The 72089-nt window shown below is 43.5% G+C and overlaps 3 protein-coding genes across 3 annotated transcripts; 1 reads left to right on the forward strand and 2 right to left on the reverse strand.

Moving 5' to 3' along the window:
* Positions 1–1482: 1482 nt before the first annotated feature.
* Positions 1483–19878, reverse strand: LOC124005695 (serine protease hepsin-like). The gene is made up of 13 exons (XM_046315173.1): positions 19504–19878; positions 18899–19024; positions 8378–8476; positions 7879–7920; positions 7641–7779; positions 6875–6994; positions 6688–6728; positions 6241–6406; positions 5813–6009; positions 4999–5094; positions 3786–3928; positions 3193–3357; positions 1483–2944 (listed from the first exon to the last, which is right to left on the reverse strand). The coding sequence occupies exons 2-13, from the start codon at positions 18915–18917 to the stop codon at positions 2891–2893; spliced, it is 1281 nt and encodes a 426-aa protein (XP_046171129.1). The 5' UTR covers positions 18918–19024; positions 19504–19878; the 3' UTR covers positions 1483–2890.
* Positions 19879–19912: 34 nt separating this feature from the next.
* On the forward strand, positions 19913–31097 carry LOC124005696 (B-cell receptor CD22-like). Its single transcript, XM_046315174.1, has 6 exons — positions 19913–20368; positions 20485–20862; positions 29056–29319; positions 29497–29766; positions 29941–30040; positions 30330–31097. The coding sequence occupies exons 1-6, from the start codon at positions 20311–20313 to the stop codon at positions 30400–30402; spliced, it is 1143 nt and encodes a 380-aa protein (XP_046171130.1). The 5' UTR covers positions 19913–20310; the 3' UTR covers positions 30403–31097.
* A 3957-nt stretch (positions 31098–35054) lies between these two features.
* LOC124006279 (B-cell receptor CD22-like) lies at positions 35055–43930 on the reverse strand. The gene is made up of 7 exons (XM_046316199.1): positions 43779–43930; positions 42345–42575; positions 36756–37025; positions 36545–36632; positions 36395–36440; positions 35815–36176; positions 35055–35700 (listed from the first exon to the last, which is right to left on the reverse strand). The coding sequence occupies exons 1-7, from the start codon at positions 43906–43908 to the stop codon at positions 35634–35636; spliced, it is 1194 nt and encodes a 397-aa protein (XP_046172155.1). The 5' UTR covers positions 43909–43930; the 3' UTR covers positions 35055–35633.
* Positions 43931–72089: the final 28159 nt, after the last annotated feature.

Here is a 72089-nt window from a genome sequence, read left to right on the forward strand (position 1 = left end):
GCTGACCAGAAGCTCTCTGGGTGTGCGAGAACACGTGGGCGGACGAAGAGAGAGCAGTAGGAGTAGCAGTGTTATCTGTGGTGATCCATGTTTCTGTCAGTGCCAAGAAGTCGAGGGACTGGAGGGAGGCATAGGCTGAGATGAACTCTGCCTTGTTGGCCGCAGATCGGCAGTTCCAGAGGCTACCGGAGACCTGGAACTCCACATGGGTCGTGCGCGCTGGGACCACCAGATTAGGGTGGCCACGGCCACGCGGTGTGGAACGTTTGTATGGTCTGTGCAGAGAGGAGAGAACAGGGATAGACAGACACATAGTTGACAGGCTACAGAAGAGGCTACGCTAATGCAAGGAGATTGGAATGACAAGTGGACTACACGTCTCGAATGTTCAGAAAGTTAAGCTTACGTAGCAAGAATCTTATTGACTAAAATGATTAAAATGATACAGTACTGCTGAAGTAGGCTAGCTGGCAGTGGCTGCGTTGTTGACTTTGTAGGCTAGCTGGCAGTGGCTGCGTTGTTGACACTACACTAATCAAGTCGTTCCGTTGAGTGTAATAGTTTCTACAGTGCTGCTATTCGGGGGCTAGCTGGCTAGCTAGCAGTGTTGATTACGTTACGTTGCGTTAAAAGAACGACAATAGCTGGCTAGCTAACCTAGAAAATCGCTCTAGACTACACAATTATCTTTGATACACAGACGGCTATGTAGCTAGCTACGATCAAACAAATCAAACCGTTGTGCTGTAATGAAATGAAATGAAAAATGTGATACTACCTGTGGAGCGAAGCGGAATGCGACCGGGTTGTTGAGTGCGGAAGTTCTATTCAGTAGACGTTGGCTAGCTGTTGGCTAGCTAGCAGTGTCTCACATTAAGGACGACAAATAGCTGGCTAGCTAACCTCGGTAAATTAAGATAATCACTCTAAGACTACACGCTCTAAACTACACAATTATCTTGGATACGAAGACAGCAAAGACAACTATGTAGCTAGCTAACACTACACTAATCAAGTCGTTCAGTTGAGTGTAATAGTTTCTACAGTGCTGCTATTCGGTAGACGGTGGACGTTTGCTAGCTGGCTAGCTGCTGGGCAGATAGCAGTGTAGACTACGTTAGGACGACGAAATACGAAGTTGCAATAGAAGTGCTGACTGTTTCACTTTGTATTCCTTCTGTAGCTCAGTTGGTAGAGCATGGCGCTTGTAATGCCAGGGTAGTGGGTTCGATTCCCGGGACCACCCATACGTAGAATGTATGCACACATGACTGTAAGTCGCGTTGGATAAAAGCGTCCGCTATGGCATATATTATTTATTATTATTTTCTTCTGTCCTTCTTTTGTCCTTATTTTGTCTTCCTTTCTTCTGTTAACTAGATATTTTTTGTTGTTATTCTTTGTAAGCTAGCTAGCTTCTTCCAGGAGAGTCCCTAGCCAAATTAAGATCCTATATCTGTAGATGACATTTGACATACTTCATCCAGTTTGTTAAATTAAATCTTTATTTCAATACAATATTCAATGGAACAATTTACATTTACAGAAGGAACAGAGTTTAAATCAGTAACAATAACATCCGTACTAAGAATTTCATAATTTCTTCACAGAAAATATATATACATTCACATCTGTTGAAGTCATCTGCATAGAGACTAGACTTCAAACAATATAAAACGAGGAAATGAAAGCATAAAGACCATCAAATAAGCTTGATAAACTACATCACAATAAACTACAGCAAATTGAGCCATGATGATCAACAGACAATACAGTTTTTCTCGTGTTGCTGTGTAGCTAATTCTCTGCCAATAAGGTAGTGGTCTCAGCAGGTAATAGGTAATAGCAGGTAATAGGCCCTTAACTGACAACACACAGCTGAGTATGATCTCTGTAGTGTAGTGCATCATTTTGTGATGAATATGTAATATGACTTGGTGTTGCTAACCTTAATTCCTTAGTAACTTATGAAGCAGAAATGGTTAATAAGAACATCATTCTGGTTGTTATTGCACATTTGAGATTGAATTCCATGGATCACTTACAAATAAACATCCATTTTCAAAAAATCTGTTACTAATATTTACAATCAAGCCAAACAAATAAAACACTGATTTAACTATGAATATCTCATACGTTCTAATTTCTAATCTACACAGGCTATAGAAATATCCTTTACATTTCACCTGCTTACTTGTCCCTAAATTCATGTCCCCACCAAAAACAAAACTAAGAAACATGTGTCATTACAGAGCGTAACATTCACTCTGAACTGCAATCTGTGATACAAACAAAGGATAGAGAGACAATTCAAGAGCTGAATATCTGACACCAATGTTTTATTTGTTACAAACATTTTAGGTATCATGGAATTTCAGCTACATGTTGTCTATGTTAAAATCTCTTCAGTAACTTTGGCAATATTTGTTCAAGGGAATCATATAAAGGAGAAACTTCACGGCAAAACTATCCAGAATGTTATTTAACATCTGTTTGAGCCTTACATTTTGATACACAGGCTTGTTGTGTATCATACGTTTGTTGCACCTGAAAACAGTCAAACTGTAAGGAAACTCTGAATACAAAAATGAACCCTTTGATGACATAAAACTAATCCCCATGACAGTACAACCTGTACATTGGCTGGCAGAGTGGTGATTTTCTATGACTTTGTCATGCAAGTCCCATAAGTCTTTTCATTTGATGCTTTCTCATTTCACAAGACCATAAACATGTTGATAATTCTTTGGTCAAGCTACCACTTCAAGGCTTTCCTCAGGTAATCTAGTTTAATTGACCTATACATCCAATTTGTGCACAAGGTTCCCCTAATAGGATGGGTTTTTGGACAGGTGAAGTGCAGTAAGTCTGAATGGATAATACTTAAAGGTCAGTGCTCCCATGTACGCGCCATTTTGTGCACTCCTGGTGAATTGTGATACGTCTGTGAAGATAAGACAGGAAAAGAAGATTATACTTCCACCTGTGTGCATCTGTGTGTGTGTGTGTGTGTGTGTGTGTGTGTGTGTGTGTGTGTGTGTGTGTGTGTGTGTGTGTGTGTGTGTGTGTGTGTGTGTGTGTGTGTGTGTGTGTGTGTGTGTGTGTGTGTGTGTGTGTGTGTGTGTGTGTGTGTGTGTGTGTGTGTGTGTGTGTGTGTGTGTACATGCGGGTATGTCTGTGTACTGTACTCACCCTCATGGCTGAGGAGATCCAGGGTAGGAAGCGGGACACTCTGGTGTAGACGCCAGGCTTCTTGGCCATGGCACAGCCTGTTCCCCAGCTCACCACCCCCAGCAGGCGGTAGCGGCTGGCCTTGGACAGGGAGTCCTCAGCCACAAACGGGCCCCCGCTGTCCCCCTGAGATTAAAAAAAGTCAACCACTCACATACAGTACATTATGGGGCAGTGGCGTAGCCTAGTGGTTAGAGTGTTGGACTAGTAACCGAAAGGTTCCAAGTTCAAATCCCTGAACTGCCAAGGTACAAATCTGTCTTTCTGACAAGGCAGTTAACTGACTGTTCCTAGGCAGTCATTGAAAATAAGAATCTGTTCTTAACTGACTTGCCTAGTTAAATAAAAATCAGTCTCACTTGGGTGGCTGGATTATATAAACATTAGCAATTTCTCATGTAGAATCTGGATAGAGAGCAACGGCACATTCAGATGTCAATAATTTACATGTTTGTAAGTGGAAGACAGAATATGGATGGAAGATGTAATTTTTTGTTCAAGTTTATTCATTGACTGCCAGAGCAGGGAAATTAGATGTCACTATAGCTGGTTACCTGACAGGCATCGGTACCACCCTTCTCAAAGCCAGCACAGAACATGCTGGTGGTGATCTGGTTGTCATAGTAATCAGGGGCGTTACAGACAGCGTCGTTGATGATTGGCACGTTAGCCTCCTGAAGAACGTCAGCAAGAGTCCCTAAGAGAGAAAGGGAGCGAGAGATATAGAGAGAACAAAGAGAGAGGAAGATAAAGAGAGAGAGAGAAGGTGTGAGGGACTGTGAGAAAGCGCAAGAGAGAGCTATTAATCACTCCATACACATTAATGATGGCGTGATCCGACAACCATATCTGACCAAAAGATTGTCGATTCCTGGTCAATAGTGCTTGGCACATCTACACACTATGACACTGTCCCTGTTTACATATTCAAAGGTCATGCAGAAAGAGAGAGGAGGGAGAGAAAGAAAGATATAGGGAGAGGCTGTCTTGTCCAATAACAACAATGATACAGCTACTCTGTCTCTCTATGGTTCCAGATGATGTTTTAAACCCAGCTCCTACAGTATCTGGCTCTGGGACCAGATGATGCTTTAAGTCCATATCCTACAGTATCTGGCTCTGGGACCAGATGATGCTTTAAGTCCATATCCTACAGCATCTGGCTCTGGGACCAGATGATGCTTTAAGGCCATATCCTACAGTATCTGACTCTGGGACCAGATGATGCTTTAAGTCCATATCCTACAGTATCTGTCTCTGGGACCAGATGATGCTTTAAATCCATATCCTACAGTATCTGACTCTGGGACCAGATGATGCTTTAAGTCCATATCCTACAGTATCTGTCTCTGGGACCAGATGATGCTTTAAGCCCATATCCTACAGTATCTGTCTCTGGGACCAGATGATGCTTTAAGCCCATATCCTACAGTATCTGTCTCTGGGACCAGAAGATGCTTTAAGCCCATATCCTACAGTATCTGTCTCTGGGACCAGAAGATGCTTTAAGCCCATATCCTACAGTATCTGTCTCTGGGACCAGAAGATGCTTTAAGCCCATATCCTACAGTATCTGTCTCTGGGACCAGAAGATGCTTTAAGCCCATATCCTACAGTATCTGTCTCTGGGACCAGAAGATGCTTTAAGCCCATATCCTACAGTATCTGTCTCTGGGACCAGAAGATGCTTTAAGCCCATATCCTACAGTATCTGACTCTGGGACCAGATGTACGTTTAAGGATGTAGAAGCTTACACAGTCACTTACCATAGTAACCTACATTTCCCCAGCCTGTCACTGTCCCCAACTGGCCGTCAATCAGGCGCTGGCCGTAGTGGGGTAAGCACACCGGCTGGATGTAGTCTACAGAAAACAGAAAGTGAAGAGGAGGGAGGGAGAGATGAGATTTAATTGAATTTAAATGTATACTTGCACAAAAATGGTTAAGATAGTTTATTTGCTGGCTTGTGTGTTGTAATCACTACAGACAATGTTAATCTTGTCGGCTGATGTTGTGTGTTCTTAATTTCCCCACCAGCGTGATATTTTATCATTAGAATAGCTGCAATTCTGAGTCCAACCACTAGATGTCAGACAGGGCCCAATATATCTGTCCTTTGATAAACAACAGGAAGTTCACTGCATTGGGGTCCAGAGGACCGAGTTTGGGAAATGCTGTCCTAGAGAGTTTTCGCTCTCACATTATAACAATGTAATGTTTTTCTATGTACTTACAGCGATTCCAGGAAAGGAAAAATGACAGTGAAACAGAGGGCAAACTATTCTATCCAATTCTGATATCATTGTCTTTTGTCCAGGCGACTGCAGGCAGGCAGTAAAGAGGGCCTTTGTTTGGTAGTCTGACTGGAAACCTGAACCCTGAGGAAGGGAATTACCATAGTGACTCGTCCCTCATCTCTATTTCGCTTTATCACTTCTCTCTCATCCCCTTCTCTCTATCTCTCTCTCTCCCTCTTCTACCTCTAAGCACACGGTGGCTTTGTCTGATGTGCCTTGAAAAAGAACAACAAATCATCACAGTATAATGAGAATATAACAAAATGGGCCCGGATGTGTTTACCTGTGAAGTGCAGAGGCTGGGCCAGAGCCAGGACAGCGATGTCTCTGCTGTTGTCGTCTATGTTGGGGTCTACAAAGGGCAAGTAGCTGCTGTGATACACCACAGTCTTAACCTCAAGAACTCTAACATTCTTATGGGTGAGCTTGTTGTAGATGGAGCCCAGTAACACCCTCCATCGAGACACCTGTCGGTTCCTCCTGAGAGAGGGCAAATAGAATCCATGAGAAGAAGTGTGTGTGTGTGTGTGTGTGTGTGTGTGTGTGTGTGTGTGTGTGTGTGTGTGTGTGTGTGTGTGTGTGTGTGTGTGTGTGTGTGTGTGTGTGTGTGTGTGTGTGTGTGTGTGTGTGTGTGTGTGTGTGTGTGTGTGTATGTGTGTGTGTGAGAGAGCGAGTGAAAGAGAGTGAAGTAGAGAAAGATTCAGGGCTTACTCTGGGAAGCAGTGGGCTGCGCTGACGATCCAGCGGTCTGAGATGATGGAGCCTCCACACTGGTGCACCCCGTCATATTGCAGACTGACCTGCCACGGCCAGCTACCCTGTCTAGCATCTACACCACCTACTATACGGTCCTCTGTCAGACTACGCCTGCCACAGTCTAGACAGACAGACAGAGAGGGGAGGGAGGGATAGGGAGGAGAAAGAGATATGGATGGGGACGGAGAAGGAGGAGACAGAGAGAGATAGGGAGAGAGAAGTAAAGAGATAAATAAGAGAGGGAGAGGTACAGGAGAGAAAGAGAGATAGGGAGGAGTAAAGAGAGAGGTATGCAGGAGAGAGAGAGAGTTAAGCTATCCTGTACAACTCTCAGGTTGCTTCTCATCACTTTGTGTAAAAAGAGTATCACGGGACCAAACCAAAGCTCTCAGCAGAACCTACCTTGACAAAGCAGACTTAGAACCTGGCCAGTTTCACAGTCACTGAAAAACAACAACAACAGTTAGACACAGCAGCCTGGAACCCTACATTCCTGCCCTTCTCTACTTTTCAGCCGGCTGCTGCTTTAATAAACACTGCCTTAAGGTAATCGTCTAGGAGATTTAAGAGTGTTAAAAGAATGTCTTACCATGGATATAGAGACTCTTTGATCTTCTTGCCATAGGTCAGCTCCTTCTCATTGACACAGAAGAACTCCTCACGGTCGTTACTGCCTTCAGGGATACTGGACACGGAGTAATTCACCACGCTGGAGGGGACATAAGGCACGCATCTCTTTATTGCAGAGACTTCTATCACTGACAGATCAATTGAAAGATCCCTGGCCTAAACCCAATGAAGTTACTTAGAGGCGCAGTATGTATAACTTTTTGTAGGACCCAACCAAATCCACATAGCAATGTGAGGTAAAGATCTGTCAATCTCATTGAAAGAAAGTCTGAGAAGCGGTAGATCCATTTTGTATCCTATTTTTATGCTTCCTGTCCTTAAGTTTAGATTTCGCCTCTTTTTATTTTCAGCTTTGTACACCAGTTGAAAATACGATCTTTTTTGATTTTGAAAATACATTTCACAGCTGTTTAGATTCTCTAAACTATACATTGCTTGCTTTGTGGCCATAAACTTAAATTAGGCAAACCATTAGAATTTTAGCAACCAGGCAAGGGTGGAGCAATTTCTGTGCAGCCTTCTTGCATGGCATAGGGTTATCAGCCTCCCGCACCTCTCTGATTCAGATGGGTTGGGTTAAATGCGGAAGACACATTTCAGTTGAATGCATTCAGTTGTACAACTGACTAGGTATCCCCTTTCCCTTTTATCATGCTGTAGATAGTGACTCCCACTTTTGTGTTTAACCTAAAGCCTTTCATATCACAATCCATCAATCTCCTCACCTGACAAAGCCCATCTCCTCACAGCTGATGTTGGCCAGGAGCTGGTTGGCCTCTGAGGAACAGAGGTGTCTCCATCGTCGCTCGGCCGAGTCAAACACCCGGAGACGCAGGTCCGAGCTTGGATTGGAGTTCACCTGGACTGGGTTGGAGCAATGAAATACTGGATCAAACAAACCGTTCCATCGATTCAGATACGATATGAGGTTGGCTTTGGTGGAGTGGTTTCCCTCTCACTTACCATCATATAATCCTGTGTCTTCTTCTCTGATACAAAATGTTACTAGGATTTGAAAAACAAACAAACAAAAGTCAACAACATGTAACATAAAACTGTAAAGTGCATACACACTCTGTTGATGAAACAGCAAACCTCACAGAGACTGCAAACAAATCCACTGACTGCAATCAAACAATGTTGGTAATATCTGTACCAAAGATGGGAGGATGAATTAAGATAGTTCACTCAGGCCGTTTACCATTGAAAAAATTGGTCAGTTACTGTCTACTTAAGGGGGTGGCTCTCCCATAGACACCAATGTGATAGCAACTGGTTCTGCTGTACTTAGTTCATTGACTTCCATTCAAACAGAAACAAATGAGGGAGTGGGATGTTTCGCTTCCTCTTCCGTCTCTGTCTGTACTATGGAAAAACTAAAACTACATTGCCCATAAAGCACTGCTCATTGCCAAAAGGTACACATCACTACTATGTGAGAGCAGAAGCAGAGATATCTCACCTACAGCCCAGACAGCAGCTCCAATCCCCCCCAGTAGCACCACGGTCAGACACACGCCTGCCACGCGACATGGTGTCAGGAAGGTCACCCCCGCGCTTCCTGTAAAAGACAACACACACAACAAAAACAACACACACCACAAAAACATAACATTTACGTTCAACATCACACTGAAGATAGTCTGGCCCAGGAGTGTGAAGGTGAACAACAAGACACTGGAATGACAAGCCACCCTTGCTGTCTCTGCAGGGCTCCCCTCTCTTCACTGGGATTCTCTGACCCTATCAAGGTTGCTGAGTCATTGGCTTGCTCGCACTTTCCCATTCCGTCCCTAGGAGGGGTACATTACGTTGTGCCAGGCTTTTTTCGGTGGTCTGTCTGTCCTATCTGGTGTAATTCTCCTGTCTTATCTAGTGTCCTGTGTGATCTTAAGTATGCTTCATCTAATTCTCCAATCTCTCTCTCTCTCCCTGTGCCCTATGACCATGCCTCAGGACTACCGGGCCCGATGACACCTGGCTTTCCCCGTCCCCAGTCCACGTGGTCGTGCTGCTGATCCAGTTTCTGCTGTTCTGCCTGCAGTTATAGAACCCTGATCTGTTCACCGGTCGTGCTACCTTGTCCCAGACCTGCTGTTTCGACCCTCGCTCTCTCCCCCTTCTCTCTCCACCACACCTGCTGTCTCGACCTCTGAATGCTCGGCTATGAAAAGCCAACTGACCATGCTGGTCATCTATGAACGTTTGAACATCTTGAAGAACGATCTGGCCTTCATGGCCATGTACTCTTATAATCCCCACCAGGCACAGCGAGAAGAGGACAGGCCACTCCTCACAGCCTAGTTCCATTCTAGGTTTCTTCCGACGTTCCTGCCTTTCTAGGGAGTTTTTCCTAGCCACCACTTTTCTACAACTGCATTGCTTGCTCTCTGGGGTTTTAGGCTGTGTTTCTGTATAAGCAATTTGTGACAACTGCTGATGTAAAAAGGGCTTTATAAACAAATGTGATTGATTGACATTTACTCCTGATGTGCTGACTCTTGCACCCTCTATAACCACTGTGATTATTATTTGACCCTGCTGGTCATTTATGAACATTTGAACATCTTGAAGAAGTGAAAGTGTTTTAATCAGATAGGTAAAAAGGAAGAGAGAGTGTCATAATAACACACTGGCAAATTGGCACATTGAAAAAGTACAAATGAATAGGATCAATAGTCCAAAGTCTGCTCCATTTCCATAGAGCTAAAACAAACTGCAAGCTTGATTTCAGTGCCATCTCAAGCCCCAACAAATTGTCACTGTGTCCCTAGCTAGAACATAAGGTTGGGCAGAATGAGAGGTCATTTCATTACATTAAATTGCTGATGATGATGAAAGATCCATGAACTGACCAGTCACTAACTGTTACAAGTTTGGTTGAACCAAAACAAAGCCACACTTGATCAAGCACCGTTTACAACTTAAGTCACACGTGTGAGACACACTTATGTGCCGCACACACACACACACACACACACACACACACACACACACACACACACACACACACACACACACACACACACACACACACACACACACACACACACACACACACACACACACACACACACACACACACACACACACACACACACACACACACACAGGTGGCATGCGTAAATCTTCTGTGTTTGCAGACAGGAATCTGAGGTGCAGAGAGTGGAGTTCTGGAGTGATCATTAACCTTGCAGGCTGGCCAGTCAGCTTCAGCCTGTGTGGAGACATGCCACACACCAGACCAGACAGACAGCAGAGACACTGACTGCAAGGCATGATAAGTTCCTGACTCAGCGCAAACAAACCAACTGTCTGTGTGTGGATCCAACTCAGGTCTAACACATGTCTATAAGAATGCTCTGTAGGTAATACACAGGTCTACAAGTCTGTTCTTACTGTGTAAGTATACACAAGTCTTTATGTATGCTATTGGGCCAAGACGTTTCACTGATCTGGTCGTGTGACCCTAGCTATGTGGGCAACAAACCAGTCTGATGGACACTTAAGAACAATCTCCTAAATACACACATCAATACATGCCCAATAGTGAAGACATCATTCAACCATTCGACACCAACAACACAAACAGTTGCACCATATTTCAAATTTTTACATTTTAGTCATTTAGCAGACGCTTTTATCCAGAGCGACTTACAGGAGCAATTAGGGTTAAATGCCTTGTTCAATGGCACAGACAGATGTTTTACTTAGTCGACTCAGGGATTCGAACTAGCAACCTTTTGGTTACCAAAGCTCTTAACCGCTAGGCTACCTGCCACCCACTACCTGGATCACCAAAGCTGCTTGTACAGATACAGCCTGCTGGATGAGCATGTCTCTTATCAATAACATAACACTCTTTCCCATTGTATCTTATACAAGGAAAATGAGCATCAACCTGATACTCTGCCAATTAAAAGAGAGGAAAATCAACATTGCAAACAAAGGAGGGAGACTGGAATTCAGTGAGAAAACACTGGGGGTCCTGTAAGGCCATGGGGTCTGCAGTCTATACTCAATACCTCAGGATATGGGCACAGTTTACAGGCAGCTGATGACTCTTCAGAGTGATGGGGAAATCCTCCACTTTTTTCCCCCTTACTCACCACTGTCAATCAGTGTGGACCATGCATCAACAATAAGATACATGGGTTTTTACTGAGAGAGCGTTAAAATAAAAACATCAAGTACAGTTGCTCTTAAGATTAAAAAATGTATTTGGCTTTTGTATACAGTACGGTTTTCTTTTTTTTAAACCTGTATTTAATTAGGCAAGTCAGTTAAGAACAAACTGGTATTTACAATGACGGTTTACCAGAAGGCAAAAGGACACCTGCAGGGCGGGGACTGGGATTAAAAATATATATAAACCCAGCAAAAAAAGAAACGTCTCTATATCAGGACCCTGTCTTTCAAAGATAATTCATAGAAACCCGAACAACTTCACAGATCTTCAATGTAAATGGTTTAAACACTGTTTCCCATGCTTGTAAAATGAACCATAAACAATTAATGAACATGCACCTGTGGAACACTAACAGACACTGTCATGTTCTGACCTTACCTCTTTTGTTATGTCTTTGTTTTAGGATGGTCAGGGCGTGAGTTGGGTGGGTTGTCTATGATTCTATGATTTGCTATTTCTGTGTTTGGCCTGGTATGGTTCTCAATCAGGGGCAGCTGTCAATCGTTGTCCCTGATTGAGAACCATATTTAGGTAGCCTGTTTTCTATTGTGTTTCGTGGGTGATTATTTTCTGTTTTCTGTTGTGTGTCTGCACCAGCCAGAACTGTTTTCGGTTGTTTCTCTTTGTTATTTTTGTTATTTCCGTGTTCATTCTAATAAATATGGACACATACCACCTTGACTTTGGTTCTCACCTTCTTCCACCAACAACGGCCGTTACAGACAGTAACAGCTTACAGACAGTAGGCAATTAAGGTCACAGTTATGAAGCTACTGACTCTGAAAAACACCAAAAGAAAGATGCCCAGGGTCCCTGCTCGAGTGAACGTGCCTGTACTGTGAGACACCTAAGACAGCGCTACAGGGATACAGAACAGACAACTGATCATCCTCACAGTGGCAGACCAAGTGTAACAACACCTGCACAGGATCAGTACATCCGAACATTGCACCTGCGGGACAGGTAAAGGATTGCAACAACAACTGACCGAGTTACACCAGGAACGCACAATCCCTCTATCAGTGCTCAGACTGTCCGCAATAGGCTGAGAAAGGCTGGACTGAGGGCTTGCAGGCCTGTTGTAAGGCAGGTCCTCACCAGACATCAACGGTGAGGACAACGTCGCCTATGGGCACAAACCCACCGTTGCTGGCCCAGACAGGACTGGAAAGAAGTGCTCTCCACTGACGAGTCGCGGTTTTGTCTCACCAAGGGGTGATGGTCGGATTCGCGTTTATCGTCAAAGGAATGGGCGTTACACTAATGCCTGTACTCAGGAGTGAGATTGATTTGGAGGTGGAGGGTCCGTCATGGTCTGGGGCGGTGTGTCACAGCATCATCGTGCTGAGCTTGTTGTCATTGCAGGCAATCTTAACGCTGTGTGTTACAGGGAAGACCTCCTCCTCCCTCATGTGGTACCCTTCCTGCAGACTCATTCTGACATGATCCTCCAGCATGACAATGCCACCAGCCATACTGCTCGTTCTGTGCGTGATTTCAAGCAAGACAGAAATGTCAGTGTTCTGCCATGGCCAGCGAAGAGCCTGGATCTCAATCCCATAGAGCACGTCTAGGACCTATTGGATCGGAGGGTGAGTGCTAAGGCCATTCCCCACATAAATGTCCAGGAACTTGCAGCTGCCTTGGTGGAAGAGTGGAGGAACATCTCACAGCAAGAACTGGAAAATCTGGTGCAGTCCATGAGGAGGATATGCACTGCAGTACTTAAAACCTCTCTGGGATATGTGGGACGGTAGCGTCCCACATCGTCAACAGCCAGTGAAAGTGCAGGGCGCAAATTCAAAACAACAAAAATCTCATAATTAAAATTCCTCAAGCATACAAGTATTTTACACTAATTTAAAGATAGAATTCTCGTTAATCCAGCCATAGTGTCTGATTTCAAAAATGCTTTACAGCGAAAGCAACACAAATGATTATGTTAGGTCACCACCAACTCACAGAAAAACCCAGCCATTTTTTCAGCCAAAGAGAGGAGTCACAAAAAGCACAAATAGAGGTAAAATTAATCACTAACCTTTGATGATCTTCATCAGATGACACTCATAGGACTTCATGTTACACAATGCATGTATGTTTTGTTCGATAAAGTGCATATTTATATAAAGGAAATCTCATTTTACATTGGTGCGTTACGTTCAGTAGTTCTAAAACATGCGGTGATTGTGCAGAGAGCCACATCTATTTACAGAAATACTCATTATAAATGTTGATGAAAATACAACAATACAATTACATAAAATTAGGGATATACTTTATAGTGTTTTCTATCCTAAGCTGTCATTTACATGCATATTCTAGCATCTTGTCCTGAGAAATAGCCCGTTTACTTTGGGAACGTTATTTTTCCAAAAATGAAAATAGTACCCCATAGTTTCAAGAGGTAAGAACACATTCTTATTTTCAATAACGGCCTAGGAACGGTGGGTTAACTGCCTCATTCAGGGGCAGAACGACAGATTTTCACCTTGTCAGCTCGGGGATCCAATCTTGCAACCTTACAGTTAACTAGTCATTTACATTTACATTTAAGTCATTTAGCAGACGCTCTTATCCAGAGTGACTTACAAATTGGTGCATTCACCTTATGACATCCAGTGGAACAGTCACTTTACAATAGTGCATCTAAATCTTAAAGGGGGGGGGTGAGAGGGATTACTTATCCTATCCTAGGTATTCCTATGCAATAACATCCTGCCTCTCTCTCGTTGCACTCCACAAGGAGACTGCCTGTTACGCTAATGCAGTAAGCTAAGGTAAGTTGCTAGCTAGCATTAAACTTATCTTATAAAAAACCATCAATCATAATCACTAGTTAACTACACATGGTTGATGATATTACTAGACCTTATCTAGCGTGTCCTGCGTTGCATATAATCTGATTGAGCATGCAAGCCTACAAGTATCTAAGTATCTGACTGAGCGGTGGTAGGCAGAAGCAGGCGCGTAAACATTCATTCAAACAGAACTTTCGTGTGTTTTGCCAGCAGCTCTTCATTGTGCGTCAAGCATTGCACTGTTTATGACTTCAAGCCTATCAACTCCCGAGATGAGGCTGGTGTAACCGAAGTGAAATGACTAGCTAGTTAGCACGCTAATAGCGTTTAAAACGTCACTCACTCTGAGCCTTCTAGTAGTTGTTCCCCTTGCTCTGCATGGGTAACACTGCTAGGATGGTGGCTGTTGTCGTTGTGTTGCTTGTTCAAGCCCAGGGAGGAGTGAGGAGAGGGACGGAAGCTGTACTGTTACACTGGCAATACTAAAGTGCCTATAAGAACATCCAAAAGTCAAAGGTTAATGAAATACAAATGGTATAGAGGGAAATAATCCTATAATTCCTGAGGCTGGTGTAACTAGCACATGCTGTTATCGTTGTGTTGCTGGTTTCGAGCCCAGGGAGGAGCGAGGAGAGGGACGGAAGCTATACTGTTATACCTCTTTACCTGGGAATACTGAAAACTCATGTTAAAAGGAACCACCAGCTTTCATATGTTCTCATGTTCTGAGCAAGGAACTGAAACGTTAGCTTTCTTACATAGCACATATTGCACTTTTACTTTTTTCTCCAACACTTTGTTTTTGCATTATTTAAACCAAATTGAACATGTTTCATTATTTACTTGAGGCTAAATGTATTTTATGTATGTATTATATTAAGTTAAAATAAGTGTTCATTCAGTATTGTTGTAATTGTCATTATTACAAATACATTTTTTTAAATCGGCCAATTAATCGGTATTGGCTTTTTTGGTCCTCCAATAATCGATATTGGCATCGGCGTTGAAAAATCATAATCGATCGACCTCTAGTCCAAATAGCTTCTTTTGTTAGGGTGTTTGGTAAACATATCCAAAAGCGCGTTCAGGTCCTGCCGAACGTCGGACGAAAAGTTCAAAAAGTTCCATTACAGCCAGTAGAAACTTGTCAAACTAAGTATAGAATCAATCTTTAGGATGTTTTTATCATAAATCTTCAATAATGTTCCAACCGGAGAATTCCTATGTCTGTAGAAAAGCAATGGAATGAGAGCTAACTCTCTCGTGACTGCGCCTCAGAGCCTGTGGCAATCTGCCAGACACCTGGCTTTTCCTCTCTCATTCGGCCCCACTTCACAGTAGAATCCTCAAACAAAGTTCTAAAGACTCGAGACATCTAGTGGAAGCCTTAGGAGGTGCAACATAACCAATATCCCACTGTATCTACAATAGGGGCTGAGTTTTAAAAAACTACAAGCCTCAGATTTCCCACTTCTTGGTTGGATTTATCTCAGGTCTTCGCCTGCCATATGAGTTCTGTTATACTCACAGACATCATTCAAACAGTTTTAGAAACTTCGGAGTGTTTTCTATCCAATACTACTAATAACATGCATATATTAGCATCTGGGACAGAGTAACAGGCAGTTTACTTTGGGCACCTTATTCATCCAAGCTACCCAATACTGCCCCCCTGTCACCAAGAAGTTAATGCAGATAGTGGCCACACGAGATACTGACTGTTACTTTTGATGTTGATCCCCCCCCCCCCTTTGTTCAGGGACACATTGTTCCATTTCTGTTAGTCACATGTCTGTGGAACTTGTTCGGTTTATGTCTCAGTTGTTGAATCTTGCTAGGTTCATACAAATATTTACACATGTTAAGTTTGCTGAAAATAAACGCAGTTGGCAGTGAGAGGACATTCTTTTTTTGCTGAGTATATATAAATATAGGACGAAACACACATCACGACAAGAGAGACAACACTACATAAAGAGAGAACTAAGACAACAACATAGCAAGGCAGCAACATATGACAACACAGCATGGAAGCAACACGTGACAACAACATGGTAGCAACACAACATGGTAGCAGCACAAAACATGGTACAAACATTATTGGGCACAGACAACAGCACAAAGGGCAAGAAGGTAGAGACAACAATACATCACGCAAAGCAGCCACAACTGTCAGTAAGAGTGTCCATGATTGAGTCTTTGAAAGAAGAGATTAAGATAAAACTGTCCAGTTTGAGTGTTTGTTGCAGCTCGTTCCAGTCATTAGCTGCCGCTAACTGAAAAGACAAGCAACCCAGGAATGTGTGTGCTTTGGGGACCTTTAACAGAATGTGACTGGCAGAACGGGTGTTGTATGTTGTATGTGGAGTATGTGGGCTGCAGTAGATATCTCAGAAAGCCTATAAATCAGCATCAACCAGTGGGTCTTGCGACGGGTACACAGAGATGACCAGTTTACAGAGGATGATAGAGTGCAGTGATGTGTCCTATAAGAAGCATTGGTGGCAAATCTGATGACCGAGTGGTAAAGAACATCTAGAAGCTCGAGAGCACCCTTACCTGCCGATCTATAAATGATGTCTCCGTAATCTAGCATGGGTAGGATGGTCATCTGAATCAGGGTTAGTTTGGCAGCTGGGGTGAAAGAGGAGCGATTACGATAGAGGAAACCAAGTCTAGATTTAACTTTAGCCTGCAGCTTTGATATGTGCTGAGGGAAGGACAGTGTACCGTCTAGCCATACTCCCAAGTACTTGTATGAGGTGACTACCTCAAGCTCTAAACCCTCAGAGGTAGTAACCACACATGTGGGGAGAGTGGCATTCTTCTTACCAAACCACATGACCTTTGTTTTGGAGGTGTTCAGAACAAGGTTAAGGGTAGTTGGAATGCTTGTTGGAAACTAAGAAAACTTTGTTGTAGAGTATTTAACAGAAACTCCAGGGAGGAGCCAGCTGGGTATAAGATTGTATCATCTGCATATACTGTAAATGGATGAGAGAGCTTCCTACTGCCTGAACTTTGTTGTTGATGTAAACTTAGAAGGGTGTGGGGCCTAGGATCGAGCCTTGGGATACTCCCTTGGTGAAAGGCAGGGACTGAGACAGCAGATTTATTTGACTTTATGCACTGCACTCTTTGAGAGAGGTAGTTAGCAGACCAGGCCAAATATTCCTCAGAGACACCAATAAGACACACAGTTGATCTGCATAACATAGAGTGATGCTCTGTTAGTGTGATGACTGTACATTATATAATAAAATTGACTATTTTGGTGCAGTCACCTATGGCAACCGCAGAGAACCCTGACTCAGCACATGTTTATAGGCTGCTGATTCAAGGGCTTTTCCAGATATCAGTCTGGAGCCATGATACACTGGCTCATGGGTGTGCTGGCTTTTGTTCCAACCCAGCACTAACGTGCATGAAGACCATGATTAGTTGATTGTTAGAAACAGGTATGGTCTAGAGTGCAGAACCATTCATACCCAGTCGCATTGCAGAACCCTGCACTACATATTTTAATTAGAACATTCCTTCTCTGTACAAAAGCGATTCTCAACCTTGTTGATTTTGAGGAGACATTCTACTGATAACAAACACTTTCCATGACTACAAAACCCATCCCAAACCCATCCACCTATGTCCTGTGAGGCCGTATCAATAGATAAATGTGATATTGTTCCTGCGCATGACTCTCAGTAATGACAGGGGTGAGGAAGGGACCACAGATCCTATTGACATAACTTTATCTCAGGCCAGTCTCCCTTCCAGTATTCCAGCTGCTGGTTCCAATAAAGCCCCACATTTCCTAAACCCACTCCAGTGGATGCTGGAGTCACAGGCCTGAAGCTGGAGAACAAGCCCTGCTATTGTTTTAGCCTCTACCTGAGTACAATCTGTGTGTGGGAAATACACATATCCTTTGCTGAAGGGAGATACATAAGGTGAAAGGCCTAGTTCATTCCCTTGTGTCTCTCTCAGGAAGATGGTATTCTGCCTCATTTCACAATAGAAAGACAATTTCATAAAGTTACATATGTTTCTGAACTGTGACTAAAATATCTCACACATCAATCAATGAGTCATGGAATGCCACAAATCAGCTATGTTTTAACCCAGACCAAAACAAAACCAGACAACACAACAATCACCAGTCATGCTGTAACTGTTTCAGCTACACTGTACAGGAATTGTACAGAAGGAAACTGAGATGTTGTTCATTGGATGGTGACTCGGGTTTGACAATGGCTTTACATTGAAACATAGAATCTGTCAGAGAGTCCTGATGAGCATCTCTCTGACAGATTCAATGTTTCAATGTAAAGCAATGCTAGAACCCACTGGATTTAGTAAACATTGTTAAATGATTGATAATGGTGAAGGATAATGTTCTCCATTCAGAAATAACTCTAGACTCAACAATTAGATAATAAAAGAGGTTCCTTGTGTTATAGATAATAATAAATATAGAATCAAAGATGCATGGATAAAGTATCACTCCAATCTTAGAAAAATGGGTTTCTAAAGGGTTCTTTGGCTGTCCCCATTGGAAAACCCTTTTAGGTTCCAGGTAGAACCCTTTTTGTTTCCAGGTAGAACACTTTTGGGTTCCATGTAGAACCCTCTGGGGAAAGGTGACCACATAGAATCCATAGGGTTCTATCTGGAACCAAAAAGTGATCTTCAAAGGGTTCCCCTATGGGCACAGCAAAATAATCATTTTAAGTTCTAGATAGCACCTTTTTCTAAGAGTGTGTGTCCTTTTATAAAAGCAAAATTATTTGAAAGATCTTCGGCAAAAACAGACTATGAAAAAAAATATATTTAAAAGGATCCTAATCTAGATCACAAACTGACACCACAAAAGGTAGCTTACCCCATCAAACAGCAAGCAGTGGCCAGTTCTATTAATCTTTAACGCTGATGTCTGATGTCAAATATAGAGGGAAAATATGTGGCAAGCACAATGTCTGGATGTGTGTGGAACACTCACCGTTCTTTTTCTCAGTCATTTTTTCTTGCTCAAAAGTTGAAAATGAAAAGAGTTAGCTGAAGTTTAGAGTGGCCCTGCTTCACAGCTCCTGTGATGCTCAATTTGCCACCCAGTCTTATTCCCAGCCTATATAAATAGATGGCACGGAACATGAACGTTAATACACTTTTGACTGGAGAGAGGTGGGTTAAACAAGTTAAATAAACCAAAGGGCAAAGTGAGTTGTTTTTAGCAGATTTGACTAATAGTCCAGGCTGAAGGGGAAATTGACATTTTTCTATGGAATAAATGTGTAATAAACATGTCGCTACTGATCAGGGGTAGCTATATTGTAATTTACCACAGAATTTGGATATGCTGTTTCTCCTCAGTATGCATACTACGTAGCTACCAATAGGCCTACCATCCAGCATGGAATGATTAGGCCTACATACCTTTTATATCGAGAAACTCATAACAATGACCCTTAGACGTGAACACTGGACAGAATGTAACTGTTACTTTTCCATATGTATTTTCATGACCAAAAACAACTCACATACTTTAAAATGACAGAGTAACGCTAGTAGGTTACTCAAAATCCATACCATTCTCTGAGTACTAACCTCTCTTTTGCAACAGGTGTATGACTGCTTGTCAAATCAAGCGTGAAAAAATGAAGTTACAATCTCGGCGATTACTCTCGAGGGTCACTGTTCCCTCCGGGGTAGAAGTATGAATAGGCTGTAAACTCCACCATGGATATTCCCAATACTTCGACAAGTGGTTGTATGCCTACAAAAGAGTACGAAAATAAAACGTTCCTCACTTTCTCCCCTTCTGCGAAAGAAAACAGTTCTCCGTTCAAAACTGAGAAGAAAATATAATTTCCGATAGATAAAACGTGTAGCTACCAACGTATTTACACAGTTGTTTTTCCGGTAAAAACAAGACAGCTCAGCAGTTCGACTTGTTCTGCGCTCATTGCCTTTTCGAAACGGTCAAGGTAGCACACATGTGACGTCATGAGATATCGGTCAAATGGCACCTGCAGAGCAGAGCACAGGCTTAAAGCCCTTGTGTTTTTAATGACCATGGTTCGTCAAGTGTAACCGTTAACAACCCCTTCAATTGATTTACCGTTTCCTAGTTTCACATGTATGTGTTAAGTTTAGCTAATGTTCGAGGCGATAGACCAAAGTGCTTGTTTAGAGACAGTGACATTATAAGCCAGCAACAGTGCCTTCACTTTTTGTTGCAGGCGTATAATGTCAGTGCCTTTCTACACGTCTATTTTTGTTTCTCAATATCCTTGACCAGTTCCTAGTTAGGAAAAAGAGAAGTGAGTGACAGACAGAAAGACAGACACTGTCGAGGTCTTCGCTGCTAATGTAAAGAAGGACAGTGAGTAAGGGAGTGGGGGAGCGTCAGAGATGGCTTTGGGAGTCTTCCAGACTGGCTGGATGAGGCTGCTGTCTCTTATCCTGCAAGGTAAGACTGACATCATATTCATCATTATCATACGCAGCACACTTTTAGCATGGTATGTGAATAGACATACCAAGTATTGTATTGTAAATCATATTCATTCATTCCTTGTATCCCAGGCTGCTGTGTGGGTGTCCTCTGTAGTGACTGGGCTGTGCGTGTCCCTTCCGCTCCCCTGTGTGCCGTGGCCGGCTCGTCTGTGGTCCTCCCCTGCTCCTACGACTACCCTCAGCCCTACAGGGTGCTGTCTGAGATGTGGTGCCGGGACCAGAGCCGCTGCATCACCCCCAGGTACGTGTACCATAGCCAGGGCATCTTCCCTGAGCCAACCTCCCAGGGCAGAGTGGAGTACCTGGGGAAGGAAGGAACCAGGAACTGCTCCCTGAGGATCTCTGATCTGAGGAGGTCTGATAGCGGGACATACGTCTTCTATTTTATCACCAACCACCCAGTGGAGAAGCCTCCTGGACAGCCTGGAGTAACCCTGCTAGTGGCAGGTAAGACCACAGCGCTTATTATATGTTTTTTTGACACGTATTTTGTGTAAATACGCCTTGTGGTCAATGATTATATGTAGATAGCAACTGACCAGTGGCGAGTTAAAGTCGCATTGAGTTAATAAAGCCTCATACAGACATGGTCTCTTTTTTGCTTTCTTTAGTAAGGCAGCTCCAAAATGCAGGTGTTTCAGCCTAGCTCAGTGCTTTCTGTGGTGGTGGGGCAGGCAGCGTAAAATACAGAGCATAGGGGTTAGTAATGTTCTCTTGGCTCAGTGTTCTGTCACTCATGGGGACACTATGTCACAACAAAATCTACAGGGGAGAGCTCGGAAATTCATGCCCCCTGGGTGCTGCCACAGATTTACATTAGAAGTGCTCATACAAGAAGGCTCAAGGTCATTGGCCACAGATAGAATTACGTCAAATCACGTTATATCTACCGATGCTTTGATTGGACTGATCATGTCAACATAATACTTTCAAAATCTTAGCTAGCAAGCTAGATAAGCAGTCTTCATCATGAATCAAGTCGACAATCTACTGGCAAATCCTTTTCAATCCTTGTCATATGAAGATAAATTATTGATAAAACGTATCGGGGATCATTGGCCAATTCAACAATAAGTTTGGAAGCAATCAGTGGCTAACTGCAAGCATTGCAAAGCAATCATTAGCCTGCTATTCAGCGAAGTGGATGTGTGGTCCCAAGTCTAAGATTAAGGGTCTCTTTTCCTAGTTTAAAATAATAAACTTTCAACATTGGCCATGCTGTCAATGAAGCATGATTTTTACCACGCTCAAAACATCTGTTAACTGCAAAATCTGACTTTAGTGAGTTCAAGACAACTCAGAACTCGGGGAAATACAATCTACGACTGGGAAAATACGTTTTGAACTCTCATCCAGATCGGAATTGTAAATCCGGAACTCGGGCCTCTTTCTAGAGCTACAACCTGAAGATCACTGACATCATGATTCAACTTTTATTCTTTGAGTTCCCAGTTGGTATTTTTCGCATTTTATTAGGATCCCCATTAGTTATTGCAAAAGCAGCAGCTACTCTTCCTGGGGTCCACACAAAACATGACATAATTCATTAACATTAATAGACAAGAACAGTTCAAGGACAGAACTTCATATGTAACGGATGTGAAACGGCTAGCTTAGTTAGCAGTTCCCCTTGCTCTGCAAGTGCCGCGGCTTTTGTGGAGCAATGGGTAGCGATGCTTTGTGGGTGACTGTTGTTGATGTGTGCAGAGGGTCCCTGGTTCGAGCCCGGGTATGGGTGAGTGTACGGTTTAAAGTTATACTGTTACATTGATGCTGTTGACCCGGATCACTGGTTGCTGCGGGAAAAGGAGGAGGTCAAAAGGGGGGTGAGTGTAACGGATGTGAAACGGCTAGCTTAGTTAGCGGTGCGCGCTAAATAGTGTTTCAATCGGTGACGTCACTTGCTCTGAGACCTTGAAGTAGTAGTTCCCTGATGGGTAAACATGCTTCGTGGGTGACTGTTGTTAATGTGTGCAGAGGGTCCCTGGTTCGCGCCCGGGTATGGGCGAGGGGACGGTCTAAAGTTATACATACACAGTTGTAGTCTTGAAAGAACCAAAAATCCAGAGAATGGCAGACTTTGATGACAAAGTATGATGACTAGTGAGCACAGAACAACAACGTGAGTCCAAAAATGTCTTCTGTGCTGCTGAATAAATGATGTAATATGCCAGGGAGATATGTATACTGCCGATGTTCTGAATTCTGTCACTGTACGTTTCAAAAGTACTGAACAAATAGTTATATTGATATCTCAAAGTGCAGTACAGAAACCCAGCCTAAAACCCCAAACAGCAAGCAATGCAGGTGTAGAAGCACGGTGGCTTGGAAAAACTCCCTAGAAAGGCCAAAACCTAGGAAGAAACCTAGAGAGGAACCAGGCTATGTGGGGTGGCCAGTCCTCTTCAAATCAAATCAAATCTAATTTTATTTGTCACATACACATGGTTAGCAGATGTTAATGCGAGTGTAGCGAAATGCTTGTGCTTCTAGTTCCGACAATGCAGTAATAACCAACAAGTAATCTAACTAACAATTCCAAAACTACTGTCTTATACACACAAGTGTAGGAGGATAAAGAATATGTACATAAAGATATATGAATGAGTGATGGTACAGAGCGGCATAGGCAAGATACAGTAGATGGTATCGAGTACAGTATGTACAAAAGAGATGAGTATGTAAACAAAGTGGCATAGTTAAAGTGGCTAGTGATACATGTATTACATAAAGATGCAGCAGATTATATAGAGTACAGTATATAAGTATACATATGAGATGAATAATGTAGGGTATGTAAACATTATATTAGGTAGCATTGTTTAAAGTGGCTAGTGATATATTTTCATTTCCCATCAATTCCCATTATTAAAGTGGTTGGAGTTGAGTCAGTGTGTTGGCAGCAGCCACTCAATGTTAGTGGTGGCTGTTAAACAGTCTGATGGCCTTGAGATAGAAGCTGTTTTTCAGACTCTCGGTCCCGGCTTTGATGCACCTGTACTGACCTCGCCTTCTTGATGATAGCGGGGTGAACAGGCAGTGGCTCGGGTCGTTGTTGTCCTTGATGATCTTTATGGCCTTCCTGTAACATCGGGTGGTGTAGGTGTCCTGGAGGGCAGGTAGTTTGCCCCCGGTGATGCGTTGTGCACACCTCAGATGTTGTTGCCTACCCTCACCACCTGGGGGGCGGCCCGTCAGGAAGTCCAGTATCCAGTTGCACAGGGCGGGGTCGAGACCCAGGGTCTCGAGCTTGATGACGAGCTTGGAGGGTACTATGGTGTTAAATGCCGAGCTGTAGTCGATGAACAGCATTCTCACATAGGTATTCCTCTTGTCCAGATGGGTTAGGGCAGTGTGCAGTGTGGTTGAGATTGCATCGTCTGTGGACATATTTGGGCGGTAAGCAAATTGGAGTGGGTCTAGGGTGTCAGGTAGGGTGGAGGTGATATGGTCCTTGACTAGTCTCTCAAAGCACTTCATGCTACGGGGCGGTAGTCGTTTAGCTCAGTTACCTTAGCTTTCTTGGGAACAGGAACAATGGTGGCCCTCTTGAAGCATGTGGGAACAGCAGAATGGGATAGGGATTGATTGAATATGTCTGTAAACACACCAGCCAGCTGGTCAGCGCATGCTCTGAGGGCGCGGCTGGGGATGCCATCTGGGCCTGCAGCCTTGCGAGGGTTAACACGTTTAAATGTTTTACTCACCTCGGCTGCAGTGAAGGAGAGGCCGCATGTTTTGGTTGCAGGCCGTGTCAGTGGCACTGTATTGTCCTCGAAGCGGGCAAAAAAGTTATTTAGTCTGCCTGGGAGCAAGACATCCTGGTCCGTGACGGGGCTGGTTTTCTTTTTGTAATCCGTGAATGACTGTAGACCCTGCCACATACCTCTTGTGTCGGAGCCATTGAATTGAGATTCTACTTTGTCTCTATACTGACGCTTAGCTTGTTTGATTGCCTTGCGGAGGGAATAGCTACACTGTTTGTATTCGGTCATGTTTCAGGTCACCTTGCCCTGATTAAAAACAGTGGTTGGTGCTTTTAGTTTCATGCGAATGCTGCCATCAATCCACCGTTTCTGGTTTGGGAATGTTTTAATCATTGCTATGGGAACGACATCTTCAACGCACGTTCTAATGAACTCGCACACCGAATCAGCGTATTCGTCAATGTTGTTGTCTGACGCAATACGAAACATATCCCAGTCCACGTGATGGAAACAGTCTTGGAGTGTGGAATCAGATTGGTCGGACCAGCGTTGGACAGACCTCAGCATGGGAGCTTCTTGTTGTTTTAGTTTCTGTCTGTAGGCAGGGATCAACAAAATGGAGTCGTGGTCAGCTTTTCCGAAAGGAGGGCTGTGCCGGGTGGAGATTATAACAGAACATGGCCAAGATGTTCAAATGTTCATGAAATGACCAGCATGGTCCAATAATAATAAGGCTGAACAGTTGAAACTGGAGCAGCAACACGGCCAGGTGGACTGGGGACAGCAAGGAGTCATCATGTCAGGTAGTCCTGAGGCATGGTCCTAGGGCTCAGGTCATCCGAGAGAGAGAAAGAAAGAGAGAATTAGAGAGAGCACACTTAAATTCACACAGGACACCGAATAGGACAGGAGAAGTACTCCAGATATAACAAACTGACCCTAGCCCCCCGACACATAAACTACTGCAGAATAAATACTGGAGGCTGAGACAGGAGGGGTCAGGAGACTACATCTGTCCTCGCTTGCTCATTATTGTCTTAATCAAAATTATGGATTGCCTCTTATGCCATAGTTTGTACATCTCAATTGTCAGAAGAAACCACATTTGTATGTAGGCCAGTTTGTTGGCACGGTTTGTCACCGTTGTCGTGAAAATAATATATTGTTTAGTGTTGTGTTGTGTAGTGGCTTTGCTGGCATGCAGCCCACAATTATTTATTTTTTGCCCCACCAAGATTTACATGCTAAAATCGCCACTGTATACTGTAGCTAAGAAAGTAATACAACGTGTATGTTTTGTAGTAAGCTGTTAGTAGCCCATGTACCTCACCCTAATAATTTGGTCCCTTTCCCCTCATAACTTAGCCACCTGTTCTGACTTGGTGGTGCACCTATAGGCTGTTTTTAAGAAATGTCATCATTGAATATTGTAAGAGCTTTCATTGTCTACTTATATGCCCCTTTATTTATCCTTCGGTTCTAACTTGGTGTACAGGGAGAATACTGTAAGAACGGCCAATGTTCTGAATTCTGTCTCTGTACATTTCAAAAGTGCTGAACAAAGAGTTATATTGACTACGTCCATCTTAGCTCGCTCATTAATGTCTTAATCGAAATTACGGATTGCCTCTTATCCGCTCATCGTTCCCTTATGCCATAGTTTGTACATCTCAATTGTCAGTAGAAACCACATTTGTTTAAGCAAGTCAGCCATATCAGCTGTTTTTTTTAAAGGCAGTAAATGAGGCTGAATTAATTGTATCGCAGCCTCTGGTAAGGATTCACTCCATGGTGATGAGAAGAAAGCTCTGCTGTTGGGACATCTTCATGTAGGCCCCAACAGTTTGTGGGCACCGTTTGTCCCCATTAGAGTGCAATTAATGTATTATTTAGTGTTGTCTTGTGTTTAAAAAAAATGTTGCGTTACTGTAATGCAGGGATGCTGTAATGCATCGTTACATGTTCAAAACACTAACATTTAATATCAGCATTCAAGGTTGTTTCCTGTACATACAGTACCAGTCAAAAGTTTGGACACAACTACTCATTCAAGGGTTTTTTATTATTTTTTTACTATTTTCTACTTTGTATAATAATAGTGAAGACATCAAAACTATGAAATAACACATATAGAATCATGTAGTAACAAAAAAAGTGTTTAACAAATCAAATTATATTTTAGATTCTTCAAAGTAGCCACCTTTCGTCTTGATGATGGCTATGCACATGGCATTCTCTTAACCAGCTTCACCTGGAATGCTTTTCCAACAGTCTTGAAGGAGTTCGCACATATGCTGAACATTTGTTGGCTGCCTTTCCTTCACTCTGCTGTCCAACTCATCCCAAACCATCTCAATTGTGTTGAGGTCAGGTGATTGTGGAGGCCAGGTCATCTGATGCAGAACTCCAAATAGTTCTTATACAGCCTGGAAGTGTGTTGGGTCATTGTCCTGTTAAAAAAACAAATGATAGTCCCACTAAGTGCAAACCAGATGTGCTGGAGTATTGCTGCAGAATGCTGTGGTAGCCATGCTGGTTAAGTGTGCCTTGAATTCTAAATAAATGACTGACAGTGTCACCAGCAAAGCACCCCCACACCATCACACCTCCTCCTCCATGCTTCAAGGTGGGAACCACACATGCAGAGATCATCCATTCAACTACTCTGCGTCTTACAAAGACATGGTAGTTGGAACCAAAAATCTAAAATGTTGATTCATCAGACCAAAGGACAGATTTCCACCAGTCTAATATCCATTGCTCGTGTTTCTTGGCCCAAGCAAGTCTCTTCTTATTATTGGTGGCTCTTAGTAGTGATTTCTTTGCAGAAATTTGACCATGAAGGCCTGATTCACACAGTCTCCTCTGAACAGTTGATGTTGAGATATGTCTGTTACTTGAACTCTGTGAAGCATTTATTTGGGCTGGAATTTCTGAGGTTGTTAACTCTAATGAACTTATCCTCTGCAGAAGAGGTAACTCTGGGTCTTCCTCTCCTGTGGGGGGTCCTCATGAGAGCTAGTTTCATCATAGCGCTTGATGGTTTTAGTGACACTGACTCAACTCCAGCCACTTTAATAATGGTAATTGATGGGAAATTATGTAAATATATCACTAGCCACTTTAAACAATGCTACCTTATATAATGTTACTTACCCTACATTATTCATCTCATATGCATACGTATATACTGTACTCTATATTATCGACTGCATCCTTATGTAATACATGTATCACTAACCACTTTAACTATGCCACTTTGTTTACATACTCATCTCATATGTATATACTGTACTCGATACCATCTACTGTATCTTGCCTATGCTGCTCTGTACCATCACTCATTCATATCCTTATGTACATATTCTTTATCCCCTTACACTGTGTATAAGACATTAGTTTTGGAATTGTTAGTTAGATTACTTGTTGGTTATTACTGCATTGTCGGAACTAGAAGCACAAGCATTTCGCTACACTCGCATTAACATCTGCTAACCATGTGTATGTGACAAATAAAATTTGATTTGATTTGATTTTTGCGACTGCACTTGAAGAAACTTTCAAATTTCTTCAAATGTTCCGGATTGACTGACCTTCATGTCTTAAAGTAATGATGGACTGTCATTTCTCTTTGCTTATTTGAGCTGTTCTTGCCATAATATGGACTTGGTCTTTTACCAAATAGGGCTATCTTCTGTAAACCACCCCTACCTTGTCACAACACAACTGATTGGCTCAAACACATTAAGAAGGAAATCAATTCCCCAAATGAACTTTTAACAATGCACACCCATTAATGGAAATGCATTCCAGGTGACTACCTTTTGAAGCTGGTTGAGAGAATGCCAAGCGTGTGCAAAGCTGTCATCAAGGCTGGTTACTTTGAAGAATCTCAAATCTAAAATATATTTGATTTGTTTAACATGATTCCATATGTGTAATGTCATAGATTTGATGTATTCACTATAATTCTACAATGTAGAAAATAGTAAACATAAAAACCCTTGAACGAATCGGTGTGTCCAAACTTTTGACTGGTACTGTACATTTAGTGTGTAACTATTTGACTCATGAGAATAGGAGAGCTGTCTGCACAGAGATCAGGTCTGACCACAAGCCTCAGAGGTTCCAATGAAATGGATGTCACCATAATTTCTGAGTCACTCTGAGGAGAGGAGCCATTGCTTCCTTGTTTCAGTATGATCACATGATTCAGAGAGACTCTCATGTGTTCCTACAGTTCCTCAGAATGTTTGTTAATGTCTTAATATTTACTAATTTTCTCATTAACTTACTGAAAGTCTTTCTGAGTAATAATGACAATGCTATTGATATCTGTATGTACAGTACCAGCTGTTGACAACAACAGTGAGAGCTCTCTTGTAAATAAGAAGTTATTGTACTTTAAAACCTGATGGTATAGTTGCATGCCCTACGACCACAAAGGCTGTATGCAAAAATTGCGGAATTGTAGCAGGAAGTCACATGGTCTTGACTGTCAGTGTGGAATTGTCCTTTGGGTGACCACCCCGCCGCCTCTGGCTCATAATAATTCCCAGACAGCCACCACTACAAACACAACAACATATGGATATACATTTCAGTCTATTTCCATTTAAAACAGGAATAGACAAATAATCTGATGTGCCCTGTCCTGTTATCTGTCTGGTATGTCTTATTGGGCTCCCGAGTGACGCAGCAGTCTAAGGCACTGCATCTTAGTGCAAGAGGCGTCACAACAGTCCCTGGTTTGAATCCAGGCTGAATCACATCCAGCTGTGATTGGGAGTTCCATAGGGTGGCGCACAATTGGCCCAGCGTTGTCCGGGTTTGGCCGGGGTAGGCCGTCATTGTAAATAAGAATTTGTTCATAACTGTCTTGCCTGGTTTAATAACTAAGAAAATTGCTTACACATCTCTTGTATACTTTCAGATAATTCCAGTGAAGTAGCAGTGTCCCTCAGTCCCGCTGGTGATGTTGTTGAGGGCAGCTCAGTGACATTATTCTGCTGTAGTACTGCCCACACTCCAGTGGAGGGCTACACCTGGTACCAGCCTGGAGGCTCCACGGCTGGTGATAAGAGACAGATGATGACCATCACCAATATCAGCACAACAGACAGTGGAAACTACTACTGTGAGGCCCTGACCACTAATAGACCAATCTACTCCTCAGCGTTGTCTATTAATGTCCAGTGTAAGTACTTTGAAATCACAATCACAGATACTGAATGAATCAGTAATAATGTTTGTCAGTTTTTTTGGGACGCTCTTTGACAGGTTAGTCTGTACCAGACATGTCTCATTGTTACCCAAATATAGGAAACTATACTGTAAAATAAAGTTGTTTTTTTTTACCTTTCTCTGCCTTCAGATGCTCCAAAGAACACATCAGTGTCAGTCAATCCTTTTGGGGATGTAGTGATGGGCAGCTCTGTGACTCTGTCCTGCAGCAGTGATGCCAACCCTGCAGTAGAGCGCTACACCTGGCTTCAGAGGACAGAATCCCAAGCTTCACTGAGAGGGTCGGGGCAGAGTTACAGCATCACTAACATCAGTCTTGAGGACAGTGGGCAATACTGCTGTGTAGCGATGAACAAGCATGGATCACAGAGCTATACTGTAACCATGACTGTGGGGAAAGGTAGGTACAAGGGGATGCATTGAACATATACATCATTTGTAGTCTAGTCTGTAATAAAACATCACGATTATACCACCTGTTATTGTACATTTTCCATTGAAACAAATGACAGTATGTACACGGGTGTGAAGCTATCCCTGGCCTATAGAGCTTACAGTAGTTTATTCTCTGCAGTAAATGGCCAGTCCTCCATATTGTGGAGCTTGGTGGTGCCAGTGGGGATCCCCATCGCTCTGACACTGATCATCATTATAACAGTGGCTTGCATTAGGAGGTGAGTGATAAAGTTACAAATACAGTGATGTGATCTGTAATCTCTGTATGTATTGGTTTGCGCTGTATATAATTCTACAACTCCTGTACCTTTGAGTGTTTTCTTTTCATTTGATATCTACAGTATAACTTTATATTGTCTATTAACTGTATTGTACTCTTCCATCTGATGCGTTTAGTGGAAACAGAAAACATTATCAACCAAAACAGAGAATCTCCATTAGAAAATAAATACAATATACCAAGTTTATTAAATGATACGTCCGATCCATAACAACTTTCCCCTACAGGAAAACTGTCCCAGCATCAAGTCAACAAGGTTACAGTCTTACAGAGACCACCATCCAGCAGCCATTACCCTAATACTACATAAAGGATGACCATAACAAATGAGACACTTAAGTTAACAGGAACTGAAAGGGAACTGAATTAACTCTGGTGGGAGATGTTGTGCCCAGTTTACTGCCACACGGTGGCACTGTTGTGTAGCTGTTTCCAGCTGTATTCGTCAATAACATGTACAGTAATATCTGTAGAATGTACTGTGCACAGACCTCATTTCAGCTCTCTACTGTAGAAAATGAGTAATTTCACTGTAATAGGCCTACTGTAATTTACTTATTTTATGATGGTGAGTTGTTGAGGACTGGATGACCAAAAGTGAAACGGCAACCAGAGATTAGTTTCAATATGTAAATATATATTTAAATTTAATTACAATTATATAAAAATGGATCATAACATACTGTATATATATAACATAACCATATGTCACAATGCCAAGCTACACCACCCCAGGCTGAGCTCTGCCTATTTTTATTTTATTTTTAAATGTAACCTTTACTTACCTCGGCATGTCAGTTAAGAACAAACCCCAACGACGCTAGGCCAATTGTGCGCCGCCCTATGGGCCTCCCAATCACAGACAGATGTGAAACAGCCTAGATTTGAACCTGGTATTGTAGTGACACCTTTTGCGCTGAGATGCAGTGCCTTAGACCACTGTATTATATACAAGTTCTTCAAGTTTGAGTTGAGTAGCAAAATAAATAAGTCAACAACAGGTGCAAGTTCAAAAATAATAATTATTCTCCATTAGTGAATAGAAACTGAATTACTGAGACTCTCTCAGCCTGGTCAAAAAGGAGGTCATAACAGTACATAATTAATAAAAGCAACAAACCTGTCAAGTTCTGACCCTAGTTCTTGTGTTATTTCTTTGTTTTTAGTTGGTCAGGACGTGAGTTGGGTGGGTATTCTATGTTTTGTGTTTCTAGGTTGGGTTTCTGTTTCGGTCTAGTATGGTTCTCAATCAGAGGCAGGTGTCGTTAGTTGTCTCTGATTGAGAATCATACTTAGGTAGCCTGGGTTCCACTGTTGGTTTGTGGCTGTTTGTTTCCGTGTCTGTCACCACACGGTACTGTTTTCGTTCATGTTCACATTTATTGTTTTGTATTTCTTAGTGTTCAGTTTATGTTTTAAAATAAACGATATGGACACTTCCACGCTGCGAGCATCCTTCTCGCTACTCAGACGAAGAGGAGGAACGTCCTTGCAAAACCAAACAACCAAAAATACAGGTTTTGGTGCAGTTGAGGGAAGATCTAACAAAATATTAATTCAACTTCAATTCAAGATAAATAAACAATATTCTCTCAAACTTAGTCAGATAGTTACAAACTAAACCCGACACATGGCCACTTCTCTCTTACCAGCACCTTCCCCCAGGCACCTCAAACAAAAAAATGAACGGTCGTCAAATGAAATTTTAGGATCAATTATTCAATTTTAACAAGATAGAAGCATGCACAAACAAAGGATGCTCATCGTCACACCTGAGACACATACTGTACATCAGACGTTCGTCTGTTGAAGGAAGAGAGTCGGACCGAAATGCAGCGTGTTGGTTACTCATGACTTTAATGAAGTAATCGTGGTACATGAAATAACTGATACAAAATACAAAAACAACAAAACGGAACGTGAAACTATTACAGCCTATCTGGTGAACACTACACAGAGACAGGAACAATCACCCACGAAATACAAAGCGAAACTCAGGCTCCCTAAATACGGTTCCCAATCAGAGACAACGAGAATCACCTGACTCTGATTGAGAATCGCCTCAGGCAGCCAAGCCTATACAACACCCCTAATCAGCCGCGATCCCGAATACTACAAACCCCAAATACAAAAAACAACATATAAACCCATGTCACACCCTGGCCTAACCAAACACAAAAACACAAAATACAATGACCAAGTCATGAGTAACCAACACGCTGCATTTCGGTCCGACTCTCTTCCTTCAACAGACGAATGCCGTTACACATCCACTCTCCAAAGTTGATTTATAGTGGAACGTCTGACTAGTCTTATCTCCTTCACTCCCCTGCAGAGTTCTGTCTCAGTCACACATTTATTTTTATAATATGCAGAGAGAGGGAGAGAACTAGAAAACAACTGTGGAACAACTCTAAACCTATGTAATGAATATACAGTGGGGAGAACAAGTATTTTGATACACTGCCGATTTTGCAGGTTTTCCTACTTACAAAGCATGTAGAGGTCTGTAATTTTTATCATAGGTACACTTCAACTGTGAGAGACGGAATCTAAAACATAAATCCAGAAAATCACATTGTATGATTTAAGTAATTTGCATTTTATTGCATGACATAAGTATTTGATACATCAGAAAAGCATAACTTAATATTTGGTACAGAAACATTTGTTTGCAATTACAGAGATCATACGTTTCCTGTAGATCTTGACCAGGTTTGCACAGCAGGGATTTTGGCCCACTCCTCCATACAGACCTTCTCCAGATCCTTTAGGTTTCGGGGCTGTCACTGGGCAATACGGACTTTCAGCTCCCTCCAAAGATGTTCTATTGGGTTCAGGTCTGGAGACTGGCTAGGCCACTCCAGGACCTTGAGATGCTTCTTACGGAGCCACTCCTTAGTTGCCCTGGCTTTGTGTTTCGGGTCGTTGTCATGCTGGAAGACCCACCACGACCCATCTTCAATGCTCTTACTGAGGGAAGGAGGTTGTTGGCCAAGATCTCGCGATACATGGCCCCATCCATCCTCCCCTCAATACGGTGCAGTCGTCCTGTCCCCTTTGCAGAAAAGCATCCCCAAAGAATGATGTTTCCACCTCCATGCTTCACGGTTAGGATGGTGTTCTTGGGGTTGTACTCATCCTTCTTCTTCCTCCAAACACAGCAAGTGGAGTTTAGACCAAAAAGCTCTATTTTTGTCTCATCAGACCACATGACCTTCTCGCATTCCTCCTCTGGATCAACCAGATGGTCATTGGTAAACTTCAGACTGGCCTGGACATGCGCTGGCTTTAGCAGGGGAACCTTGCGTGCGCTGCAGGATTTTAATCCATGACGGTGTAGTGTGTTACTAAATGGTTTTCTTTGAGACTGTGGTCCCAGCTCTCTTCAGGTCATTGACCAGGTCCTGCCATATAGTTCTGGGCTGATCCCTCACCTTCCTCATGATCATTGATGCCCCACGAGGTGAGATCTTGCATGGCGCCCCAGACCGAGGGTGATAGACCGTCATCTTGAAATTCTTCCATTTTCTAATAATTGCGCCAACAGTTGTTGCCTTCTCACCAAGCTGCTTGTCTATTGTCCTGTAGACCATCCCAGTCTTGTGCAGGTATACAATTTTACCCCTGATGTCCTTACACAGCTCTCTGGTCTTGGCTATTGTGGAGAAGATGGAGTCTGTTTGATTGAGTGGGTGGACAGGTGTCTTTTATACAGGTAACGAGTTCAAACAGGTGCAGTTAATACAGGTACTGAGGGGAGAACAGGAGGGCTTCTTAAAGATTGGTTGGTGGTGCCAGTGGGGATCCCCATCACTCTGACACTGATCATCATTATAACAGTGGCTTGCATTAGGAGGTGAGTGATAAAGTTACAATATGTTTAAGAGTTCAAATTAAAGTGATGTAATCTCTATGTTTTATGAGTGGCGTAGCTGTCTTAAGTACTGCATAGCAGGTGCAGTTAGGTCAGTAGTTATGAAGACTTATGAGGACACTAAAGAGGCCTTTCTACTGACTCTGAAAAGCACCAAAAGAAAGATGTGGCCTGGGCAATCAATTGCAATGTCCTTACTGTGAGACGCCTAAAACAGTGCTACAGGGAGACAGGACGGACAGCTGATCATCCTCGCAGTGGAAGACCATGTGTAACAACACCTGCACAGGATCGGTACATCCGAACATCACACCTGCATCACACCCGCGGGACAGGTTCAGGATGGCAACAACAACTGTTACACCAGGAATGCACAATTCCTCCATCAGTGCTCAGACTGTCCGCAATAGGCTGAGAGAGCTTGTAGGCCTGTTGTAAGGCAGGTCCTCACCAGACATCACCGGCAACAACGTAGCCTATGGGCACAAACCCATCGTCGCTGGACCAGACAGGACTGACAAAATGTGCTCTTCACTGGCGAGTCATGGGTTTGTCTCACCAGGGGTTATGGTTGGATTCGCGTTACACAGAGGCCTGAGCTTTACACCGAGGCCTGTACTCTGTAGCGGGATCGATTTGGAGGTGGAGGGTCCGTCATGGTCTGGGGCGGTGTGTCACAGCATCATTGGACTGAGCTTGTCATTGTGATTGTGATTTCCTGCAAGACAGGAATGTCAGTGTTCTGCCATGGCCAGCGAAGAGCCCGGATCTCAATCCCATTGAGCACGTCTGGGACCTGTTGGATCGGCGGGCTAGGGCCATTCCCCCTAGAAATGTCCGGGAACTTGCAGGTGCCTTGGTGGAAGAGTGGGGTAACATCTCACAGCAAGAACTGCCAAATCTGGTGCAGTCCATGAGGAGGAGATGCACTGCAGTACTTAACGCAGCTAGTAGCCACACCAGATACTGACGGTTACTTTTGATTTTGAACCCCCCTTTGTTCAGGGACACATTATTCAATTTCTGTTGGTCACATGTCTGTGGAACTTGTGCAGTTTGTGTCTCAGTTGTTGAATCTTGTTATGTTCATACAAATATTTGCACATGTTAAGTTTGCTGAAAATAAACGCTGTTGACAGTGGGAGGACGTTTCTTTTTTTGCTGAGTTTATCTGTAGCATGTACTCGGTAGCTCTGCCCATCACATATTATACACAGGTTCTTCAAGTTGGGGTTGAGTGGCAAAATAAAATAACAGTACATATTTAATAAAACAAACTAACTAAACAACCAAAAATACAAGATCTGGTTAGGTCAAGGGAAGATCTTACAAAACTTAAATTCAAGATAAATCAACAATATTTTCTCAAACTTTGTCAGACAGTTACAAACTAAACCAGCCACATGGCCACTTCCCTCTTACTTGCACCTTCCCCTGGGCGGTCACACCTCAAACTAAAAATTAAACAGTCAGCCAATGAAATTTCAGGATCAATCAATCACAAGCAATGGAAGCTCACCGAGACACATGCAGTACAAGTACAGTACAATACATATACATCTATTGCTATAACTACCCATTAATTGCATACTTTACATATCTTAACATGTGTTCCAAAGCTGCTTAGTTTATTCAACATTATGAAATGATATGTTCAGGCTTCAGGTTTGGCAACAGTGGAGTAGATAACAGAATGGTCCACCTCTAATCTTTCTTCTGACCTGCAAAAAGCAAATAGAGTTGTTGTATGAGTATATTCACACATTTCAAATAAACAGACTTCCAGAAATAGGTTACATTGAAAAGGACTGAACTGATTGTGAGTGCACTCTTACCTGGCAGTAGGACTGGGGAGGGGAAACTGGATGTTGGCATACTGTAGGTTGTCTGTCACCTTGGCCTGTTTGGTTTTCATCTTGGAGTAAACCACATCATCCTCATGGAGTCCTGAGAGTTGGGCCCTGTCAATGGAGCTGCAGAACTGCTGGAAGTCAAAGGTAGCGTAATGAGGGTCAGGAGGGTTCTGCAGAGCTGGTGGCTCGACCACAGAGTACAGAGAACTGTCTTGGGGGTGGGTGTGAGAGGGAGGCAGTTGAATGTTGGCATAGAGGGCATTTTCCCGTTCCTCCGTTCTAGCTTCCTGTGTTGCTGGGTCATTACTGGTCCTTCTACTGAATAAGACTGGGTTTTGATCATCCTGAAATATGGAATTAGTCAAAAACAATACAAAATGTTTGATATATTGACTGCTCACTGTAGCTTCATCCATTGGTTAAACTAAGTAACATGTTACCAGGAAAGAATGAAAGCTTGCGCTTGAACATTGTTCAAATGCCATGAACCTCCAGATAACATTGTTGCACTGACATGCTATTGGTATGTTGAATTGGAGTGTATATGCTGTGCTCCATTGACCTTTTTGTCCACAGCAGTCTTTTGACATAATTTGAATGGGCTCTTCCTGTCAAAGAAAACAAACTTCTTTGGGGAACAAATCGGTATCACAAGGCCATCATACTCTACATTATGTTATTGAATTGAGTAAACAATGTTTCAGAGACTTACCACATCCATAGGAACACAAGAAGTATGATCACCATGAAAACTGTGGCCGCGGAACTGATGTAAACTGGCATTTGAACAGTATTTGTATCTGAAAATGACACAGGATACATGAACGCAAAAAAATTCAAGTCAAGGGAATTCCCACTTGAAGTGTATTGGTTCAGGACATTTCACTGGACAGTAGAAACTTAACATTTGCTTCCATACTGACCCTGCAGGATCAGAGACAGAACAGTAGAGTTGTGAGCCCCTTCTTTGTTCCTGGCCTCACAGAAGTACTGTCCACTGTCAGAGGAGGTTAGAGAGGTCAATCTCAACACCTCTCCTGAGCCTGTCTGTGAGGTGTCTGTTCCATCCTTCTTAAACCAGGTGTAGTTCTCCACTGCTGGGTTGGCATGACTGCTGCAGGTCAGGTTCACAGAGCTTCCCTCTACCACTGGACCAGAGGGACTTATTGACACCAAGGTGTTCCTTGGGGCATCTAAAGCAAGCATAAATATTAAAACGTTGATACAGTTGAAGTCAGAAGTTTACATACACCTTAGCAAAATACATTAAAACTCAGTTTTTCACAATTCTTGACATTAAATCCTAGTACAAAGTCCCTGTCTTAGGTCAGTTAGGATCACCACTTTATTTTAAGAATGTGAAATGTCAGAATAATAGGAGAGAGAATGATTTATTTCAGCTTTTATTTCTTTCATCACATTCCCAGTGGGTCAGAAGTTTACATACACTCAATTAGTATTTGGCAGCATTGCCTTTAAGTTGATTAACTTGGGTCAAACGTTTCGGGTAGCCCTCCCACAATAAATTGGGTGAATTTTGGCCCATTCCCCCTGACAGAGCTGATGTAACTGAGTCAGATGTGTAGGTCTCCTTGCTCGCACACGCTTTTTCAGTTCTGCCCACACATTTTCTATGGGATTAAAGTCAGAGCACTGTGATGGCCACTCTAATACCTTGACTTTGTTGTCCTTCAGCCATTTTGCCACAACTTTGGAAGTATGCTTGGGGTCATTGTCCATTTGGAAGACCCATGATGTTTTGAGTTGTTGCTTCAATATATCTACATAATTTTCCTTCATCATGATGCCAACTATTTTGTGAAGTGCATCAGTCCCTCCTGCAGCAAGGCAACCACACAAAATGATGCTGCCAACCCCGTGCTTCCAGTTGGGATGGTGTTATTCAGCTTGCAAGCCTCCCCCTTTTTCATCCAAACATAACGATGGTCATTATGGCCAAACAGCTCTATTTTTGTTTCATCAGACCAGAGGACATTTCTCCAAAAAGTACGAACTTTGTCCCCATGTGCAGTTGCAAACTGTAGTCTGGCTTTTTATGGCAGTTTTGAAGCAGTGGCTTTTTCCTTGCCGAGTGGCCTTTCAGGTTATTTCGATATAGGACTCGTTTTACTGTGGATATAGATACTTTTGTACCTGTTTCCTCCAGCATCTTCACAAGGTCCGTTGCTGTTGTTCTGGGAATGATTTGCACTTTTCGCACCAAAGTACGTTCATCTCTAGGAGACAGAACGCGTCTCCTTCCTTGAGTGGTATAACAGCTGCGTGGTCCCATGGTGTTTATACTTGCTTATTATTGTTTGTATAGATGAATGTGGTACCTTAAGGCATTTGTAAATTTCTACCAAGGATGAACCTGACTTGTGGAGGTCTACATTTTTTTCTGAGGTCTTGGCTGATTTCTTGTGATTATCGCATGAAGTCAAGCAAAGAGGCACTGAGTTTGAAGGTAGGCCTTGAAATTCGTCCAAAGGTACACCTCCAATTGACTCAAATGATGTCAATTAGAATATAAGAAGCTTCCAAAGCCATGACATAATTTTCTGGAATTTTCTAAGCTGTTTAAAGGTACAGTCAACTTAGTGTATGTAAACTTCTGACCCACTGGATTTGTGATACAGTGAATTACAAGTAATTGTTGGAAATATTACTTGTGTCATGCACAAAGTAGATGTCCTGACTGACTTGCCAAAACTCTAGTTTGTTAACAAGTGTCACGACTTCCGCCGGAGTCGGTCCCTCTCCTGGTTCGGGCGGAGTTCGGCAGTCGACGTCACCGGCCTTCTAGCCATCGCCGATCCACCTTTCATTTTCCATTGGGATTGTCTTGTCTTCCCTCACACCTGGTTTCTATTCCATCAATTACATGTTGTGTATTTAACCCTCTGTTTCTCCCATGTCTTTGTCCGGAATTGTTTATTGTAAGTGCTTGTGCATGTTATGTCTGGTGTGTGTCGGGTTATGTACCCATTTATTGATGGTTCTGTTTTCTGGTGGGTTTTTAATATTAAGAATGGTATGAAGAAAGTACTGTTACTCGGAAAGTGTAGACATTCTATGAAGTTTACATCCAAATGTTGTATAAAATATACAACCCCTCGACAACATTCCGCTGAAAGGCCGGCGAGCAAAATTCAAAAATATATTTTTTAAATATGTAACTTTCACACATTAACAAGTCCAATACAGCAAACGAAAGATAAACATCTTGTTAATCTACCCATAGTGTCCGATTTCCAAAATGCTTTACAGTGAAAGCACAACATATGATTATGTTAGGTCATAGCCAAGTCAAAAAGCACAGCCATGTTTCCAGCCAAAGATAGGAGTCACAAAAAGCAGAAATATAGATTCAATTAATCACTAACCTTTGATGATCTTCATCAGATGACACTCATAGGACATCATCTTACACAATACATGTATGTTTTGTTCAATAATGTGCACATTTATATATATATTGAGGAAGTACAGTTCCCGCTCAGCCCAGTCAAAACTGTTCGCTGCTCTGGCCCCCCAATGGTGGAACAAACTCCCTCACGATGCCAGGACAGCGGAGTCAATCACCACCTTCCGGAGACACCTGAAACCCCACCTCTTTAAGGAATACCTAGGATAGGATAAGTAATCCTTCTCACCCCCCCCTTTAAGATTTAGATGCACTATTGTAAAGTGACTGTTCCACTGGATGTCATAAGGTGAATGCACAAATTTGTAAGTCGCTCTGGATAAGAGCGTCTGCTAAATGACTTAAATGTAAATGTATATTTCTAAGGGACTTGTTTGCAGTTCCTACCGCTTCCACTGGATGTCACCAGTCTTTAGAAATTGAGGTTATTCCTTTGTGTAATGAAGAAGTACGGCCATCTTGAACAAGTGTCACGTCATGTGTACTGTTTGATAGAGGCGCAAGACCAGAAAGTATGATTGAGTTAGTTGTCTTCCTGTATTAAACACAGATCTTCAATTTGATCAAATTATTTACATTTAAAAATACCTAAAGTTGTATTACAAAAGTAACTTGAAATATTTTGGCAAAGTTTACAGGTAACTTTTGAGATACTTTGTAGTGACGTTGGTCAAGTTGGAAACAGTTTTTTCTGGATGAAACGCGCCAAATAAATGGACCTTTTGGATATATATGGGCGGAATTAATCGAACAAAAGGACCATTTGTGATGTTAATTGGACATATTGGAGTGCCAACAAAAGAAGCTTGTCAAAGGTAAGCCATGATTTATATTTTATTTCTGCGTTTTGTGTCGCACCTGCAGGGTTGAAATATGCTTCTCTCATTGTTTACTGTTGTGCTATCATCAGATAATAACATCTTATTCTTTTGCCGAAAAGCCTTTTTGAAATCTGACGTGTTGGCTGGATTCACGAGTGTAGCTTTAATTTGGTATCTTACATGTATGATTTAATGAAAGTTTGATTTTTATAGTATTTTATTTGAATTTGGCGCTCTGCATTTTCCCTGGCTATTGGCCAGGTGGGACGCTACCGTTGGATTTGTTTCACATTTTTTGGTTACTACATGATTCCATATGTGTTATTTCATCTTTCTGATGTCTTCACTATTATTCTACAATGTAGAAAATTGTAAAAAGAAAGAAAAACCCTGGAACTTTTGACTGGTACTGTATATATTGTTGTGACATGACTTTCATTCATGTGATGACTGTTATTTATCGGATCAACTAACTATGTTTAATTGTCACGCACTTCTTGGCTGCTTTTCCTTCACTCTGCGTTCCGACTCATCCCAACCATCTCAATTTGGTTGAAGTTGGGGGATTGTGGGGGCCAGGTCATCTGATGCAGCACTCCATCACTCTCCTTCTTAGTCAAATAGCCCTTAAACAGCCTGGAGGAGTGTTGGGACATTGTCCTGTTGAAAAACAAATAATAGTCCCCCACTAAGCCCAATCCAGATGTGATGGTGTATCGATGTAGAATGCTGTGGTAGCCATGATGGTTAAGTGTGCCTTGAATTCTAAATAAGTCACAGACAGTGTCACCAGCAAAGCACCCCCACACCATAACACCTCCTCCTCCATGCTTTACGGTGGGAAATACACATGCGGAGATCATCCTTTCACCCACACCGCATCTCACAAAGACACGGCGGTATTAATGTCCATTGCTCATGTTTCTTGTACAAGCAAGTCAATTCTTCTTATTGGTGTTCTTTAATAGTGGTATCTTTGCAGCAATTCGACCATGAAGGCCTGATTCACACAGTCTCATCTGAACAGTTGATGTTGAGATGTGTCTGTTACTTGAACTCTGTGAAGCATTTATTTGGGCTGCAATTTATGAGGCTGGTAACTCTAATGAACTTATCCTCTGCAGCAGAGGTATCTCTGGGTCTTCCTTTCCTGTGGCGGTCCTCGTGAGAGCCAGTTTCATCATAGAGCTTGATGGTTTTTGCGACTGCACTTGAAGAAACCTTATCATTCAAATACATTCCAGGTGATTACCATCAGAAAAAGCTGGTTGAGAGAATGCCAAGAATGCAACGCTGTCATCAGGACAAAGGGTGGCTATTTGAAGAATCTCAAATATAACATTTATTTTGACTTTTTTCATTACTGCATGATTCCATGTGTGTTATTTCATAGTTGTGATGTCTTCACTATTAGTCTACAATGCAGAAAATAGTACAAATAAAACCCATGAATGAGTAGTTGTTCTAAACCTTTTGACCGGTAGTGTAATTAATTTAATCAGGTAACAATTAAACATAGTTAGGTGATTAGATGAATAACAGTCTTCAGATTAATGAGGGTAAAGTCACAAGACTCTTACCACACGTTATTTTGCCTTTATATTTCACAAAACCAAAACACTGAACTTTCATCCATATTAATGGTTCCAGTAAATAAAGTGGATCGGAATATTTTCATTGGTGCTCTCAGAACAGTTTTGAATGAAGTTAGTAGCCTATAGTTCACTGTTATTTCCTCTCACCATGCCCTACCATCATGTTATGTCAACCTCAAACTGCTTAACTTCCCCTAAAAGTTACCACAATCTAAACACACAGCCAGACTCAGCAAATAGAGACTGCAGTTCATCATAGCAAATTCAAATTTCTTATCTAACACATTCACATTCAGACCAAACTGACAAAGACTGTTATGCAAGAACACTATTTCCTTAACATCATTCTTTCATAATTCCCTGCTATTATTTTTACACAGTAATGCGATGAGATATGTGCCCTTCCAAGACAGACGCAGCACCTCGCTCGTGCAGACTTTTGAACGCAGATAGCTGCTCCATTATAATAATAATAAATGCCATTTAGCAGACACTTTTATCCAAAGCGACTTACAGTCATGTGTGCATACATTCTACGTATGGGTGGTCCCGGGGATCGAACCCACTACCCTGGCGTTACAAGCACCATGCTCTACCAACTGAGCTACAGAAGGACCATGATAGAATGATATGATCTGCTCACGTTAAGTATATCAGATATTCACTCACATTTGACATCAAGAGACGTTGGAGCAGAGTTGAGATTCTCTTGACCTTGAACAGCACATCGGTATCTGCCAGAATCCTCACTGCTGGCCAGGAACTCTGTGTTGGATACTGAGTGTCCATCCCTGGACCAAACAATAGTGGGATGGTCACTTGGTGTACAGGTTGTGACACACGTTAGTGTCACCCTCTCTCCTGCTCTCACAGTTGCAGGCTGTACTTTGGCTGTCAGCCCTGGTTGAGAGGAGAAAGGAACAGAGTGATCACTGAATGTTTTTTGAAGTGTTATCAGAGTCTGATTTTCTTCTGGTATCAAAATGACCTGTCAAACTTAGTGAAACCCATGTTTTGCTGCTCCATGCATTCGTTTCGCCACCTTTATTAACCGTCTCAAATCTGAAGTGGTATTGTGTTGCGTCACTACCAATTAGGTTATTAATTTTCAAAGTGCAGTTGTTGTCTTTGTTTCCAAGGTATTCTACACGTCCTCTGTATTCCTGGGCCAGAAAGAGATCATTGTTCTTCCTTTGACTCGAGAAATACCAGAAGCTATTTGTAATAGTCTGATCTGAGGGGTAGGCATAACTGCATGCAAACACCACTGATGACCCTCTTAAGGCACATGGAGCTGTATCTTTAAAGGTGACCTTCCAATTACTCCCAGAAACACCTTTAAAAAACAACAACAACAAAGCAAAAAACAGTTAGTTGTCACACATATCTACAACACTAATGCAAATACATACAGCACCAATTTGCCATTTACAGGTAATTAAAATAACATGTAATATATTGTCGCTGTCGGATGAAATCTTTGTAACTCCATTTTTGCCAACTTTCATTTTTGTACATATATTGAAAGCAGCAACTCCCCTCAATGTACTCTGAACATTTCATGACTCTAGGACCAAGAAAATATATTCAAATAGCTCCTGAATTTTCATAATTGTATGTTAATTTATGGGAAAACATGGTCATATTTTCAATCTCCTGAAAAATTCCTGTTTTGGAGATGAGGTTATCAGACAGTGATGATATGCCAGTTAGCAGATCCTTTTATCCAAAGTGACTTAGAGTTAAACCATCAACCCTGGCGGTGCAAGCGCCATGCTTTACCAACTGAGCCCCGTGTCTCCTACCACATGCTGGTACACAAACAGACTATCAGTCACTTCTGTATTTCTGTGAGTTAATCAAGTGAGTTACTCTTTATTCTCAGATAAAGTCCTTTGAGGTGAATCATTTGCTAAAAATACATCTCACCATCAAGGCAACAAAACAATGACATTAGAAGAACAATATAACATATCCCCTCTGACCTCTGCAGTAGTTCCCTGTTAATCTCTTATGAGCCATACACAGGAGTAGAACATTTATAAATCAGTACTGACATCCACAGCATGATAGAGCATTAGAGCAAAAATATATTCTACTCACCTAGCAACGTGAGAGTAATCACCAGCATCACACTGATCATTTTCAAGAGCCACATCGCATTAAACTGAAACACTGATACAAAATAGCACAGAATTGAATTACTTAACTTAACACTTAATAAGTCAATCATAAAACCGGCTCAAACAGTGTTTTCACTGAAAGCAGGTGTAACATTTGTCTTTGTCTCTGAAGAGTTCTCTCACAACTTGGATACAGCTCTAAATCATCTAGTCATTCTGTCTTTAAATTCTCACAACAGATAGATTGAACATCACTACGCACCAATGTTGCACCAGTTAAAGGAAAGAAGACGCACAAAACTCCACATAGAGAAACAACACTACTCACCCTCCTGCAGAACGTGTCCAGAGAGAATGACTAGCAAATAACCATGCAAATAAATACCATGGAGAGATGTGATAATAACTGTTGCAAGCAGAATGTAGACGATTGGGTTGAGAATTACTTGTCCCGTTGTGGCCATTTGGTGCTATTTTCCTTCCTGTTATCATTCACTTTTTATATTGCAGGGTACTTAAGGGGGTACAGTAACATAGAAATATTATAATCATTTATTCCCCTAACCTGGACAACACTGGGCCAATTGTGCACTGCCATATGGGACTCCCGGACACGGACGGTTGGGATATGGCCGTGTCTGGGATAGGGTCTGTTGTGATGCCTCTAGCACTAAGATGCAGTGCCATAGACTGCTACGCCAATCAAGAGCCACTAAATATACACTGAAGAAAAATATAACAATGTCAGGATTTGGCCAGGGTTGTTCCGGTTTTTGGTCACTAGATGCCCCCATTGTGCCTTTTGACCTTTTGTTTTCCCTTGATCCCCATTATTATTTGCACCTGTGCCTCGTTTCCCTTGATTGTATTTAAACCCTTTGTTTTCCTCAGTTCTGTGCTCTGTGTTTGTATGTTAGCACCCAGCCCTAGTACTCTGTGAACTCTCTTGTGGAATTCTGTTTTTTGTTCTTGTTTCTTTGTTTTTTGAGTATCTTTTGAGGCTTTTTGTGCTATACCTTCCACCTTGTGGATTTACCTTTTTGTCTTGGAGGATTACCTTTGTCCTTGTGGAATTCCTTTTGAGGTTGTGGAGTTACATGTTTTCCTGAACTTCACTTTTTACTTCATTAAATACACCGTCTCAAGTACTGCTGTGTCTGCCTCATCTTCTGGGTTCTGCCGACTATTCGTGGCTCAGTTGGTTAAGTGACTGTTTCTCACTCCGGAGACCCGGGTTCGTAACCGGGTCCTGACAGAAACACAGAGCCAAAAATTAACCCAGAGGCAGCCAGTTCCCAGGACCTTGTTGCCATGCTGTCCCACCACCAGGAGACTGTCCAACGCCACGAAGCCACCCTGGTTCAGCAAGAGGCCTTAATGGCTAGACATTCTCATCTTCTGTCGGAGATGCTGACTTCCATAAAGCAGATATCTGATCGACTTACCCCGGCAACAGTTCCCGTCCCAGTACCTCAGATTCATGTACCCATGGCAGTTAACCCTCTGGCTGAACCTCGTCTTCCACCTCCCCAACGGTTCTCAGGTAATCCAAGTGCTTGTAAAGGGTTTCTCACCCAATGTTCTCTCTCCTTCGAGCTGCAACCCTCGTCATTCCCCACCGACCGGTCTAAGATCGCATATATCATCACCCTGTTGTCGGAAAAAGCCCTGGCCTGGGCTACTGCTGTGTGGGATGCCCATAATTCCTGCTGTGCCAGCTACTCTGCCTTTGCTGAGGAATTCAAACGAGTGTTTCAAGGCCCAAGCAGTGGTCCTGACTCAGCCAAACAGCTCCTGACTCTCCACCAAGGTCGGTGCAGCGTGACGGACTATGCCATCCAGTTCCGCACGGTGGCAGCAGCGAGTGGCTGGAACAACGAGGCGCTCACGGTGTGCTTTCTGAACAGCCTTTCCGACACTATCCAAGATGAACTGGCCACTCGGGAACCACCGGACAATCTTGAGTCCCTGATCAAGTTGGCCTCACGCATTGACCAGCGTCTGAGACAGAGAGAACTCAACCGTAGACCTCTAGCCCATATCAGTCCCAGCTCCGAGTCCCCACCTTTATCCTCGTCTGCTCCACCGGAACCCATGCAGATTGGACGCATCTCCCAGGCTGAGAGAGACCGCCGGATGAGGGAGCGACGCTGTCTATATTGCGGCAAACCGGGCCATTTCCGTTCCACGTGTCCCGGGTTCCAGGGAAACGCTCTGTCCCGTACAGACCGGGGGGAACTGTAACGGGAAACATAACCTCCTCCCATCCGTCCAACTCCCGTCTGCTCATTCCAGTCACCCTTTCCTGGGACAACCACAAGTTTCACCTTCAAGCCTTGGTAGACTCTGGAGCCGCAGGTAACTTCATGGATGGTGTCTGGGCAAAGGAGAATGGCGTTCCCTCTTCCTTCTAAGTGACCCCATGAGGGTTACTACATTCGATGGAAGCCCTTTGGGATCTGGACTTGTCACTCATGTCACTACCTCCTTGCGACTTTCAGTTTCACAACACCAGGAATTGATGAACTTTCATTTGATCTCCTGTTCCGAGTTCCCTCTCGTCCTTGGATACCCCTGGCTTCACAGCCATAACCCTCACATCGACTGGTCTGTGGGCACTATCAAGCAGTGGGGTCCTACGTGCCAAGCTACTTGTATTTTCCCGAATTCCCCGAGTTCTACTCCTGAGTCTTTAGAATCCATCGACCTGACCCGAGTTCCCGAGTGTTACCATGACCTCAAACTGGTATTTAGCAAACAGAGGGCCACCATGCTACCACCCCATAGACCTTATGATTGCCCCATCGAACTGTTTCCGGGCACTTGCCCCCCCCAGGGGTCGGATCTTTTCCCTATCTCCACCCGAACAAGCTGCTATGGATACATACATCAAGGACGCTCTGGAAGCAGGCCTCATGCGTCCATCCACCTCGCTGGCGGGAGCAGGGTTTTTCTTTGTGGCCAAGAAAGACGGTGGATTACGTCCTTGCATCGACTACCGGGGACTCAATGCCATAACCGTCCGTAACCGTTACCCGCTACCCCTTATGGCCACAGCCTTCGAGCTGCTCCAGGAAGCAGTTGTTTTCACTAAGCTTGACTTGCGGAACGCATACCATCTTGTGCGGATCAGACCTGGTGACGAGTGGAAGACCGCTTTCAACACGCCTACTGGTCACTATGAATACTTGGTGATGCCCTTCGGCCTGACCAACGCCCCAGCGGTGTTCCAAGCGCTCATAAATGATGTGCTTAGGGATATGCTTAACATATTTGTGTTCGTTTACTTGGATGACATCCTCATCTTTTCGAGCTCTCTTCAAGATCACACAAAGCATGTCAGACAAGTACTCAAACGCCTCCTAGACAGCCATCTGTACGTTAAGCCGGAAAAATGTGAATTCCATTTATCCCGAGTACAATTCCTGGGATTTGTAGTGGAACCCGGTCGAGTCCAAATGGACCCCAGGAAGGTAGGGGCGGTAGCAGATTGGCCCACCCCAAAATCCGTTAAGGAAGTGCAGCGTTTCCTGGGCTTCACTAACTTTTACCACAAGTTCATCAAGAACTTGAGCTTGGAGGCAGCCCCTCTCTCAGCTTTAACCAAGGGTGGCAATGCAAGGTTTTTGTGGGGAAGAGAAGCTGAGACGGCCTTCCAAGGACTCAAGCAGCGCGTCCTCTCTGCTCCCATCCTGATACTACCGACTACGGATGAATCGTTTGTGGTGGAGGTAGACGCCTCAGAGGTTGGTGTTGGAGCTGTCCTGTCTCAGAGGGGTGAAGACAAGAAGCTTCATCCGTGCGCTTTCTTCTCACACTGGCTTACCCCGGCTGAGAGGAACTACGATGTGGGGGATCGTGAACTCCTAGCGGTTAAGATGCCATTGAAGGAATGGAGACACTGGCTCGAGGGGGCTTCTCACCCGTTTCAAGTGCTTACGGACCACAAAAATCTGGAGTATATCCAGCAGGCGAAGCGGTTGAACTCTAGACAAGCGAGATGGTCTCTTTTCTTCAATCGATTCCAGTTTATCCTCACCTATCGGCCCGGGACGAAGAATCTCAAACCGGATGCCCTGTCCCGAGTCTACGCTCCTGCCATTCGAGATGACACGGACATGCCTGTCCTTCCTGCTGCTAAGATCGTGGCTCCGATCTCGTGGCAAGTTGAGGATACCGTGAGACGAGCTCAAGCTATTGAACCGGACCCGAAAGGAGGTCCTGCCAATCGGTTGTTTGTCCCCAAGGCAGTGAGGACTCAGGTCCTTCTGTGGGGGCACTCCTCTCGCCTCACCTGTCACCCGGGCGTAGGTCGCACCTTGGAGTTCATCCAGCGTAAGTTCTGGTGGCCTACCATAAGAGAAGACGTTGCCACTTTCGTCAATGCCTGCCCCGTGTGCTGCCAGGGCAAATCTTCTCACCTCCGCCCGCAAGGACTCCTTCACCCTTTACCTGTTCCCCACAGACCCTGGTCCCATATCTCGTTGGACTTTATTACTGGCCTTCCTCCATCCCATGGCAATACTACTATCCTAGTCATAATCGACAGGTTTTCTAAGGCGGCCAGGTTCGTCCCTCTGACTAAGTTACCTTCTGCCAAGGAAACGGCTGAGGTGGTAATTAATCATGTGTTCCGAGTCTTCGGCATTCCTCAAGATATGGTTTCTGACAGAGGTCCCCAGTTCGCCTCTAGGTTTTGGAAGGCCTTCTGCCAACTCATGGGGGCTTCTGCCAGTCTATCTTCAGGGTACCATCCGGAGTCCAACGACCAAACAGAGAGGATGAATCAAGAGCTGAAAACCACCCTCCGATGTATGACTCGTAACAACCCGTCCACATGGTCGTCCTTCATTGTTTGGGCCGAATACGCGCACAACATCTTGCGCTCCTCCTCCACTGGTATGTCCCCGCACGAGTGTCAGTTTGGCTATGCCCCTCCATTGTTCCCGGACCAGGAGGCAGAAGTCAGAGTGGCTTCAGCCTTGAAGTTCGTCAGACGCTGTCGGCTTATGTGGAGGAAGACCCGTCTTAACCTTATGCGTTCCTCACAGAGGTACCAACAACAAGCCAACAGACGTCGCCGTCCCGGGCCTACCCTGCGCCCCCGGCCAGAGAGTCTGGCTCTCCACAAGAGACTTACCACTACGGGTGGAGTCTCGCAAGCTGTCCCAAAAATACATCGGTCCCTTTAAGGTTGCCAGGAGAGTTAACCCAGTTTCTTATCGCCTACACTTACCCAGATCCCTTAAGATTAATCCCACGTTTCACATTTCCTTATTAAAACCTGTTGTTTTTTTCTCCCCTTGTCCCGGCAGACAGACCTCCCCCTCCGCCTCGTGTCCTTGGAGGCCAGCCGGCTTATACCGTCCATCGGATACTGGATTCCCGCCGGGTGCAGCGGTCCTGGCAGTATCTGGTGGACTGGGAAGGCTACGGTCCCGAGGAGCGCTCCTGGGTTCCTGCCAAAGACATACTGGACCCTGACCTCATTCTTCAGTTCAGGGCCCTCCACCCTTTGAGAGCTGGTAGGAACATCAGGAGCCGTTCCTAGGGGGGGGGGGGGCGGGGGGTTCTGTCAGGATTTGGCCAGGGTTGTTCCGGTTTTTGGTCACTAGATGCCCCCATTGTGCCTTTTGACCTTTTGTTTTCCCTTGATCCCCATTATTATTTGCACCTGTGCCTCGTTTCCCCTGATTGTATTTAAACCCTTTGTTTTCCTCAGTTCTGTGCTCTGTGTTTGTATGTTAGCACCCAGCCCTCGTACTCTGTGTACTCTTGTTGATCCCGGTGGACTCTCTTGTGGAATTCTGTTTTTTGTTATTGTTTCTTTGTTTTTTGAGTATCTTTTGAGGCTTTTTGTGCTATACCTTCCACCTTGTGGATTTACCTTTTTGTCTTGGAGGATTACCTTTGTTCTTGTGGAATTCCTTTTGAGGTTGTGGAGTTACATGTTTTCCTGAAGAACTTCACTTTTTACTTCATTAAATACACCGTCTCAAGTACTGCTGTGTCTGCCTCATCTTCTGGGTTCTGCCGACTATTCGTGGCTCAGTTGGTTAAGTGACTGTTTCTCACTCCGGAGACCCGGGTTCGTAACCGGGTCCTGACATAACAATTTCAAAGATTTTACTGAGTTATACAGTGAGGGAAAAAAGTATTTGATCCCCTGCTGATTTTGTAAGTTTTCCCACTGACAAAGAATCTTTCATTTTAATGGTAGGTTTATTTGAACAGTGAGAGACAGAATAACAGAAAAAAACAGAAAAACGCATGTTATAATGTTATAAATCAATGTTATGAATTGATTTGCATTTTAATGAGGGAAATAAGTATTTGACCCCCTCTCAATCAGAAAGATTTCTGGCTCCCAGGTGTCTTTTATACAGGTAACGAGCTGAGATTAGGAGCACACTGCTAAGATTAGGAGCACACTCTTAAAGGTAGTGCTCCTAATCTCAGTTTGTTACCTGTATAAAAGACACCTGTCCACAGAAGCAATCAATCAGATTCCAAACTCTCCACCATGGCCAAGACCAAAGAGCTCTCCAAGGATGTCAGGGACAAGATTGTAGACCTACACAAGGCTGGAATGGGCTACAAGACCATCGCCAAGCAGCTTGGTGAGAAGGGGACAACAGTTGGAAGAAACACAAAAGAACTGTCAATCTCCCTCGGCCTGGGGCTCCATGCAAGATCTCACCCCGTGGAGTTGCAATGATCATGAGAACAGTGAGGAATCAGCCCAGAACTACACGGGAGGATCTTGTCAATGATCTCAAGGCAGCTGGGACCATAGTCACCAAGAAAACAATTGGTAACACACTACGCCGCAAAGGACTGAAATCCTGCAGCGCCCGCAAGGTCCCCCTGCTCAAGAAAGCACATATACATGCCCGTCTGAAGTTTGCCAATGAACATCTGAATGATTCAGAGGACAACTGGGTGAAAGTGTTGTGGTCAGATGAGACGAAAATGAAGTTCTTTGCAATCAACTCAACTCACTGTGTTTGGAGGAGGAGGAATGCTGCCTATGACCCCAAGAGCACCATCCCCACTGTCAAACATGGAGGTGGAAACATGCTTTGGGGGTGTTTTTCTGCTAAGGGGACAGGACAACTTCACCACATCAAAGGGAAGATGGACGGGGCCATGTACCGTCAAATCTTGGGTGAGAACCTCCTTCCCTCAGCCAGGGCATTGAAAATGGGTCGTGGATGGGTATTCCAGCATGACAATGACCCAAAACACACGGCCAAGGCAACAAAGGAGTGGCTCAAGAAGAAGCACATTAAGGTCCTGGAGTGGCCTAGCCAGTCTCCAGACCTTAATCCCATAGGAAATCTGTGGAGGGAGCTGAAGGTTCGAGTTGCCAAACGTCAGCCTCGAAACCTTAATGACTTGGAGAAGATCTGCAAAGAGGCGTGGGACAAAATCCGTCCTGAGATGTGTGCAAACCTGGTGGCCAAATACAAGAAACTTCTGACCTCTATGATTGCAAGGGTTTTGCCACCAAGTACTAAGTCATGTTTTGCAGAGGGATCAAATACTTATTTCCCTCATTAAAATGCAAATCAATTTAGAACATTTTTGACGTGTTTTTCTGGATTGTTTTGTTGTTATGCTGTCTCTCACTGTTGAAATAAAACTACCATTAATATTATAGACTGATCATTTAATTTCTTTGTCAGTGGGCAAACGTACAAAAACAGCAGGGGATCAAATAACTTATTCCCTCACTGTAGTTCATATAAGGAAATCAGTCAATCTAAATACATTTATTAGGCCATAATCTATGGATTACACATGACGGAATACAGATGAGATTTTTGAATTATTAGGATCGCCATTAGCCAACACCAATGATGACAGGGAGTCTTACTGGGGTCTGACATAACAAAAAAGACATTACAGTCAAAAGACTAGAATTTACATACATTAAAAAATATTATAATGTAGTGTGTGTGTACTGTATATCTATCAGTTACACTTACATGTCAGTACATACACACAACAAGTAGGTCACATGGGGAGCGTTGTGCAATGAGGTGTTGCGCTATTTGTTTCCTCTGACACATTGGTGCGGCTGGCTTCTGGGTTGGATGCGCGCTGTGTTAAGAAGCAGTGCGGCTTGGTTGGGTTGTGTTTCGGAGGACGCGTGGCTTTCGACCTTTGTGTAGCGATGAGACAAGATAGTAACTACTAACAATTGGATAGCACGAAATTGGGGAGAAAAGGGGGTAAAAAAAGAATACGTAAAAAAAAGAAGAGGAGGCAGAGAAAAAGGTGCCAGAGGGCGGGCTTCCTTCTTAGAATTCGTAGGTAATCGAATAAACTCCCACTTCCTTCCATCCTACTAGTAAATGTGCAATCTTAGGAGAATAAAATCGTTGACCTACATGCAAGATTAAACTACCAACGGGACATTCAAAACTTTAATATCTTAGGCTTCATGAAGTCGTGGCTGAATGACGACACTATCAACCGGAGACTTTAATGCAGGGAAACTTAAATCTGTTTTACCAAATTCCTATCAGCATGTTAAATGTGCAAAACAAACAAAAACAAAAACTCTGGACCACCTTTACTCCACACACAGAGACACGTACAAAGCTCTCCCTTGCCCTCCATTTGGCAAATCTGACCTGATTCCTGCTTACAAGCAAAAATTTCACGAGTGACAAGATCAATAAAAAATGGTCAGATGAAGCAGAAACTAAACTACAGGACAGTTTTGTTAGCACAGACTGGAATATTTTCCTGGGATTCCTCCCATGGCATTGAGGAGTACACCACATCAGTTATTGACTACATCCATGTGCATCGATGATGTCGTCCCTATAGTGACCATACATATATACCCCAACCAGAAGCCATGGATTACAGGCAACATCCGCACTGAACTAAAGGCTAGAGCTGCCGCTTTCATGAGGCGGGACTCTAACCCGGAAGCTTATAAGAAATCCCACTATGCCCTTCCGACGAACCATCCAACAGGCAAAGCGTCAATTCAGGATGAAGATCAAATCGTACTAAACCGGCTCTGATGCTCTTCGGATGTGGCAGGGCTTGCAAACAATTACAGACTACAAAGGGAAGCACAGCCAAGAACTGCCCAGTGACACGAGCCTACCAGACGAGCTAAATATATAATAATAATAAAATATAACATATGCCATTTAGCAGACGCTTTTATCCAAAGCGACTTACAGTCATGTGTGCATACATTCTACGTATGGGTGGTCACGGGGATTGAACCTACTACCCTGGCGTTACAAACGCCATGCTCTACCAACTGAGCTAAACTACTTCTATACTCGCTGTGAGGCAAATAACACTGAAACATGCATGAGAGCACCAGCTGTTCCGGAAGACTGTGTGATCATGCTCTCTGCAGTCGATTTGAGTAAGACCTTTAAACAGGTCAACATTCAGAAGGCCGCAGGGCCAGACGATTTACCAGGACGTGTACTTCAAGCATGCGCTGACCAACTGGCAAGTGTCTTCACTGACATTTTCAACCTCTCCTTGTCCAAGACTTTAATACCAACATGCTTTAAGCAGACCACCATAGTGCCTGTGCCCAAGAACACTAAGGTAACCTGCCTAAATGTCTGCCGACCCGTAGCACTCACATCTGTAGCCATGAAGTGCTTTGAAAGGCTGGTCATGGCTCACATCAACACCATTATCCCAGAAACCCCAGACCCACTCCAATTTGAATACTGACCCAACAGATCCACAGATGATGCAACCTCTATTGTACTCCACACTGCCCTTTCCCACCTGGACAAAAGGAACACCTATGTGAGAATGCTATTCATTGATTACAGCTCAGCGTTAAACACCATAATGCCTTCAAAACTCATCAATATATGAAGGACCCTGGGACTAAACACCTCCCTCTACAACTGAAAAACCCTACGAGAGTTTTTGCTAAACACATGCCTGAACCCACACACAACCCACCTATTAATGAATAGTTGTTAGTGGTAAATACTCTGTCTGATTTAGAAGTGTGGGGTCTATTTATTTGATTTGGGTGTGTTCTTCATGGATTAGAAAGGATGCTGTACACAAATGAACATTTCTATTGTCAGAGTTTTGGTTTCACACAAACCCAATGTAAACCTATTACACAAAATGTTTAAAATGTTTGAAATATCTTTAAATAATGCATGAGGTACAGGAAAACAACCACTGGGCTTACTGATCTCTGACCTCTGTTCTGACTCCCTGGTGAGGCCTGATCACCCTCACCAGAAAGACAGCAGATATTGTTTTTCATGGGCTATGTAAAAACAAATAATTAAGAAGACGTTTATAATTCATCAATAGTCCAATGGGTGATTCGGACCATGAGAAGGACAGAGAGAGAGAGCTGTCTCTAGTCTATTTTACCATTACCGTATGGGATACAGTTATTTCCTTATGGAGTTATCAAGAGATAATTGGATTTGTTATTCTAATTTGTATTTTTTAAATTTAACACCTGTTTTGAGTGTTGTGCCCTTCAGACACAATCAGAAGGCGGGAACGCCTACGCTCAGACTCCTCCTGTCTGGGCTCCACCATGGTTATCTGAGGTTCTGAGAATAAGAATTTGTTCTTAACTGACTTGCCTAGTTAAATAAAGGTAAAAAAAAAAAAATATAAGGTTTAATATTGTTCCACAATCTTTTCTAGTCACTGCCTCTTATAAAGAAATGGTCTGGGAGATGTGTGAGTTACTGAAGTCAAAACAGGGGGTCTATGAGAAAGCACCTAAAGATAAACACATAACCCTGCAGGGGAGTGAAAGAGATAAGAGACTAGTGTCGTGGAGAATCATTTCAAAATATAACACTAACAAGAACTTGTGAATTCAATATAGGCTTTTAATACAAACATATCAGAAGCCTAGATGGTCCGCGGAACACACACATTCCCAGAGCACTGGCTCTGTCTTTATACACACACAGTATATGAGTCCATTCCATATGAAACTATATTGTTTAAATGCAAAAAGATTTCAAGTGGGACTATTTGTAAATCCCATCGGTACCTTACTAGAAGTCAGGTAAAACGTGATCTAATACTTATTTCATCATATATAAACTGTAATCTCTATGAACCGCTCATTGATCGATCAGAGACTACACCGCCAGGTGAAAATTCCATTCTTGCTAACCTCAAAACGATTAGTTGTTTGTTCTTTTGACAAAGATACAAACTCTTTTATAGCGGCATTTCCTGCTACCGCACTAAGTTCCAGTGTCATCTTACACTCATTTTCCCCCATACTTGTTAGCTCCACATCTACAACTTCTTACGCTTAGATATTTTCTATAGCTCTGCAAACCACTCACACGTCTGCGAGGGCAAGCAGAATCATATCTGTCCCCCATCGTAATGTATTTTCTGATGATGGAATGTTAATTAACATCAAAACGCTGGTAAGTTAAGCTTCTTGTTATGGTTTTATGTGATTGTTCCAATTCATTATTTTATTTATCCTGTTTACCGGGTAATGTTGCCCTACATTATCCAGTTTGCTCTTTCATATTCAGGTAGAATTAACGTGCACTTCTTTCAGTGACTCTATGGCTTTATTAAAATTCGCTATCTCTATATTCCAGGGAGTAACAGTCCATTTGTTTCCATGCCACTATTTATTTCTTTTTCCTGAAAACACTCCCTTTTATTAACTATTTCCCAAGGTAGGGCCACCCACTTTCCCAGATAATAATTAATTAGTTACAGCACTTAATACCTCCTATTAAAGCCTACTCTATAATGTCTACAACTGTATTACTGAATACTACAGACGCCTTAATGTCTTATTCTAGTACAGTTGTTATGCAGGTGAATGAGGACCCAAAAGCGACTTGGCGAAAACAGAGTCTTTATTCCAGTAAAGGAAATAGGCAATACTCCTAGACAAATCGGAGCAGAAAACAAAACATAAAAAACTAATTCCACTCGTAGTGACAAGGACAGACTGGAGACTCGACCGTAAACTGTAGGTTGCCTCGGGAAGGCACCTACCGTAGCAGACTCAGACACCTGCTCACACGCAGCATCTGAGGGAAACAAGACACGACAGGGCGAGACAAAGACACAGCACGGTGAACAATATACAAGGATCCGACAGGACAGAAACGGAAGACAAGGGGAGAAATAGGGACTCTAATCAGAGGGCAAGATACGGAACAGGTGTGAAAAGATTAGATGATTGATTAGGGGAATAGGAACAGCTGGGAGCAGGAACGGAACGATAGAGAGAAGAGAGAGAGGGAGGGAGAGGGAAAAAAGGGAACGAACCTAATAAGACCAGCAGGGGGAAAACGAACAGAAGGGAAAGCAAAATGACAAGACAATATAAGACAAAACATGACAACAGTACCTCAAATATCACTGTGTTTTCCCTTTCACAGATATCATTACTATCATCATTTTATTAGTTTGCTTATTCTATTGCTTTAACTTTATTCAGTGTTAAATCCCATTTCATATAATTTTCCTTCTAATTCAGCTATTTATAATGTCTGCACTTTCTTATCTCTTTATTTATTTTATTTTGCTATATTCTCTCTTAGCCTATTTTACTGTTTAATTCCTGATTCATGGTTTTAGTGAAACAAAGTCGCTATTTTTAAACAGCAGCCTCTGTCACCTGCTGTTTTCCTCCTATTTCGTTACAGGGCTCGTGATATTTTAAAATATGTGTTCTAGACTTCTATTTTGGTGTCTCTCATGCAGTTTTGTCACTTTATTCTAGACCGCCTAGATTTATTTTAACCACGTAGTATAGTTTTTGCTTATCTGTATATTCTTTCTTCCTACCTTGCTCCCATTATATATATCTGTGCCCTTTTTAATTCCTATTTTTTACAATGGTCGTTTAACACATTATCACATTAATGTTTTATTCTTGTTTTTACCTTCTTTTGCCCAATGTTTTTCGATTTTGTTCCCTTTGTCTAGCGATTAAGAGTGTCTCCCCTTAATCTTATTACCATGCCTGTCACAGAAAGACTCCGCTGTCCCTCCTCTGGACATCCTCTGGCACGACACACACACAACCTGTTCTTCTTCCTTTCACCACAGAGAATTCTCATTCATGTGTTTATTTTCATTCGATCAATTTCTTTATTCACATTCGTTCACATGCACCCTTCGTTTCACCTAAAACCGACCTATAGTTTCTTACCTAACTTAATTCACTTCCTCTACATAAGCTGGTATTATCCTATAGGATTTTTCACGCATACCCTTCGTTTTTACCTAAAAACGACCCATGAGCAAGCAACATTTGCCCCACACCAGGCCAGGCAGCTCAGCCAGAGAGCGCAAACAACCGCACCTAGTCAAACCACACAAGGTCCCCAAATGAATGGCTCGGTGAGAGGGGCAGTCCGAATCACACACACCCAACACAGGTCACCCGCTCAGGTTGATTGGGCTGTGTTTACGCACATCCCAAAACAGATCCTGAGACAGTCGAGCCTGGTCAAGCAGAATCAGACGGAATAATTCCTCCCAATCAAACCAGACACGTGGGTCCGTTCGAACGGTCTGACCAGAACGAGTGCAAGCCCCCTTCACTAAACGCCTGACTCCAGTAAGGTTCACAGCTCCTATTCACTTAGTCCCTACACATGAGCACATACATTTACTTTTAAAACAATCGCAAATTCACACATGCATGCAATTCATTCAATTAAAAAGTTCTTTAGCTTTTACTGGGTTTTTAGGAAATTTTAAAGAGAGACCTACGTGACGCCCTTCTCGCTGAGACAGGATCTCTGAAGCAATCTATACAAACATTTCAACTACGTAAGAACAAGCTTACCTTTTTTATAGTTGTGTGGCCACATTTGTTTGCAAGATTGTCCAAAGAAACTATCACCAGCCCGGAACGTCAGTCTTTGCGATCCCTGTCCCTCCTGGCAAAGCTCGCCAAATTATGTCACAGAGAATCATTTCAAAATATAACACTTACAAGAACTTGTGAATTCAATATAGGCTTTTAATACAAACATATCAGAAGCCTAGATGGTCCGCGGAACACACACTTTCCCAGAGCATTGGCTCTGTCTTTATACACACACAGTATATGAGTCCATTCCATATGTTAATGAAGTGACTTCCCTCAAGTCATCGGTCACCATTATCTTTCAGTCCAGGCTTCTTCCATGTTCATCCCTAATCACGCCTGTATCCGCTCTTGATTAGATTACAATGGTGGCAGGACCCTCTCATGTCCTAAAATTAATGTATATCTATCTTACCCTAAGCACTTATGGCCTTTACCCTCTCTATCTAATATTTATAATGATGTCCTGCTCCTTCCATAATAGATCATGTATTTAAGGGTCACCTCCTCCTCTTTGCCCTAAGCCCTTATGCACAGTAAAGCACATATGGCTTCGGCCATTACACCTATGTCTGTTTAATCTTTGGTTTCCTGTCCGCTTTCTGTTTGTGGTCTAATGTATACCTATCTTTGCTCAATAGTGTCATATCTGTCTCTATATGTAACAAAAACTACAACACTAGTCAGACATACCACTATAAATCAACTTGGGGAGTGGACATTTACTGCTGAGCCTTTAGAAAACACTGAAACTATTGTTTGTATTGCTGTGTATGCATGGGCTTGGTCTAATGAGTAGAAGGCAATGACGTATGCAGTGACATCACTAGGTCTGGACTTCGGGCTTAATAAAATAACTTGGACCCTTTCCTATTTTGCAGAACTCAGGAGAGACAACAGTTGTATGTGTGATGTTTGAACTTTGACTTCTGTCTACAGCTGTATTTCGATTAAAATTGTTATCATTTATAAGTGCACATTTTGAGTGTTCCTTATTTGTTAAGTAAAAAAATGGAGCACAGTAAAACGGAACCAACAGTTGGCATCACTGTTGCAGGTAAGATTCACAGAGCTGCCCTCTACTACTGGACCAGAGAGACTGACCACCACTGAAGCGTCCTTTGGGGCAGACAGTTGACAAAATCTCTGTAGATCAATTTTCCATAATTTATTTATCAAAAACATCCTGGTTAGTTATCGTCACAATTTTGAGCTTTCTGGCATGTTGTCAGAGTGACAAGACTGTCCATTCTACTTATACAGGACGTAGCCCAACACAGGGGGTTTGCACTGCAGCTGTAGGTGAGAGTGACTGAGCTACCCTTATTAAAACATCTTTAGATGGACTGACTGACAATGTGACATTCTTTTGAGCATCTGTAGGAGACAGAGTAATTGTTTATGTAATGTTGAGCAAATCTCTTATAGACAAAACCTACTGTAGTACCTCTTACCACACATTATGTTGCCTGTATACTTCACAATATCATAACGCTGAACTTTCATCCCTATAAATTGTTCGGTAAACGTAATGGTTTAGTTACCATACCCTGTCATCATGAACACCATCCTCAAACTCCTTAGTGATCCCTTCGTGCGCCAATCCTGTTAACGGGATTGATTTGACAACACCCAGTGAAATAGCAGTGCGCCAAATTTAAAAACAGAAATACTCATAAATCATACAAGGCTTATACATTGGTTTAAAGATTAACTTCTTGTTATTATTATTATTATTATTATTATTAATCCAGCCACAATGTCAGATTTCAAAAAGGCTTTACGGCGAAAGCAAACCATGCTATTATCTGAGGACAGCACCCCATCAAACAAACACATGACTAGACGCGACACAAAAGTCAGAAATAACGATATAATTCATGCCTTACCTGTCACGCCTTGGTCATTGTATTTTGTGTTTTTGGTATATGTTTGGGTAGGCCAGGGTGTGACATGGGTTTATATGTTGTGTTTCGTATTGGGGTTTGTATTAATTGGGATTGTGTTTGATTAGGGGTGTGTCTAGTTAGGCTTGGCTGCCTGAGGCGATTCTCAATTGGAGTCAGGTGATTCTCGTTGTCTCGGATTGGGAACCGTATTTAGGTAGCCTGAGTTCGCGTTGTATTTTGTGGGTGTTTGTTCCTGTCTCTGTGTTGTAGTCACCAGATAGGCTGTAATTAGTTTCACGTTTCGTTTGTTGTTTTCGTATTCAGTTATTTCATGTACCTTTTCATTCATTAAAGTCATGAGTAACCTACACGCTGCATTTCGGTCTGACTCTCTTCTTACAACAGACAAATTACCTTTGAAGATCTTCTTCTGTTGACACTCCAATATGTCCATTAAACATCACAAATGGTCCTTTTGTTCGATAAATTCCGTCGTTATATCCCCAAAATGTCCATTTATTTGGCTCGTTTGATTCAGAAAATTCACCGGTTCCAACTCGCGCAACATGATTACAAAGTATCTTATAAGTTACCTGTAAACTTGATCCAGACATTTCAAACAATATTCCTAATCCAACTTTAGGTATTTTTTAAATGTAAATAATCAATAACATGTAAGACCGAATAAACTGTGTTCAATACCAGATGAAAAAATAAAATAAAATGCGAAATGCTTGTGCTTCTAGTTCCGACAATGCAGTGATAACCAACGAGTAATCTAACCGAACAATTCCACAACAACTACTTTATACACACAAGTGTAAAGGGATGAAGAATATGTACATAAAAATATATGAATAGGCATAGGCAAGATGCAGTAGATGGTATAGAGTACAGTATATACATATGAGATAAAAGTGGCATTGTTTAAAGTGGCTAGTGATACATTTTTACATCAATTTTTCCATTATTAAAGTGGCTGAGTCAGTATGTTGGCAGCAGCCACTCAATGTTAGTGGTGGCTGTTTAACAGTCTGATGGCCTTGAGATAGAAGCTATTTTTCAGTCTCTCGGTCCCTGCTTTGATGCACCTGTATTGACCTCGCCTTCTTTGATGATAGCGGGGTGAATAGGCAGTGGCTTGGGTGGTTGTTGTCCTTGATGATCTTTATGGCCTTCCTGTGACATCAGGTGGTGTAGGTGTCTTGGAGGGCAGGTAGTTTGCCCCCGGTGATGCGTTGTGCAGACCTCACTACCCTCTGGAGAGCCTTACGGTTGTGGGCAGAGCAGTTGCCGTACCAGGCAGTGATACAGCCCGACAGGATGCTCTCGATTGTGCATCTGTAGAAGTTTGTGAGTGCTTTTGGAAACAAGCCGAATAAGTATGTGTTTCAATGCTGCTTAGTTTATTCAACATTATGAAAGGATATGTTCAGGATTCAGGTTTGTCAACAGTGGAGTAGAACATTGTTCAAATACCATAAACCTCCAGATAACACTGTTGCACTGACATGCGATTTGTATGTGAATTAGGGTGTACATGCTGTATTCTACTCACCTCTTTGTCAACAGCAGTATGTTTACATCATTTGAACGGGCTCATCCTGTCAAAGAAAACACATTTCTCTGGGGGGGACAGGCCATCATACTCTACATTAGGATATTGAATTGAGTACACAATGTTTCCAGACTTACCTCATCCATAGGAACACAAGAAGTATGATCACCATGAAAACTGCAGCCGCGGAACTGATGTAAACTGGCATTTGAACAGTATTTGTTTCTGAAAATGACAAGATACATGAACGCATTACATTCAAGTCAAGGGAATTCCCACTTGAAATGTATTGGTTCAGGACAACAGGACATTTCACTGGACAGTAGAACATAACATTTGATTCCATACTGACCCTGCAGAATCAGAGACAGAACAGTAGAGTTGTGAGCCCCTTCTTTGTTCCTGGCCTCACAGAAGTACTGTCCACTGTCAGAGGAGGTTAGAGAGGTCAATCTCAACACCTCTCCTGAGCCTGTCTGTGAGGTGTCTGTTCCATCCTTCTTAAACCAGGTGTAGTTATCCACTCCTGAACACCAAGGTGTTCCTTGGGGCATCTAAAGCAAGCAGAAATTATAAAAAGGTCATATCTGCTGTATATTTGGTAATGATTTTTCCAAACAGTCCTTCCCAACACGATTGTCTTAATTTCATCTATATTCTACTGTAGCATAAAACCGTTCCTTTGCAGTATCTTGGAGATTACTCTGTCTCTTGCTCAACAACATAACATTTTAACAACCTGCTTGCCTTTTAAGCAAGTACCTTTGGACAAAAAACAAACATCCACGCAAGCAGACGTAACCTACACAGAACATTAAGAACCATGAAGGATGAGTTGAGGGCTCCATCTTTGTTCTGTGCCTCCCAGTAATACCTCCCTGAGTTAGTAGGAGCGACCTCCTCAAGTATCAAATGAGTCCCTGACTGGATAGGGCTGCTCTCATTGACACTGTACCAGGTGTAACTCACTGCTGGGTTAGCATGGCTCGTACAGGTCAGATTCACAAACCTGCCCTCTCCTACTGGACCAGGGGGACTGACTGACACAGAGGTGTCCTAATGAGGGTCTGAAAGTGACAACAAATTATACATTGGGGAAAAGAATGTTCTTCCGCAGACTTTGTATTCAAAGGTCCTATTGGCACAACAGTCTTGTTGGCCTACAGCTCATACATTCTGATGGTGGAGGCTGCTGAGGGGAAGACGACTCATAAAAATGCCCAGAATGGTGTGAATGTTGTATAGCATTCCATTCACTCGATTCCAGACATTATTATGGACATCCCCTCAGCAGCCTCCACTGAATTCTGACGGTCAATTAAACTGCCAATACCTACACTGAACACCAAAGCCCCCATATAATACCCACCACTGAGAATTGTATGCTCTCATTGGCTGGCCCTCGCTTCATACTCGTCGCCAAATCCACTGGCTCCAGGTCATTTACAAGACCCAGCTAGGTAAAGTCCCCCCTTATCTCAGCTCGATGGTCACCATAGCAGCACCCACCTGTAGCACGCGCTTCAGCAGGTATATCTCTCTGGTCACCCCCAAAGCCAATTCCTCCTTTGGCCGCCTCTCCTTACAGTTCTCTGCTGCCAATGACTGCAACAAACTACAAAAATCTCTGAAACTGGAAACACTTTTCTCCCTCACTAGTTTAAGCACCAGCTGTCAGACCAGCTCACAGATTACTGCACCTGTACATAGCCCTCTATAATTTAGCCCAAACAACTATCTCTCCCCCTACTGTATTTATTTTGCTCCTTTTTACCCCATTATTTCTATCTCTACCTTGCCCATTCTTCCACTGCAAATCTACCATTCCAGTGTTTTACTTGCTATATTGTATTTACTTCACCACCATGGTCTTTTTTTGCCTTTACCTCCCTTATCTCACCTCATTTACTCACATTGTATATAGACTTATTTTTCTATTATTGACTGTATGTTTGTTTTACTCCATGTCTAACTCTGTGTTGTTGTATGTGTCAAACTGCTTTGCTTTATCTTGGCCAGGTCGCAATTGTAAATGAGAATGTGTTCTCAACTTGCCTACCTGGTTAAATAAAGGTGAAATAAAAATAAATAAATATCTCTAGAACAACATTACTACAGTACCTCTCACCACACATTATGTTGCCCATATATTTCACATAACCATAACATTGAACTTTCATCCCCATAAGAGGTTCCAATATAAGAGGTTCCAAATGTCAATTCCGGTTCCGGTTGGAGCGAGTGGTCGCATCTGCACGTCGCTCCAACGGGTAGTATAACTTTTTCATTATATTTCATTATATCACAACGGTTTGATTTGTCTTATCTTAGCAATTTCTTCTCAGCTAGCTACATAGCCGTCTTTGTATCAAAGATAATTGCGTAATTATCGTATTTCGCCGTCCTAACGTAGTCTTCACTAGCCAGCTAGCTAACGTCCACTGATTAGCTGCACTGGAGAAACTGTTACACTCAACTGAACGACTTGATTAGTTTAGTGTTAGCTAGCTACATAGCTGTCTTTGCTGTCTTCGTATCATCGTATCATCGTATCCAAGATAATTGTGTTGTTTAGGTTTAGAGTGTGTAGTCTTAGAGTGATTATCTTAATTTACCGAGGTTAACTAGCCAGCTATTTGTCGTCCTTAACGTAGGTGACTCTGCTAGCTAGCCAACAGCTAGCCAACGCTAGCCAACGTCTTCTGTATAGAACTCAACTACCCGGTCGCATTCACAGGTTGTATCACATTTTCACTTCATTTTCATTACAGTACAACGGTTTGATTTGTTTGATCGTAGCTAGCTACTTAGCTAGCTACATAGCCGTCTTTGTATCAAAGATAATTGTGTAGTCTAGAGCGATTTTCTAGGTTCGCTAGCCATCTATTGTCGTTCTTTTAACGCAACGTAACGTAAACAACACTGCTAGCTAGCCTGCTAGCCCCGAATAGCAACACTGCAGAAACTATTACACTCAACGGAACGACTTGATTAGTGTAGTGTCAACAACGCAGCCACTGCCAGCTAGCCTACTTCAGCAGTACTGTATCATTTTAATCATTTTAGTCAATAAGATTCTTGCTACGTAGCTTAACTTTCTGAACATTCGAGACGTGTAGTCCACTTGTCATTCCAATCTCCTTTGCATTAGCGTAGCCTCTTCTGTAGCCTGTCAACTATGTGTCGGTTTATCCCTGTTCTCTCCTCTCTGCACAGACCATACAAACGCTCCTCACCGCGTGGCCGCGGCCACCCTACTCTGGTGGTCCCAGCGCACGACCCACGTGGAGTTCCAGGTCTCCGGTAGCCTCTGGAACTGCCAATCTGCGGTCAACAAGGCAGAGTTCATCTCAGCCCATGCCTCCCTCCAGTCCCTCGACTTCTTGGCCCTGACGGAAACATGGATCACCACAGACAACACTGCTACTCCTACTGCTCTCTCTTCGTCCGCCCACGTGTTCTCGCACACCCCGAGAGCGTCTGGTCAGCGGGGTGGTGGCACCGGGATCCTCATCTCTCCCAAGTGGTCATTCTCTCTTTCTCCCCTTACCCATCTGTCTATCGCCTCCTTTGAATTCCATGCTGTCACAGTTACTAGCCCTTTCAAGCTTAACATCCTTATCATTTATCGCCCTCCAGGTTCCCTCGGAGAGTTCATCAATGAGCTTGATGCCTTGATAAGCTCCTTTCCTGAGGACGGCTCACCTCTCACAGTTCTGGGCGACTTTAACCTCCCCACGTCTACCTTTGACTCTTTCCTCTCTGCCTCCTTCTTTCCACTCCTCTCCTCTTTTGACCTCACCCTCTCACCTTCCCCCCTACTCACAAGGCAGGCAATACGCTCGACCTCATCTTTACTAGATGCTGTTCTTCCACTAACCTCATTGCAACTCCCCTCCAAGTCTCCGACCACTGCCTTGTATCCTTTTCCCTCTCGCTCTCATCCAACACCTCCCACACTGCCCCTACTCGGATGGTATCGCGCCGTCCCAACCTTCGCTCTCTCTCCCCCGCTACTCTCTCCTCTTCCATCCTATCATCTCTTCCCTCCGCTCAAACCTTCTCCCACCTATCTCCTGATTCTGCCTCCTCAACCCTCCTCTCCACCCTCTCTGCATCCCTTGACTCTCTATGTCCCCTATCCTCCAGGCCGGCTCGGTCCTCCCCTCCCGCTCCGTGGCTCGATGACTCATTGCGAGCTCACAGAACAGGGCTCCGGGCAGCCGAGCGGAAATGGAGGAAAACTCGCCTCCCTGCGGACCTGGCATCCTTTCACTCCCTCCTCTCTACATTTTCCTCCTCTGTCTCTGCTGCTAAAGCCACTTTCTACCACGCTAAATTCCAAGCTGCTGCCTCTAACCCTAGGAAGCTCTTTGCCACCTTCTCCTCCCTCCTGAATCCTCCGCCCCCTCCCCCCTCCTCCCTCTCTGCAGATGACTTCGTCAACCATTTTGAAAAGAAGGTCGACGACATCCGATCCTCGTTTGCTAAGTCAAACGACACTGCTGGTTCTGCTCACACTGCCCTACCCTGTGCTCTGACCTCTTTCTCCCCTCTCTCTCCAGATGAAATCTCGCGTCTTGTGACGGCCGGCCGCCCAACAACCTGCCCGCTTGACCCTATCCCCTCCTCTCTTCTCCAGACCATTTCCGGAGACCTTCTCCCTTACCTCACCTCGCTCATCAACTCATCCCTGACCGTTGGCTACGTCCCTTCCGTCTTCAAGAGAGCGAGAGTTGCACCCCTTCTGAAAAAACCTACACTCGATCCCTCCGATGTCAACAATTACAGACCAGTATCCCTTCTTTCTTTTCTCTCCAAAACTCTTGAACGTGCTGTCCTTGGCCAGCTCTCCCGCTATCTCTCTCTGAATGACCTTCTTGATCCAAATCAGTCAGGTTTCAAGACTAGTCATTCAACTGAGACTGCTCTCCTCTGTATCACGGAGGCGCTCCGCACTGCTAAAGCTAACTCTCTCTCCTCTGCTCTCATCCTTCTAGATCTATCGGCTGCCTTCGATACTGTGAACCATCAGATCCTCCTCTCCACCCTCTCCGAGTTGGGCATCTCCGGCGCGGCCCACGCTTGGATTGCGTCCTACCTGACAGGTCGCTCCTACCAGGTGGCGTGGCGAGAATCTGTCTCCTCACCACGCGCTCTCACCACTGGTGTCCCCCAGGGCTCTGTTCTTGGCCCTCTCCTATTCTCGCTATACACCAAGTCACTTGGCTCTGTCATAACCTCACATGGTCTCTCTTATCATTGCTATGCAGACGACACACAATTAATCTTCTCCTTTCCCCCTTCTGATGACCAGGTGGCGAATCGCATCTCTGCATGTCTGGCAGACATATCAGTGTGGATGACGGATCACCACCTCAAGCTGAACCTCGGCAAGACGGAGCTGCTCTTCCTCCCGGGGAAGGACTGCCCGTTCCATGATCTCGCCATCACGGTTGACAACTCCATTGTGTCCTCCTCCCAGAGCGCCAAGAACCTTGGCGTGATCCTGGACAACACCCTGTCGTTCTCAACTAACATCAAGGCGGTGGCCCGTTCCTGTAGGTTCATGCTCTACAACATCCGCAGAGTACGACCCTGCCTCACACAGGAAGCGGCGCAGGTCCTAATCCAGGCACTTGTCATCTCCCGTCTGGATTACTGCAACTCGCTGTTGGCTGGGCTCCCTGCCTGTGCCATTAAACCCCTTCAACTCATCCAGAACGCCGCAGCCCGTCTGGTGTTCAACCTTCCCAAGTTCTCTCACGTCACCCCGCTCCTCCGTTCTCTCCACTGGCTTCCAGTTGAAGCTCGCATCCGCTACAAGACCATGGTGCTTGCCTACGGAGCTGTGAGGGGAACGGCACCTCAGTACCTCCAGGCTCTGATCAGGCCCTACACCCAAACAAGGGCACTGCGTTCATCCACCTCTGGCCTGCTCGCCTCCCTACCACTGAGGAAGTACAGCTCCCGCTCAGCCCAGTCAAAACTGTTCGCTGCCCTGGCCCCCCAATGGTGGAACAAACTCCCTCACGACGCCAGGACAGCGGAGTCAATCACCACCTTCCGGAGACACCTGAAACCCCACCTCTTTAAGGAATACCTAGGATAGGTTAAGTAATCCCTCTCACCCCACCCCCCCCCTAAGTTTTAGATGCACTATTGTTAAGTGACTGTCCCACTGGATGTCATAAGGTGAATGCACCAATTTGTAAGTCGCTCTGGATAAGAGCGTCTGCTAAATGACTTAAATGTAATGTAAATGTAATAGGTCAGAATGTTTTCTATACATTCCGTTAGTAGCCTATAATTCACTGTTTTATTTCCTCTCACCATATCCAGTCATCATGAACACCATTGTAACTTTGCATAACTTCCCCCTACAAGTAACCACAATATAAACACACACAGGCACACTCAGCAAATAGGCACCGCCGTTGTCATTCAGACCAAACTGACAAAAGCTGATATTGGAGAGCACTATTTCATCAATACAGTTCTTTCAAAATCACTCCTATTATTTTACCAGAAATTCATAACAGACCTTGAATTTAACTTTATTTGCAACATAATGCAATTAAATTAACACATTTCAGAATCACCACATCCTTGATGCAGAGCTTTGAATGTAGATAGCAGCTTGAATATGCCTAAAATGATCTCCTCACATTAAAAAGTTAACTGCTGGATCTAGGTACTTTTAACTGCTATCCCAAGAAACCTGCCTCAGGAAGCCTTTCAAAGGGAGAGATTCAGAATCATTGATAAACATGATGTCGTGTCTTTGGCATCATTAAAACTGTAGACTTATTTTTATCAAATAACGCTCTGTAATTATTATTACGCGATTAAACTAATTCATCATGTAACTGTAATTAACTAGGAAGTCAGAGCACCAAGAAAAATATTCAGATTACAAAGTTGTAATTTTCCTAATATACCTTTCAGATATTTTAATATCTGATGAATTAGTCTTCGAATTAATGAATAATTCTTTACCTCACGTTAGTCTCATTCCAAACATCATAAATTGTTGGTTATCTGCACGAACCCAGTCTTCACTATGAGTCATCCATACATCAATTGTCTTAAATTATTTATTTACTAACTAAGTAATTCACAGAAATGCATAAACAAACAGTAGATAATTACAAGGAAATGATAGCAGAGTTTCCCTAGTGGGATAAACCGGTATCGCGGCTTGGTGGACAAAAGGGAAGTGGGGGTCGACTGAGATAAGACACTACAAAGTTGATAATTATAACAATTGAAATGCTAATCCTTTGCACATGAACACTCACACATTTGGGAATAACTGCAATCAATATATATATTTACGCTCAGTGTGTCGTCGGAAATCTCTGTTGAATTTTCTTTTCTGTTGGAGAGTTTGTCCGCCCTCTCTCTCTCTCTCTCTCTCTCTCTCTCTCTCTCTCTCTCTCTCTCTCTCTCTCTCTCTCTCTCTCTCTCTCTCTCTCTCTCTCTCGCTCGCTCTCTCTCTGCTGTGGTTAGAATGGATAGTTCAGAGTAACATTCATTCATGTCGTAATAGAATAGATGGCGTAGCAGTAAGTCGTCCTGTCGTGTCGTGTCCCTTGTATATATCGTTTATTTTTCATTTTTACATATTTTTCTTCGCATATCTCTTTAAAAACATTTTGCTAAACCTAAGCTTCCAAATATTCTCCTGCAACCCGCCTCACCCAATGTAGCTATTTTTCCTAAAGTATTTATATTTACTTCGGAACCGGAACCCCTCAACTGAAGTTAGCCAACTAACCACCAGCTATGCTAGCGGTCTTCAGCTAACCGGTCATCAGCTAACCTTTAGCTCGGAAAGCTCTCGCCAGTTCGAACAACGCGACTCTAACCAGAGCATAACGGACCTATTTATTTTTCATCCCCAGATTCCCACCGCAAACGGAACATTTTTCAGCTGGATCTTCACAACTAGCTATCTAGCTAAACCGCATCCCCGGATGATTACTCCTGGCTAGCGTTTCCACCCACTTAGCTTGAAGCTAGCCCGGCCAGAGCACCTGTGCTACCACCGTAGCATACTCCTGGGCTACAATACCCGGGCCCACGACCGGTCTATCGATGTCACCGCATGAAGAGGAATAAACAGAGTCACCCCATCGCGACGTCCCCCAAAGGCTAATTCTCTAGCCCTTGCTATCTCCTTGCTTGCTAATTCGGCCTGCTAACTGCTAGCTTGTTTAGCTCCGGTCCACTAACTGCTACCTTGTTTAGCCTCGGCCTACGAACTGTTAGCTTGTTAGCACAGGCCTGCTAACCGTCTGAATCGCCGCGTCCCAAACACTCACTGGACCCATATTTACTTTCTATCTCTTTTCGATTTTTTATTTGTTTATACCTTCCGGAAACCTGCCTCACCCAATGTGATACGGAATCGCTATTAGTTTTAATTTTTAGAACACACTCAAGAACCTCCAGAAGCTAACCACCTAACTAGCTACAAGCTATTTAGTCATTGTTAGTTTTTTTTACCTGGATAACACTCGCCAGTCCAGCTTCCCTGCCCCATCCACCGCTGCCCCCTGGACACTGATATCTTGGCTACATAGCTGATGCACGCTGGACTGTCCATTAATCACGGTACTCCATTCTGCTTGTTTGTTTTATCTGTCAGCCCCGTTGCCTAGTGAACGCCATTTTACCTGCTGTTGTTTTGCTAGCTGATTAGCTGTTGTTGTCTCACCTACTGTTTTAGCTAGCTTTCCCAATTCAACACCTGTGATTACTGTATGCCTCGCTGTATGTCTCTCTCAAATGTCAATATGCCTTGTATACTGTTGTTCAGTTTAGTTATCATTGTTTTAGTTCACAATGGAGCCCCTAGTTCCACTCTTAATACCCCTGATACCTCCTTTGTCCCACCTCCCACACATGCGGTGACCTCACCCATTACAACCAGCATGTCCAGAGATACAACCTCTCTTATCATCACCCAGTGCCTGGGCTTACCTCCGCTGTACCCGCACCCCACCATACCCCGGTCTACGCATTATGCCCTGAATATATTCTACCATGCCCAGAAACCTGCTCCTCTTATTCTCTGTCCCCAACGCTCTAGGCGACCAGTTTTGATAGCCTTTAGCCGCACCCTCATACTACTCCTTCTCTGTTCCGCGGGTGATGTGGAGGTAAACCCAGGCCCTGCATGTCCCCAGGCACCCTCATTTGTTGACTTCTGTGATCGAAAAAGCCTTGGTTTCATGCATGTCAACATCAGAAGCCTCCTCCCTAAGTTTGTTTTACTCACTGCTTTAGCACACTCTGCTAACCCTGATGTCCTTGCCCTGTCTGAATCCTGGCTCAGGAAGGCCACCAAAAATTCAGAGATTTCCATACCCAACTATAACGTCTTCCGTCAAGATAGAACTGCCAAAGGGGGAGGAGTTGCAGTCTACTGCAGAGATAGCCTGCAAAGTAATGTCATACTTTCCAGGTCCATACCCAAACAGTTCGAACTACTAATTTTGAAAATTACTCTCCAGAAATAAGTCCCTCACTGTTGCCGCCTGCTACCGACCCCCCTCAGCTCCCAGCTGTGCCCTGGACACCATTTGTGAATTGATCGCCCCCCATCTAGCTTCAGAGTGTGTTCTGTTAGGTGACCTAAACTGGGATATGCTTAACACCCCGGCAGTCCTACAATCTAAGCTAGATGCCCACAATCTCACACAAATCATCAAGGAACCCACCAGGTACAACCCTAACTCTGTAAACAAGGGCACCCTCATAGACGTCATCCTGACCAACTGGCCCTCCAAATACACCTCCGCTGTCTTCAATCAGGATCTCAGCGATCACTGCCTCATTGCCTGTATCCGCTACGGAGCCGCAGTCAAACGACCACCCCTCATCACTGTCAAATGCTCCCTAAAACACTTCTGTGAGCAGGCCTTTCTAATCGACCTGGCCCGAGTATCCTGGAAGGACATTGACCTCATCCCGTCAGTTGAGGATGCCTGGTCATTCTTTAAAAGTAACTTCCTCACCATTTTAGATAAGCATGCTCCGTTCAAAAAATGCAGAACTAAGAACAGATACAGCCCTTGGTTCACTCCAGACCTGACTGCCCTCGACCAGCACAAAAACATCCTGTGGCGGACTGCAATAGCATCGAATAGTCCCCGCGATATGCGACTGTTCAGGGAAGTCAGGAACCAACACACGCAGTCAGTCAGGAAAGCTAAGGCCAGCTTCTTCAGGCAGAAGTTTGCATCCTGTACCTCCAACTCCAAAAAGTTCTGGGACACTGTGAAGTCCATGGAGAACAAGAGCACCTCCTCCCAGCTGCCCACTGCAATGAGGCAAGGTAACACGGTCACCACCGATAAATCCATGATTATTGAAAACTTCAATAAGCATTTCTCAACGGCTGGCCATGCCTTCCGAATGGCTACTCCAACCTCGGCCAACAGCTCCGCCCCCCCCCCCCCCCACACAGCTCCTCGCCCAAGCCTCTCCAGGTTCTCTTTTACCCAAATCCAGATAGCAGATGTTCTGAAAGAGCTGCAAAACCTGGACCCATACAAATCAGCTGGGCTTGACAATCTGGACCCTCTATTTCTGAAACTATCCGCTGCCATTGTCGCAACCCCTATTACCAGCCTGTTCAACCTCTCTTTCATATCGTCTGAGATCCCCAAGGATTGGAAAGCTGCCGCAGTCATCCCCCTCTTCAAAGGGGGAGACACCCTGGACCCAAAATGTTACAGACCTATATCCATCCTGCCCTGCCTATCTAAGGTCTTCGAAAGCCAAGTCAACAAACAGGTCACTGACCATCTCGAATCCCACCGTACCTTCTCCGCTGTGCAATCTGGTTTCCGAGCCGGTCACGGGTGCACCTCAGCCACACTCAAGGTACTAAACGTTATCATAACTGCCATCGATAAAAGACAGTACTGTGCAGCCGTCTTCATCAACCTTGCCAAGGCTTTCGACTCTGTCAATCAC

Source organism: Oncorhynchus gorbuscha, linkage group LG19, assembly GCF_021184085.1.
Source record: "Oncorhynchus gorbuscha isolate QuinsamMale2020 ecotype Even-year linkage group LG19, OgorEven_v1.0, whole genome shotgun sequence".
NCBI lineage: Eukaryota > Metazoa > Chordata > Actinopteri > Salmoniformes > Salmonidae > Oncorhynchus > Oncorhynchus gorbuscha.

Bases quoted from the DNA above. Each gene is read 5' to 3' on its own strand.
- LOC124005695 (XM_046315173.1), bottom strand. The intron at 5,095-5,812 runs GTAAACACATCC...TGTTTTCTGTAG, and splicing joins CCAGCCTCTGCACTTCACAG to ACTACATCCAGCCGGTGTGC. The intron at 3,358-3,785 runs GTAACCAGCTAT...TTTTAATCTCAG, and splicing joins GTGGTACCGATGCCTGTCAG to GGGGACAGCGGGGGCCCGTT.
- LOC124006279 (XM_046316199.1), bottom strand. From the start codon at position 43,908: ATGATTGACTTATTAAGTGTTAAGTTAAGTAATTCAATTCTGTGCTAT. The intron at 36,633-36,755 runs GTCAGTATGGAA...TGTCATTTTCAG, and splicing joins TCTGTCTCTGATCCTGCAGG to ATACAAATACTGTTCAAATG. The intron at 36,177-36,394 runs GTCAATGGAGCA...TCCATATTTCAG, and splicing joins AGACTGCTGTGGACAAAAAG to GATGATCAAAACCCAGTCTT.
- LOC124005696 (XM_046315174.1), top strand. From the start codon at position 20,311: ATGGCTTTGGGAGTCTTCCAGACTGGCTGGATGAGGCTGCTGTCTCTT. The intron at 20,369-20,484 runs GTAAGACTGACA...CTTGTATCCCAG, and splicing joins GCTGTCTCTTATCCTGCAAG to GCTGCTGTGTGGGTGTCCTC. The intron at 29,320-29,496 runs GTAAGTACTTTG...CTCTGCCTTCAG, and splicing joins GTTGTCTATTAATGTCCAGT to ATGCTCCAAAGAACACATCA.